At 41.3% G+C, this 72089-nt stretch overlaps 1 protein-coding gene across 1 annotated transcript; it reads left to right on the forward strand.

Annotated features, from left to right (window-relative positions):
* The first annotated feature begins 21669 nt into the window (after nt 1-21669).
* Nucleotides 21670-48093, forward strand: cavin4b (caveolae associated protein 4b). The gene is made up of 2 exons (XM_060920457.1): nt 21670-22345; nt 46989-48093. The coding sequence occupies exons 1-2, from the start codon at nt 21980-21982 to the stop codon at nt 47574-47576; spliced, it is 954 nt and encodes a 317-aa protein (XP_060776440.1). The 5' UTR covers nt 21670-21979; the 3' UTR covers nt 47577-48093.
* Nucleotides 48094-72089: the final 23996 nt, after the last annotated feature.

A 72089-nucleotide genomic window follows, 5' to 3' on the forward strand; every position in this document is an offset into this window, starting at 1 on the left:
TTGCGCGCTGCACAAATAGCAAATGTGGAATATTTGTATAGTATTTCTGAGCCACATCACTCATACAATGACCGTGCGTCACTCATGCATCTTATTGTCATCACAAAAAGCCCCTACTAGCCGCGCTGCTCACTTGGTTCAGGCATACAAAAGGAGTACGGGTCCCGTACATAGTGTATGCGTTCCTGATTTGTCGCAAGACCCGTAGAATCTGCATGTGCAGGACCAAAAGTCTCCATGGGCTGTCTGCGACCTTTTACGGTGCTGAACACATACAAGTGTTGCACAAGTCTCAAGCACAGTTTTGCCAATTTTTTTTTTTTTTACCATTGACCACCCGTAGCAGCCCGTATGGCGGGTTGTGAGTGAGGCTTTAGATGAAAAAAAAAAGGAACATACCATTTCTTGAATAATGTCTTGAGTGCAGGAACATGTTGCTTATATAGACTGCATAGATATACAGATATATAGATTGTATTGTTATATTAGTAAAGTAAACTGAAGATTCTCATCACAATTTGTAACATGTATTGAATAGATGATTGGATAATTGCATGATGCATAATGATCAGGTATATACTGTAGGTGGTCCTATAAATGTGGTGTTCCTATAAAAGTTTTTATACATTTTCATTTGTTTGTTACTTTTATCATTTGTTTGTTACTTTTATCATAATACCTGAAAATAACATTAATAATGTATACTGAAAGGGTGAGGAGAATAAATTTGCATGTGCCTAATCTCTAGTTGACAAGGAACCAGTTGTGTCCCACAATTTGAAAAGTGTACTCATGTAATAAAGATTTACGTAGAATAGGATTAAGAATAGTTTGCATTTGGTAATGTAATTATAGACATTTTGGCAGCCCCTTGGCATGAGACAAGGTTACAATTCCTTCCCTTAGTTGCTATGAGATTATAATCCACAATAAGCATTGAGGTTTGTTTTTTTATTTTTATTTTTGGTCATTTTCTATGGAGTAGAAAATCTAAAATTAGTCATTTAAATGAAATTGTGAAATTCAGCAGAATTTATATAATTAATAATCATATTTTCATACAGGATGGCACGGTGGTGTAGTGGTTAGCACTGTCGCCTCACAGCAAGACAGTCCAAGTTCGAGCCCCGTGGCCGATGAGGGCCTTTCTGTGCGGAGTTTGCATGTTCTCCCCGTGCCCGCGTGGGTTTCCTCCGGGTGCTCCGGTTTCCCCCACAGTCCAAAGACATGCAGGTTAGGTTAACTGGTCTCTAAATTGACCGTAGGTGTGAATGTGAGTGTGAATGGTTGTCTGTGTCTATGTGTTAGCCCTGTGATGACCTGGCGACTTGTCCAGGGTGTACCCCGCCTTTCACCCGTAGTCAGCTGGGCTAGGCTCCAGCTTGCCTGCGACCCTGTAGAACAGGATAAAGCGGCTAGAGACAATGAGATGAGATGAGAGATTTTCATACAGAAGTAGTTCCTAAGTCAACATTCATAGTCGACAGGACTAAAGTTCATGCAAACACACAACTTGTTTTAATGTCACATTAAGTCACATGAACACTTTAACATAACACATTAAAACTTAACCCTTGATTGATGGATGGTTGATGGACATTTGGTCTATCCAAACTCAGATTTCTGATTGACAAAAACCAAAAGGGAAACTCTAACAAATTGTGTGAGAAGAAGAGAAAGCCTAAATTGCTTTGAAAGAACAATGCAACATGATGAAAATACACTAATCATATGAGTAAAGTTTTTGTACTGGACTTCAGTATAAAAGGAGCTGTCTGAGATTTTTGGCCAATACCTGCTAGTCAAATCTGAAGACATCCATTCACAAATTGTAGCGGCCAAAGTAGAATTCATCTCATCTCATCTCATTATCTCTAGCCGCTTTATCCTTCTACAGGGTCGCAGGCAAGCTGGAGCCTATCCCAGCTGACTATGGGCAAAAGGCGGGGTACACCCTGGACAAGTCGCCAGGTCATCACAGGGCTGACACATAGACACAGACAACCATTCACACCTATGGTCAATTTAGAGTCACCAGTTAACCTAACCTGCATGTCTTTGGACTGTGGGGGAAACCGGAGCACCCGGAGGAAACCCACGTGGACACGGGGAGAACATGCAAACTCCGCACAGAAAGGCCCTCGCCGGCCCCGGGGCTTGAACCCAGGACCTTCTTGCTGTGAGGCGACAGTGCTAATCACTACACCACCGTGCCGCCCCAGTAGAATTCATATAGATGTGAATTACAATTTATGTTAAAAGGTATAAATAATTTCATTTGAGTGTGTAATTTCATATAAGTAATTTATTTCATGATTAAAATGATGAATAACATGTGGCAAGGTTAGAAGAATTAGAATTGGAATTAGAAGCATTAGAATTAGAATTCATATGTGAAGAATTAGAACTGTCTCACGATTCTCAAGAATTAGAATTAGAATTCATTCAGCTATATAAGAACGGTCTCGCGCTTCTCAGGGTAGATCTCGAGAAGCCGTGGAAGCGAACAGTTTTTCTTACCTGACTCTCTGACTCACTGACTCTCTGCATCTTAGAACCTTTGTAATTGTTAAACCAAGGATTAAAGTTCAACTTTCAAGACGTTTCAAGTGGATTTATTGCCAGCCACATGGACATTGAGAGTGGAAACAGTTACTTTGGGTCAGAGACTTCGTCAGTGTAAGCTATAGCACTTTTCTCAAGGTCTCACTAAGAACAAGCCTCTACAATAGTAAGAAAAACTCGCTTGACATTGGATTACAAAACGCTGGAGAGGTTCGCTGAAACTGGAAAGAAGATTCATCGAGGGATTTACCGAGGGACTTCTGAACTAGCACGATCACGCACTACACTTGTGGCTGGTGATTGACAAGTGGACGTGGCTGCAACATGACTGTCGCAAGTGGAATCGGAAAAAAAACTGGACTGATGTTCAAAGCAATCATGACGGATGAAAAAGAAAAGACGGTAAGCCCTCTGGAGGAAAAACTTTTGGGTAAACCAACACAAGTGTCATTGGAAAATAGTCTGCAGACAAGAATCAGCTCCAGAAGAGCAAAGCTAAGAAAACTGACTGAGAAAAGAAACGAATTGCTTGATTTAATGGATGATGATGCAAACGTGGAAATTATAACAAAGGAATTGTTAACCAAGTATGAAGAGCTGATAGGAGTATTCAGTAAGATAAATGCTGATGTCAAAGACCTGTACAGTCAACTTGGATGCACACAGAATATGAATGCAGATCAAAGTAATTGGTTTCAGCCAAGATATGATGAGCAATGCAATTTTGTGCGAGAGGTTAGATCATGGATACAGGATGCAATGCTTCGCATAGAAGAGTCTGAAAGAGTGAACAATGAGGTAAATCCTGAAGATAGCACTTCAGTTACATCCAGAAAGAGTAAAAAAGCCAAGTCTGTCTCTTCTGCCTCTGTAGTATCATCAGTTCACGCTGAGCGCTTAAAAGTTGAAATGAAAAAAGTTGATTTGTTAACCAAGACAGCTGCATTGAAACAAAAAAGGGCTTTGGAGAAGCAGGAGCTACAGCTCAAAGCTGAAAAGGAAAAACAAAAAAGGGCTTTGGAGGAGCAGGAGCTACAGCTCAAAGCTGAAAAGGAAGAGTTGGAGTTATAAGCAGAGCTCGCTGCATCAGATGCAAAATTAGCTGTTTTAAGAAATATGAAGGCTCAGATGTGTCAAGCGGCTCTAAAGGCAGTAGAGTGGATTCACTGACGGCCACTCAGAGACAACATGTCAGCCACAATAGGAGCGGTGGGGCTAGTAATGTATCTCAGCATAGCCATAGTGGTGGAATAGCTGCCAATGCAGCGCTTGTTGCACGACAAGTGCCTTTTAATTCAAAGGGCAATTCTGCAAACACAGATAACCTGGTTTCTGTCATGCAACGACAAAACGAGATAACTGAGAGTCTAATAAAGCAACAAAAGCTATCTACATTGCCATCGCCAAATATTCCAGTTTTTAAAGGAGATCCAATGGAATACTGTCTCTTCATGAGAGCTTTCGAGCATCGCATAGAAAGCAAGACTGAGAACAGCAAAGATCGGCTTTATTATTTGGAACAGCACACAAGTGGTCAGCCTAATGGCTTAGTGCGCAGCTGTTTTCATATGGACCCTGAACGGGGCTACCCTGAAGCCAAGAAATTATTAAAGGAGCGCTTTGGTGACAAATATAAGATCTCAATGGCATACCTGGACAAGGCTTTAAATTGGCCTACTATCAAGTCGGACGACGCTAAGGCACTTGAAGCATATGCTCTGTTTCTGATCAACTGTAACAACGCAATGTTGGATCTAGAGTACTTGGATGAGATGGAGAATGCTGCGAACATGCGCACAGTCATCTCCAAGCTCCCATACAGGCTGAGGGAGAAATTCAGGAGTGTCGCCATTGACATTCAGAAGAAAGATCGGTGAACAAAGTTCCAAGACGTGGTGTCATTTGTAACCAAACAGGCTGAAATGGCAGCACACCCTGTGTTTGGTGAAATCTCAGGTCAAACAAAGCGCCAACCTGAAAAATCAGCTGGCAAGAAAACCATCATAATGCTAGCTACTGAAGATAAAGAGCAGAAAGTAGTGAAAGATGTTGCTGGTGCCGAGAACAAGAAAGCTAAAAAGAAGAAACCAAACATGAACATGGCTTTCGTGAAACCGTGCATCTTCTGTCAGGGAGATCATACCATGGAACAGTGCAAGAAACTTCAAAAAAAGCTACACAAAGAAAAATTGGAATTCCTTAAGCGTAAAGGACTCTGCTTCAGCTGTCTTATAGGAGGACACATGAGCAGTACCTGTGAAGAAAAGAAGAGCTGTGAGATGTGTTCAGCTAAACACCCTACACTGTTACACATAAAGCAGAAACCTAAAGACATGCCAAAGGAAGACACTTCAAGGGAGGAACCAAAAGAGGAGTCTTTACAGGAAGAACAAACTGTGGTCAGTGGATTCGTGGATGCAGGGGAAACTTGCTCTCAGATGGGGGCCGGGGGTGCAGAAACCGTCCTCGCCATCTTTCCGGTGAGAGTGAAGGCAAAGAAAGGCAACAAGGTGCTGACTTGTTATGTGTTCCTGGATCCAGGGAGCAATGCCTCCTTTTGCACTAACAAGCTAGCCAACGACCTTAACCTGCAAGGAAAAAATGTGAACATCCTACTTACTACTATGGGAGACCAAAAGACCGTCTTGCGCAAGCTGTTGCCAGACCTAGAAGTCAGCAGTCTGGAGGGGGATGACTTTGTCGGGCTCACTGGTGTGTTTACGCAAAGGGCCATACCTGCTAGTCAGGAGAATATCCCAACCCAAGAGGACGTGGATAGGTGGCCACACTTACGAGGTGTACGAATTCCATTGATCAAGGCGGATATCGATCTTCTAATTGGGACTGATGTCGCAAAGGCTTTAGAGCCAAAAGAGGTAATCTGCAGTGTGAAAGATGGGCCGTATGCAGTACGTACAGTCTTGGGATGGACAGTGAACAGGCCGCTGCGTGAGAACATCGGAAGCTGGTCAAAGGATGGATACCCACAGATCCAAATGAATTGGATATCGGTGGCTCGACTTGAAGAGTTGTGGACCCAGCAATTCAAGTATGATTTTCCCAAGAATGCTCAAGGAGAGCAGCTTGAGATGTTGAAGGAAGATCAACTGTTTATGGACAGAGTCACCACATCCACAAAACTGGTCGATGGTCACTACTCTATCGGATTGCCATTGAAAAACAAAGATGTGAAAATGCCTAACAATAGAGCAATGACGGAGCAACGAGCGCTCAACATGAAAAAGAAGCTTCAGAGAAACCAGACGTTCCGAGAAGAATACGTCAGCTTCATGAACCAGGTCATAACCAAGGGATACGCCGTCAAAGTCCCAGATGAAGAGCTTAACAGGAGTGATGGAAAGGTGTGGTTTATTCCACATCATGCCGTCTACCACCCCAAGAAGCATAAACTTCTAGTGGTATTCGACTGCGGCGCTTCACATCAGGGAATCACACTCAATGAGCAACTTCTGCAAGGGCCTGACATGACAAGCAGTCTGGTTGGAGTCTTAACACGATTTCGTCAGGAGCCAATCGCAGTCATGGCAGATGTGGAGGCCATGTTCCACCAGGTCAAGGTCCCATCTGAAGACGCAGACCTTCTCAGGTTTTTATGGTGGCCTGATGGGGATATCTCAAAGGAGCTGCAGGAGTACAGAATGGAGGTACACTTGTTCGGAGCCACCTCCTCACCCAACTGCACGAACTATGTGCTGAGAAGATGTGCCGAGGACAACAGGAGTACTTTTGATGCAGCAGCTGTGGGGACAGTGTTGAACAATTTTTACGTCGACGATTGTCTAAAATCGGTTAACTCGGAACAGGAAGCGATCAAGGTACTCCACAACTTGACGGCCATCTGTCAAACAGGAGGCTTTAGACTGACAAAATGGACGACCAACAGTCGAAACGTGTTGTTAACCATTCCGCTTGAGGACCGAGCAACAGAAGTCAAAGATCTTGATCTCGACCAGGACTCACTCGCCATCAAGAGAGCCTTGGGAGTACAATGGTGCATCCGGTCAGATCAATTCAAGTTTCAGGTGAACATTGAGCAGAAGCCTCTCACCAGGAGAGGAATCCTGTCTACAATGAGCTCTGTCTATGATCCGCTAGGAATGTTGTCACCAGTCATACTACCTGCTAGAAACATTCTGCAAGAATTGTGTAGACTAAGAACAGCCTGGGATGACACTGTGCCAGAACACCTCGCACAACAATGGACCAAGTGGACTGAAGAACTCCAACAGCTCACTGATTTTGGAGTAACTCAATGCTTTAAGCCACCTGAATTTGGCAAAACTTCATCGACGAATCAGCCCCCAGAGGATCATGGCTAATGGGAAGAATCGTGAAGACTGTGGAAGATGAACATGGAGTCGTCCGCAAGGTTCGAGTCAAGACGAAGATGAATGAACTTGAGTGGCCGATCACCAAACTCTGCCTGCTTCAAGAAGCAGAATGAAAAGGACTGTTAAGTACATTCAATGTTGTAATTGTTTCTAGGATAGAAAGCAATTAGGGGCCGGGTATGTAGCGGCCAAAGTAGAATTCATATAGACGTGAATTACAATTTATGTTAAAAGGTATAAATAATTTCATTTGAGTGTGTAATTTCATATAAGTAATTTATTTCATGATTAAAATGATGAATAACATGTGGCAAGGTTAGAAGAATTAGAATTAGAAGCATTAGAATTAGAATTCATATGTGAAGAATTAGAACTGTCTCACGCTTCTCAAGAATGAGAATTAGAATTCATTCAGCTATATAAGAACGGTCTCGCGCTTCTCAGGGTAGATCTCGAGAAGCCGTGGAAGCGAACAGTTTTTCTTACCAGACTCTCTGACTCACTGACTCTCTGCATCTTAGAACCTTTGTAATTGTTAAACCGAGGATTAAAGTTCAACTTTCAAGACGTTTCAAGTGGATTTATTGCCAGCCACATGGACATTGAGAGTGGAAACAGTTACTTTGGGTCAGAGACTTCGTCAGCTATAGCACTTTTCTCAAGGTCTCACTAAGAACAAGCCTCTACACAAATAGAAATCCAAGACATGCATTATGGTGCAAACACTGTAGGTGTTCAATTTTATTTTATAGCAAATTTAGTCTTATGACTCTTATAGTGTTATGATTTCCACATTATTGAGTCAGTACAAAAACATTACTTTCACAAAAAAATTTAAATGGTGCAGAAAAATGTTTGAATGTCAACAAAAAAGCAACATATAGCATAATGCACAACTTTTCAGACAAAAACACATAATGAAGGCTGGCAGGTTTTACTTGCAAAAACAGGACAAATATCAGAGTCACTAGTAGACAGTCAGAGTATCTCAAAGAAGTGTGGCAGAATCTTCAGGATGGTTAGAAAAATTTAACCAGCCAGTTTATTTAAAAAAACAAAACAAAACCTGCACAAAGTGTAACTGCATGATCACAATTTTATAAACAGTTGTCACACTATTTATGAAAACACTGCAGATACTAACTCAAGTTAATAACTGTTTTGTATGACTTCATTTTCTCCAACAGGAATCATGCACCAAAATTAAAGGGATCCTCCAGTGGATTTACTCTTAAACTTATGTTAAATAAAAGTATTCATAGATTTCAACAGTCAAACATTCATTTTCAGAGAGCAAGTAGTGTTCTAGAAAAATTAGTTTTTATTAAAATACCAGATGGGACTCCCGTGGAAGTGGCGTATGCCAAGTCATTATGTGACTTGGCTTAGTGGAAGCTTGTAGCAACTCGGCTGTTTATATCCTTTGTTTACATCGTGGCTTTGTTAGTTTTACAAGTATTTTTGACTGAATTTATAGGTTTTTAAAGAAGTATGATATGCCTCATTGCGCAACATATCAATGCCAAAATGATGCTTAAAAGAAGGATGAGAAGATATCTTCTCATTCACTACGTTTACATGCACATAGAGAGAATCGAATTTCTGCCGTTGCTCGACTGAAATCGAAGTTCAAAATGCCATGTATGCACCTTAATTCAGCTGAAATAGAACTGAACTTGATTTGTCAGAATTGAGCTACACGACCTAGTTTATGCGATTTCTGCCGAGCTACTTTGTGCATGTATACCCTATCGAGCTAGTTGTCAAGCTACTTCCGGAAGTGACGAGACCACAAGCGGGAAACACAACAGCCTCGGTCGGCATGACAACAGTAGTAGTGAGCAGCAGAAGCGGTCAGGAGGAACAAACGAAGAAGAGAAAATGTGGATGTAGAGCTCTCTGAAGTGTGGGTGGAGCACAGAGGACGGCAGGACAAAGCTTCTGGTACTAATAGGCTTTTTATTGTCAGACTTTTCAGTTTAACAGCCTACTTTTATTCTTGAGAGAAAAACACACACAACAGCCTACTTTTATTCTTGAGAGAAAAACACACACACGCACGCTGTGTTCTAGTCCCAGGATGAGCTCTCCCCTCTGCCTCCTTAAACAGGGCGCGGTTACTGGGAAGACACACAAACACAGGTTAATTACCGTCAGGTGTAGTTATTCTGCCACTCACCTTCCCTGGCTCCGCCCTCCTGTCACAGACCGGCGCTTGACCATGCCCCCACTGCTACAGGCAAGCAGAAACGTGCACTTCTGGAGCAATGAGGAGACAGACTTCATGCTCATTCAGCTTAAGGAGTTGAATATATTAAAATTCATGGACGGGAGAAAAACGCTCAATGGAGAACACGGAACTGATAACTTTGTTTACACTCTTGAATAGCTCTTCTTCATGACGACAACAGGAAGTGTACCAACACGATGGGGCATGTTGCGCCACCTGTGGCTCGGGTGCACAATGCACCTCACACAATAGCCCGATTTCAGTTGTGTGCATGTAGGATTGGATTTCTCTGGCACCCTGCTGGGACCTTCAGCTCGATTACTGACAGCAGCTCGATTTGGATGTGCATATAAACGTAGTCATTGTTTACCTGGCCAGAATCATCCGACTTTGCAAGAAATGGAAGATAATATGGGTAACAAAGAAAACACCAACGTTAAAGAACAATCACTGACAGATAAAGAGACAAAGCAACATTTTGCATGAAACTCACTCATTTTAAATTTCTGAAGTTTTATTTCATGGGAGTTTCATTTATGTGCTAGGAACGTGAATTGACTGGAAAGAGGGATATTGCTGTGCAAACAGATGAACCAGTCAGTGTTGAAATCCAGACAGACACACAATTATCCAGTGTTCTTTGCTGGGAGATGAAAGTGTCTTATTAGATGATTTGTTTAAACTCTACTAGCAAAACCAAAATGTAAGCAAAGGATATGAAAGCCGAGTTGCTCCAAGCTTCCACTAAGCCACGTCATCGCATATATCACTTCCGCGGGAGGCCTGTCTGGTATTTTAATAAAAAATATTTTTTCTAGAACACAGTAAAAGACCTCGGAGTGATCACTGACTCCAGTCTTTCATTTGAAATTCATATTGATAAGATTACCCGGATAGCTTTCTTTCATCTCAGAAATATTGATAAGAAATATAATATCACTACATGACGCAGAAAAACTAGTTCATGCTTTTGTTCCCTCTAGGTTGGATTATTGTAATGCCTTACTGTCTGGATCTTCCAATAAGTGCATAAATAAGCTCCAGTTAGTTCAAAATGCAGCAGCAAGAGTCCTTAATAGAGCTAGAAGATATGACCACATCACCCCTGTCTTATCCACACTGTATTGGCTCCCAATCAAATTTCATATTGATTATAAAATACTACAATTGACCTTTAAAGCATTGAATGGTCTCGCACCACAGTACCTGAGTGAACTTCTGATCCTTTATGACCCGCCATGCCTACTTAGATCAAAAGGTGCAGGCTATCTGCTGGCACCTCATATAGTGAAGGCTACATCAGGGGGCAGAGCCTTGTTTTTTTTTACAAAGCCCCACAGTTATGCAACAGCCTTCCAATAGTGTTCGGGACTGAGACAAAGTCTCAGTGTGTAAGTCTAGGCTGAAAACATATCTGTTTAGTCAAGCCTTTTTTTTTAAATAGTTTTATTAGGTAAAGGGGTAGCTCTGGAGGGTCTTGATGTATAGAGTGTTTTGGTAAACTGGGATGTTTGGATACTGTCAGTCACCCACTCACTTGCTCACTCGAGTTTGTTGACGGTGTAGTGGCTGGCTGCTTCATGTCCCGGGGCGCCCTCATGCCTGTGTTACCTTCTGGCTCTCCCCTTTTAGTTAAGCTGTCATAGTTAGTTTTGCTGGAGTCCCTGTTTGCACTCAGTGCAAAAGGTATACTGTTCTTACTCATTAGGTAACATTGGGCATACCTAATAACCTGTGTTTTATTTCTCTCCCCTTTCACTCTGTCTGTCCCTCTGAGTTACATGACGATCCTGAGACAGAAATGCTGACCTCTTTCTGCTCCTTGGACCTGCTTGATCCATTCTGGTGCCCTATGTCTTGCTGGAGTCTCATCACATTGCTCCTGTGGAGGACGGACCCATATGGACAGTCGGAAGTCGCACTTGGAAGATGGCTCTGGACACTTACAGTAATGTTTTTTTTATGACTGAGGATGACAGTTGACTTGCTAATAGAGGTCTGCGTGGGTCGGATTTTTCAGTCCCGCTCCCGCCCGCGCCTGCATTGTGCAGTCCCGCTCCCGCCCGCGCCCGCAAAGAATTATGATTTTCAGTCCCGCCCACGCCCACAAAAAAATTATGATTTTCAGTCCCACTCCCGCCCGCGCCTGCCATATTTTGTCCCGCTCCCAAATCCCGCCCGCAAATCCCGCATGATGCAGACGTTCGCGTTATTTCTCAGGAAAGTTCTTGTTTTGACACAGTGTGATGGTGCCCCGCCCTCTACTTTGAGTGAATTTGAGCATAAATATCTACAGCTCACGTTCACGTTTGTTATTATTTACCTTGTTTCTGAATTCAGCATGTAGTGTCTCTAATAATAATAATTAGTGTTGTCAAGCGATTAAAATATTTAATCGCAAATTGCACATTTTTATCACATGAGAAACCATTGTAATTCTCTGAGCAGCATAAAAAAGTGAATGGGCTTACTTTGTACCAATGTTTGTGTTTTTTTTATTATTGTAAAGCAGAGCTAGTAAGAGAAGTGAATTGATTTACTGCTTGAGTTAGTCTACAACTCTAATCAGAGAGGCAGGTTACACAGTGACGGTAGGCTTGACTCAATGCTATCCCAGAAATCCTTCCTGTAATATGCAAATTTGGCCACCTCTGATTGGACAGCCAAATTTGCATATTACAGGAAGGATTTCTGGGATAGCATTGAGTCAAGCCTACCGTCACTGTGTAAGCTGTCTCTCTGATTAGAGTTGTAGACTAACGCAAGCAGTAAATCACTTCACTCGTGGTTCTCTTGCTAGCTGGGTGTGAACTGCGAGTCATTAGCGTGATCAAAGGATTTCCCGTTAGAGTGATCAATGGCAAATTTAAGATGCTATTCCTCACTTAATCTGGCAATCTGACTCTCTCTGCAAATTTAGGTATCTTAAAATGTTTTTATTAATGCCAAATAAAATATCCTGCACAAATTATATATGATAGACATAAATTAATAATTTATAAATTTTATTTCAAGCGCGTTTTTAGTTGGCGGGACTGCAGCTTATCACCGCTCCCGCCTGCGCCGCATATGTGCACTTCTGGTCCCACCTGTGCCAGCAATGAGCTTTCAAAATTTGTTCTGCGCCGCACTGCTTTGCGGCGGGTCCCGTGGGAGTGCAGGGCTCTACTTGCTAACTTTAGGACTGCAGTTGTCATGAACAATGTTGCACTCAAGTTTCCATCAATTGACAGTTTTCAACAAAACAGACTTCATGTTAAAACTATAATGAATTTCCTGGTTTCACAGTTATACTTTGTGACTGTATAGGACACAGTTATAGAAGTGAGTTGTTTATAAGCACACTATCTGTTATCACCCAAATGAGGATGGGTTCCCTTTTGAGTCTGGTTCCTCTCAAGGTTTCTTCCTCATGTCGTCTGAGGGAGTTTTTCCTTGCCACTGTCGCCACAGGCTTGTTCATTGGGGATAGATTAGGGATAAAATTAGCTCATGTTTAAAGTCTTTAATTTTCTGTTCAGCTGCTTTGCAACAATGTCTATTGTTAAAAGCACTATAAAAATAAACTTGACTATTTAGTCTCTGAAAATGAATGTTTGACTGTAGAAATCTATGGATACTTTTACTTAACATAAGTTTAAGAATAAATCCACTGGAGAATCCCTTCTTAATTTCCCTGAGGGAACCCTCCCAAAGGGATCAATAAAGTTCTATCTAATCTTTAATTTTGTGGCTGGTCTAAAAACAATCCATGATTAAGATAGACATATTTTTTGGGCGCACCATCTCCCTTCTGGCCTTCACCATGACAATGGAATTAATAAATAAAATTTCAAAGTGGGTTGTAGGATGTGAACGACTAAAGTCAGGGTCAAACTGGGGCATACCTTGATGAAAATCAGCAAACTTCAATCATATTGTCTTAACCTGCAAATTAAGTCTCACCCAGGGGGGAGACATGTGGAGGACAACAAGGTCCTGAGATACCTGGCAGCCATTGTTGAGAAACAATGTTATGTCTTGACTGGAAACACCATCATTCCCTTGAATATATATTACCTTCATCATTCCCTTGAAGATACATAAAGTCTTGAAAAACACAAGACAAGGATCTTGCATCAACCAATATTTATTGAGGGAAAGGGTGAGTCAGTCAAGTGAAGTTCAGGGGCAGGAAAAAGTCTGCAGAGTGTCAGTACCTCACATGTTACAAATACTGAAAACCAATGCTCACAAGCAAGTAAATGCATGGTCCTCTCCAAGAGTGATGACAGTGAAACTGGAGAAAATCCAACATGGTTGAAAGAGATGGAATCAATATTCTATAGACAGATATTGCAAGCACTAAGCTAAAGGCTTGGTGATCAAACCCAAGTAGAGCAGAATACATTAGACTCTGAAGAAAGAATAATAAACATACATGGACATGCATCCACAATGATCCTCATAAGTTTGTTAAAGACATTTTACAAAAGAAAGTCATAAACTTTCAGAGGCAGAAAAACAGAGTAGCCACTGGTTATGGGTGAAAAGGAAGGACATTAGACCCCAAAATGTCCACAGTCAGATGTACCGTAGTCAGACACTGAGGAGGTGCATTTGGGACACCAGACTGCAATGCTGAGCTCTCTGGAGATTTAGTGGGCTTAAATCAATGAAAAATCAAAGAAGGAACCCCTTTTCTTAAAAGTTTCATTGATATAAACCCACCCGGCAACTCCTGTGAAGTGTCCATCACCCACAAAACCCTTTGCCATCATCTTGATAAATATATGAGTGCTTACCAAAGGAAACATCTTTGGTGTGTCTCAATTCGCATTCTTGTGCATTTATACTTGCTATTTTGAGTGCATTTCTGCATTCACACTGACAAGTATGGCAACATGCAATGCACTATGAGTACCCAGATGGTATACTTAAAACGGTCAAAAAGTTGAGTGTATAGCAATGGACAGTTCTCTCCCTCAATGGTCACTGTCTTATCTACATATAGCAGAAGAAGAGGGACCACCAGCCTATTTTCAGCCAGTTGGAGTACATCGCTGATGCTGATGTCAATGTACTTTCCACATCTATGCACACTATGCATCTATGAAATATTTATGCACACGATTGAGGAAAATTAAAGCCATGTTTATTTTTTAAGAGGTGAGCAAAAAAGCCAGCAGATATTTTTTGGTGGGTGATGCGACGATCAAGGTTGCAATCATCATTTCTGGTAAGTGCATGATTGGCTGTGTTGGATTTGTGACAACACTACCCTGTAGAAATTCATGCACTATTTTTGTAAGTATAATGTGCACAGTGTACAACATGGAAATGTACAAACAGAAGTGTACATTTTTGTTCAACCCTCCCAATTTATGATCTGTATATTTGATTTGGCATAGGTTTTTTTTTTTACATCAGATGCCCTTCCTGATGTAACCTTCCCCAATTTATCCGGGCTTGGGAATGGCACTAAGTATACACTGGGTTGTGCAACCCCAATGGCTAGGTATTTTTACCTAATCTACATGTCTTTGAACTGTGGGAGGTAACCAGAACACCCAGAGGAGACACAGGGAGAACATGCAAACTCCCCCATCGGCTGTGAGGTTCAAACCTGGAAACTTATTGCTGTGAGGTGAAAGTACTAACCGCTGCACCGTCGTGCTGCCCACAACATATATTACAACATGGTATGTCAAGTCAAGTTTATTTGTATAGCGCTTTTAACAATAGACATTGTCACAAAGCAGCTTTACAGAATTTTAGTGACTTTAAACATGAGCTACTTTTATCGCTAGTCTATCCAGAATGAGCAAGCCTGTGGCGACAGTGGCAAGGAAAAACTCCCTTAGACGACATGAGGAAGAAACCTCGAGAGGAACCAGATTCAAAAGGGAACCGATCCTCATTTGGGTGACAACAGACAATGTGATTATCACATTTTTAACAGTTTTAACATGAAGTCTGTTTTGTTGATGTTATAACTCTTCATTGATGGAAACTTGAGTATAAAACTGTTCATGACAACTGCAGTCCTAAAGTTAACAAGTCAGCTGTAGTGCTCAGCCATAAAAGCATTACTGTAAGTGTCCAGAGCATCTTCCAAGTGTGACTTTCAACTGTCCATATGGGGCCGTCCTCTACAAGAGCGATGTGATGAGACTCCAGCCAGACATAGGGCATCAGGATGGATCAGGCAGGTCTGAGGAGCAGAAGAGGTCAGCATCTCGATCTCAGAATTGACATGTAACTCAGAGGGACAGGGGGGAGAAAAAGACAGAGAAGGCATAGGTTGTTAGGTATGCCCAGTGTCACCTGATAAGTTGGAACAGTATACATTTTGAGCTGATCACAAGCAGGGATTCTGGCAAAACGAACTATGACAGCATAACTAAAAGGGGAGAGCCAGAAGGTAACACAGACATGAGGGTGCCCTGGGACATAAAGCAGCAGCCACTACACCGTCAACAAAGTCGAGTGAGCAAGCGAGTGGGGAACTGACAGCATCCATACATCGCAGTTTACCAAAGCACTCTATGTATGAGGACCCTCCAGATCTACTCCTTTACCTCATAAACATTATTAACAGAAGGCTTGATGAAACAAATACTGTATGTTTTCAGCCTACACTGTAAAAAAAAAATCTGTTGTTTTTACAAAAAAAACCTGGCAGCTGTGGTTGCCAGAATAATTCAGTATAAAATACAGTGAACATGTAAACAGTTTTACTGACCAAACAGTAATTGCAACAGTGTTAAATAAACAGATTGTCCCATAATTTTGTACAAATTTTTTTTGGGCTTTTTCCACCTTAATTGGATAGGACAGTGTAGAGACAGGAAATGAGCGGGAGAGAAAGACAGGGAGGGATCGGGAAATGACCTCAGGTCAGAATTGAACCCGGGTCCCAGGATTTATGGTATGGCACCTTAGCCAATTGAGCCACGACGCCCCCAGTCAAATTCTTAAAAATAAAAATTCAAAATATATGTTTGTTAAATATAGCTAGCTATTCATTTGTCTGGATTTAATAATCACAGACATTAAATGTGGGGCGGCACGGTGGTGTAGTGGTTAGCGCTGTCGCCTCACAGCAAGAAGGTCCGGGTTCGAGCCCCATGGCCGGCGAGGGCCTTTCTGTGCGGAGTTTGCATGTTCTCCCCGTGTCCGCGTGGGTTTCCTCCGGGTGCTCCGGTTTCCCCCACAGTCCAAAGACATGCAGGTTAGGTTAACTGGTGACTCTAAATTGACCGTAGGTGTGAGTGTGAATGGTTGTCTGTGTCTATGTGTCAGCCCTGTGATGACCTGGCGACTTGTCCAGGGTGTACCCTGCCTTTCACCCGTAGTCAGCTGGGATAGGCTCCAGCTTGCCTGCGACCCTGTAGAAGGATAAAGTGGCTAGAGATAATGAGATGAGATGAAAATACAAAAATTTGTGTTTTCCACAACAAAATACAATATTTTTGAATTTTTTTATTTTAAAATTTACAATAATTTTCGGTTCGACATTATACAACATCATACTGGTAAATAAACACAATATCACTGTATTTTGCTTTACAGAATTTTTATGTTGTGATTTCACAGAATTTTACTGTTGATTTTACTGACTTTTTTAACAGTGTAGACTTAAATGCTGAGACTGTGTCTAATTCCTGAACACTACTTGGAAGGCTGTTCCATAACTGTGGGGCTTTGTAAGAAAAGGCTCTGCCCTCTGATGTAGCCTTCACTATATGAGGTACCAGCAGATAGCCTGCACCTTTTGATCTAAGTAGGCGTGGCAGGTCATAAAAGACCAGAAGTTTACTCAGGTACTGTGGTGCGAGACCATTCAGTGCTTTAAAGGTCAATAGTAGTATTTTATAAACAATATGAAATTTGATTGGGAGCCAATGCAGTGTAGATAAGACAGGGGTGATGTGGTCATATTTTCTAGTTCTAGTAAGGACTCTTGCTGCTGCATTTTGAACTAACTGGAGCTTGTTCCTAGTACAAGTACTTCTGTCTTGTCAGAGTTAAGGAGAAGGAAGTTAATAAGCATTCAGTGTCTAATGTCCTTTACACATTCCTCAATTCTATTAAGCTGGTGTCTTTCATCTGGTTTTGCAGAAACATACAACTGTGTGTCATCAGCATAACAGTGGAAGCTAATACCATGCTTATGAATAATATCACCCAGAGGTAACATATATAAAGAACAAAGCAGTGGACCTAAGACAGAACCTTGTGGAACACCAAACTTTACTTCAGTATGTCTAGAAAAATCACCATTTACATCAACATACTGATAGCGATCAGTTAAATAAGAGCTTAGCCAGGAGAGGGCCGTTTCCTTAACTCCCACAACATTTTCTAGTCTATCCAGAAGAATAGAATGATCAATGGTATCAAATGCTGCACTAAGGTCAAACAACACAAGCAGCGAGATGCAGCCATGATCAGATGCCAACAGTAGGTCATTTACTACTTTCACCAGTGCTGTCTCTGTGCTATGATGAGGTCTAAATCCTGACTGATGTACGGTATTTCATGAATGTTATTCCTATGTAAAGGGGGGGAGAAAAAGAGAAAGAGAGAAAACAGGTTGTTACAGTGGTGCTTGAAAATTTGTGAACCCTTTAGAATTTTCTATATTTCTGCATAAATACGGTATGACCTAAAACATCATCAGATTTTCACACAAGTCTGAAAAGTAGATAAAGAAAACCCAGTTAAACAAGTGAGACAAAAATATTGTACTTGGTCATTTATTTATTGAAGAAAATGATCCAATATTACACATCTGTGAGTGGCAAAAGTATGTGAACCTCTAGGATTAGCAGTTAATTTGAAGGTGAAATTAGAGTCAGGTCTTTTCAATCAATGGGATGACAATCAGGTGTGAGTGGGCACCCTGTTTTATTTAAAGAACAGGGATCTATCAAAGTCTGATCTTCACAACGCATGTTTGTGGAAGTGTATCATGGCATGGACAAAGGAGATTTCTGAGGACCTCAGAAAAGCGTTGTTGATGCTCATCAGGCTGGAAAAGGTTACAAAACCATCTCTAAAGAGTTTGGACTCCACCAATCCACAGTCAGACAGATTGTGTACAAATGGAGGAAATTCAAAACCATTGTTACCCTCCCCAGGAATGATCGACCAACAAAGATCACTCCAAGAGCAAGGCGTGTAATAGTTGGTGAGGTCACAAAGGACACCAGGGTAACTTCTAAGCAACTCTCTCACATTGGCTAATGTTAATGTTCATGAGTTCACCATCAGGAGAACACTGAACAACAATGGTGTACATGGCAGGGTTGCAAGAAGAAAGGCACTGCTCTCCAAAAAGAACATTGCTGCTCATCTGCAGTTTGCTAAACATCACGTGGACAAGCCAGAAGGTTATTGGAAAAATGTTTTGTGGATGGATGAGACCAAAATAGAACTTTTTGGTTTAAATGAGAAGCATTATGTTTGGAGAAAGGAAAACACTGCATTCCAGCATAAGAACCTTATCCCATCTGTGAAACATGGTGGTGGTAGTATCATGGTTTGGGCCTGTTTTGCTGCATCTGGGCCAGGACGGCTTGCCATCATTGATGGAACAATGAATTCTGAATAATACCAGCTAATTCTAAAGGAAAATGTCAGGACATCTGTTCATGAAGTGAATCTCAAGAGAAGGTGGGTCATGCAGCAAGACAACGACCCTAAGCACACAAGTCGTTCTACCAAAGAATTGTTAAAGAATAATAAAGTTAAAAGTTTTGGAATGGCCAAGTCAAAGTCCTGACCTTAATCCAATCGAAATGTTGTGGAAGGACCTGAAGCAAGCAGTTCATGTGAGGAAACCCATCAACATCCCAGAGTTGAAGCTGTTCTGTACAGAGGAATGGGCTAAAATTCCTCCAAGCCGGTGTGCAGGACTGATCAACAGTTACCGCAAACGTTTAGTTGCAGTTATTGCTGTACAAGGGGGTCACACCTGATACTGAAAGCAAAGGTTCACATACTTTTGCCACTCACAGACATGTGATATTGGATCATTTTCCTTAATAAATAAATGACCAAGTATAATATTTTTGTCTCATTTGTTTAACTAGGTTCTCTTTATCTACTTTTCAGACTTGTGTGAAAATCTGATCATGTTTTAGATCATATTTATGCAGAAATATAGAAAATTCTATATGGTTCACAAACTTTCAAGCACTACTGTAGGTATGCCCAATGTCACTTGATGAGTAGGAACAGTATACATTTTGCACTGAGTGCAACCAGGGACTCTGGCAAAACTAACTATGACAGCATAACTAAAAGGGGAGAGCCAGAAGGTAACACAGGCATGAGGGTGCCCCGGGACATAAAGCAGCCAGCCCCGACACTGTCAACAAACTCGAGTGAGCAAGTGAGTGGGAGACTGACCACATCCATACATCCCAGTTTACCAAAACACTATGTCTGAGGACCCTCCAGAGCTACTCCTTTATCTAATAAAACTATTTAAAAAAAGGCTTGGACTAAACAGATATGTTTTCAGCCTAGACTGAAACACTGAGACTGTGTCTGATTCCCGAACACTACTTGGAAGGCTGTTGCATAACTGTGGGGCTTTGTAAGAAAAGGCTCTGCCCCCTGATGTAGCTTTCACTATATGAGGTACCAGCAGATATCCTGTACCTTTTGATCTAAGTAGATGTGGTGGGTCATAAAGGACCAGAAGTTCACTCAGGTACTGTGGTGTGAGACCATTCAGTGCTTTAAAGGTCAATAGTAGTATTTTATAATCAATATGAAATTTGATTGGGAGCAATGCAGTGTGGATATGACAGGGGTGATGTAGTCATATTATTCTAGTTCTAGTAAGGACTCTTGCTGCTGCATTTTGAACTAACTGGAGCTTATTTATGCACTTATTGGAACATCCAGACAGTAAGGCATTTCAATAATCCAACCTGGATGTAACAAAAGCATGAACTAGTTTTTCTGTGTCGTGTAGTGATATTATATTTCTTATCTTAGCAGTATTTCTGAGATGAAAGAAAACTATCCAGGTAATGTTATCTGTATGCATTTCAAATGAAAGACTGGGGTCAATAATCACCCTGAGGTATTTTGCTGCTGCACATGAAGAAACAGAAAGGCAATCCAGAGTTACTGTGTCATCAGAAAACCTACTTCTAGCTGCATGTGGTCCTAGTACAAGTAGTTCTCTCTTGTCAGAGTTAAGCAGAAGGAAGTTAATAAGCATCCAGTGTCTAATGTTCTTTACACATTCCTCAGTTCTATTAAGCTGGTGTCTCTCATCTGGTTTTGCAGAAACATACAACTGTGTGTCATCAGCATAACAGTGGAAACTAATACCATGCTTACAAATAATATCATGAAATATAGAGCTTGCTCAAAAATCATTAGGTTATTGTATAATCATACACTATAACATGTCTTATAATATTATTAAATGTTATTGCAAATAAAATTATTATACTATATGGCCAAAAGCATGTGGACACCTGATCATCACACCCTTTTGAACAACCCATTACAGATTTAGTGCCCCTGTTGCTGTTATAATAACTTCACTGTTCTGAAAAGGCTTTTTTTCATTATGGGGAATTTGCCCATTTAGCCACAAGAGCATTAGTGAGGTCAGACCCTGATGTTGAGCAAGGAGGCCTGGGGCATGGTCAGCCTTCCAGTTCATCCCAAAGGTGTTTAGTGGGGTTGAGTGCTTCCACACTAACCTTGGCAAACCATGTCTTCATGGATCTCATCGTGTGTATCGGGGCACTGTCATACTGGAACATGTTTTGGCTAGTCACCTAAGTTTTAGCGAAGGGAAGGTTTAGTAGGCATACAAAGTCGTCCTATGTAATTGTGTTCTTCCAAATTTGTGGCAACAGTTTGGGGAAGGCCCACATATGGTATAATATTCAGGTGTACACAAATATTTGGCCATATAATGTAAGTCATACACAGTATATTTATTAATCAGATGTTATATATTTGCTAAGAATGCAGTATATTTACATACATGTTGCTACTAAAACACAAGATTCATATTATATTGTGTGAGGCAATCCACCCTCCCACACAAACACACACATTCAGTGTCACGCACTACTTTCGGATCTGGCTCCATTGTTTTTTTTTTTTTTTATTAAATTTATTTGGTTTTGAATTTGAAAAAAAAAATTATGAAGGTGTTATGTGTTGAAAAATCCTGTGTGACTGAAATCCAGTGTGACTTACCCACTGATAGAGCAAACTGTGTCAGGTATTCACCTCTATTTAATTGTCTATAACTCTGTATTGAAATGAGATATGAAGACATAATAAGTAGAAAAATATGGGCCTGAGACTTAATTCTTTCATTTGGTGTGACGTTTATTCCATTGTAATGTATCAGGCGCAAGAAACAGTTAAAAGAGTGACAACATATCCCACTCTCCCCTACGGAACTTTAAATGTCAAAGTGTCATTTTACTAGAGATATATATAACCAAGTTCTTGTGGCATTGGTTTGGTACCCTCCCTCCCTGTCACAGTTCAGGATCTTTCTCAGTTGCTATCTGTCTCTCTTTGGGGCGTAGGGTGGCCTGTTGTCTGTCCTTTGATCCTCTTGGATTTCTGTGGGGTGAACCTTTCATGATTTTCTTCCGAATAGCCCAGTGTAGCTGTTATTGGAGGAGTGTGTCTCACCCTAGTGTGTCATCTACCGGTAGGATAGTTAAAGCTAATGATAAACTGTCCTACCCGAACCTTGAGTTTCAACCTTTCTACCTGAAGACTGTTAATCTTGGTCTCTCGTCTTTAACAAGGTAGGAAGTCAGACTTTTAGAATTTGGTAAGGGTAGGCATGGCAGAAAAACTGGGACTTGTGGCTGCTACAGATGAGCCCAATGCCTTGAATATTCTCTCTCTCCTGGAACGTGTGGCTGGGATCATTGACAATGTGCAGGCATGTCAGCAGCGCATGGAAGAGAGACAGCTGGAGTTGGAGAACAATGTGAAGACCATCAAGGAAGATGTAGTAAAGTTGACCAAGGAGCACACCACTACCAGTGGTACTGTGGAAAAACTACTGGAGAAAACACAAAAAGTTAGCTGCCACATTAAGGATGTTCGGGTCCGTGTAGAAAAGCAAAATATACGTGTCAAGAAGGTAGAGGAAACACAGGCTGAGCTGCTAAAAAAAAACAAGTTCCGTGTGGTAATATACCAGGTAAGGCATCTGAATTCTGGCCACCTGTAAGTTATGCATACAACAGGGATCCCCAAAAAGATACATGTTGCAACTAAGGAAGAACCTTAACTAGAAAAGTCACATAATGCATAAATATGCACTATGTTATTTTCTAGTTAAGGTCCTCCTTATACTGCAATTGAAAAAAGTAACAAAAAAGATGTGACAGATACTGTACCTTTGAGGGTAATTTCTACTGGTAATAACTTGGATATGTATCAAATGATTAGATTATAAACCAGAAGTATGCTGACCAACAGTGATATAACTAATATTGAAGTTATATAAAAGTTAAATAATTGGGCATCCTTTAATTCATTACATTTTAGTTTATTTAGTTGATTACAGATGTTAAATGATAAAAGATATATTTTCAAAAATAAAATGTAACTCATATATGAACTATGAATTATATTTTAATATAAAGAAAGTATTAATAACAGTAAGTTGCTGAATTATTTGACAGTAAGTTTTAATTATGGCGTGAAGGAAGACACAGTCTGACATCACTGTCTGTGTAGCAATATACCATATAAATTAAGAGAATATATAATACATACATTATGGCTTAGGTTAAGGCGACATTAAGATATTAAGTATTATATAATTATTAATAAGCATTATTTAATTAGCCCTGCCATGTTACCATAGGTACTGTTATTTTATAATTAGTTAGATAAAATAATATTTTAATCTGAAGAAATGCTGTTATGAAATGAGAACAAATTACGCATCATGATACTGAAAGAAATGAAGGTTTACTATAACAAATTTACAAAAAGTGAAATAAGGTTTACTATAACAAGTCAGCAAAAATAGTAGATAATTATTTATGTCACACATAAATAATACCCACTACAAAACATTTACATTAGTAAAACCTGCTGATTTTAGACAACTTGCATGTATCTTAGTAAAGGTTTAGCTCATATTTTAGCAAAACCCAGTAAAAAGATAAAAGGAGTAACTATGTTGTTTTGTTAATGTAAATGTTCATAGCTGTTTATGTATTAACTGTGTTTTAAGGAAGTGCTACATGCATGCAACAGCTGACATACACGTACAGGGTTATTCTGAGAGGTTAGTCTGTGAAGACACATGTCCTAATATAGTGCTATCTGCTGTGAGTCATTCTGGGTTGCTGCACTGAAACCACCTGCAATTACTGATCAGGGCTAGGCTATCAATAGCCTAATATCAAACACGATTCACAAGCTGACATTTTCAAATTTCAAATAATTTTGATTAATGGCACAGGACAGATGTTTGGCAATCGTTTGAGCCTCAAAAACCTTCAAAGATTTGTATCTATTGGCCATTTATACTGGAGTGCTACAGAAAATTCCTCAGTTTGCTTATGGACTAAGACAAAATAACTGCTGCAGCAAGAAAAAAATATTTAGGCCATCAAAAAAGGAGGTTTAAGACACTGAAAAATATAAAACAGATAACATATAAACTGTGAGATTATGATGAGGCTCTGTGACTAAATTAATTCATTTTTATTCAGGTTATATTCGGAAATATGTTTTCTTTTAATAGAATATACAACCCCGATTCCAAAAAAGTTGGGACAAAGTACAAATTGTAAATAAAAACGGAATGCAATGATGTGGAAGTTTCAAAATTCCATATTTTATTCAGAATAGAACATAGATGACATATCAAATGTTTAAACTGAGAAAATGTATCATTTAAAGAGAAAAATAAGGTGATTTTAAATTTCATGACAACAACATATCTCAAAAAAGTTGGGACAAGGCCATGTTTACCACTGTGAGACATCCCCTTTTCTCTTTACAACAGTCTGTAAACGTCTGGGGACTGAGGAGACAAGTTGCTCAAGTTTAGGGATAGGAATGTTAACCCATTCTTGTCTAATGTAGGATTCTAGTTGCTCAACTGTCTTAGGTCTTTTTTGTCGTATCTTCCATTTTATGATGCGCCAAATGTTTTCTATGGGTGAAAGATCTGGACTGCAGGCTGGCCAGTTCAGTACCCGGACCCTTCTTCTACGCAGCCATGATACTGTAATTGATGCAGTATGTGGTTTGGCATTGTCATGTTGGAAAATGCAAGGTCTTCCCTGAAAGAGACGTCGTCTGGATGGGAGCAAATGTTGCTCTAGAACCTGGATATACCTTTCAGCATTGATGTTGTCTTTCCAGATGTGCAAGCTGCCCATGCCACACGCACTAATGCAACCCCATACCATCAGATATGCAGGCTTCTGAACTGAGCACCGATAACAACTTGGGTCGTCCTTCTCCTCTTTAGTCCGAATGACATGGCGTCCCTGATTTCCATAAAGAACTTCAAATTTTGATTCGTCTGACCACAGAACAGTTTTCCACTTTGCCACAGTCCATTTTAAATGAGCCTTGGCCCAGAGAAGACGTCTGCGCTTCTGGATCATGTTTAGATACGGCTTCTTCTTTGAACTATAGAGTTTTAGCTGGCAACGGCGGATGGCACGGTGAATTGTGTTCACAGATAATGTTCTCTGGAAATATTCCTGAGCCCATTTTGTGATTTCCAATACAGAAGCATGCCTGTATGTGATGCAGTGCCGTCTAAGGGCCCGAAGATCACGGGCACCCAGTATGGTTTTCCGGCCTTGACCCTTACGCACAGAGATTCTTCCAGATTCTCTGAATCTTTTGATGATATTATGCACTGTAGATGATGATATGTTCAAACTCTTTGCAATTTTACACTGTCGAACTCCTTTCTGATATTGCTCCACTATTTGTCGGTGCAGAATTAGGGGGATTGGTGATCCTCTTCCCATCTTTACTTCTGAGAGCCGCTGCCACTCCAAGATGCTCTTTTTATACCCAGTCATGTTAATGACCTATTGCCAATTGACCTAATGAGTTGCAATTTGGTCCTCCAGCTGTTCCTTTTTTGTACCTTTAACTTTTCCAGCCTCTTATTGCCCCGTCCCAACTTTTTTGAGATGTGTTGCTGTCATGAAATTTCAAATGAGCCAATATTTGGCATGAAATTTCAAAATGTCTCACTTTCGACATTTGATATGTTGTCTATGTTCTATTGTGAATACAGTATCAGTTTTTGAGATTTGTAAATTATTGCATTCTGCTTTTATTTACAATTTGTACTTTGTCCCATCTTTTTTGGAATCGGGGTTGTATTTTAATACTGGTGTAATATTATTTTCTTTGAGTTTAGACTACCAACCTGTGTTAAACTGTATTAAATGTATTGTAAAATTTAGCATGGGTCACAAATCACAAAGACATATGTTTGTTTTAATGCTTCTTTTGAGTGCCTCTTTTTTTGAAACCTGTATTACTTTACAAAGGGAAGTACATTGGGATGGTCTTTGGCATGGGAGTTTTTCCATGGTCTCCCATGTTCATGTAGGTTTTCAAGTCAAGTCAAGTCAAGTTTATTTGCATAGCGCTTTTAACAATAAACATTGTCGCAAAGCAGCTTTACAGAATTTGAACGACTTAAAACATGAGCTAATTGTATCCCTAATCTATCCCCAATGAGCAAGCCTGTGGCGACGGTGGCAAGAAAAAACTCCCTCAGACGACGTGAGGAAGAAACCTCGAGAGGAACCAGACTCAAAAAGGAACCAATCCTCATTTGGGCAACAACAGACAGCATGACTATAATATTAACAGTTTTAACATGAAGTCAGTTTCGTTGATGTTATAAACTCTTCACTGATGGAAACTTGAGTACAAAACTGTTCATGACAACTGCAGTCCTAAAGTTAGCAAGTCAACTGTAATCCTCAGCCATAAAAGCATTACTGTAAGAGTCCAGAGCGTCCTCCAGGTGTGACTTTCAACTGTCCTCATGGGGCCGTCCTCCATAGGAGCGATGTGATGAGACTCCAACCAGACATACGTAGGGGATCAGGATGGATCAAGCAGGTCCAAGGAGCAGAAGAGGTCAGCATCTCGATCCCAGGACAGATTTGGGGGGGGGGAGAGAAAACACAGGTTGTTAGGTATGCCCAATGTCACCTGAATAAGTAGGAACAGTATACATATTGCACTGAGTACAAGCAGGGACTCCGGCAACTAACTATGACAACATAACCAAAAGGGGAGAGCCAGAAGGTAACACAGGCATGAGGGAGCCCCGTGACATAAAGCAGCCAGCCACTACACCGTCAACAAACTCGAGTGAGCAAGCGAGTGGGGACTGACAGCATCCATACATCCCAGTTTACCAAAACACGCTATGTCTGAGGACCCTCCAGATCTACACCTTTACCTCATAAACACCATTAACAAAAGGATAAACAGATATGTTTTCAGCCTAGACTTAAACGCTGAGACTGTGTCTGATTCCTGAACACTACTTGGAAGGTTGTTCCATAACTGTGGGGCTTTGTAAGAAAATTCTCTGCCCCCTGATGTAGACTTCACTATACGAGGTACCAGCAGATAGCCTGCACCTTTTGATCTAAGTAGGTGTGGCAGGTCATAGAGGACCAGAAGTTCACTCAGGTACTGTGGTGCGAGACCATTCAATGCTTTAAAGGTCAATTTATAATCAATACGAAATTTGATTGGGAGCCAGTGCAGTGTGGATAAGACGGGTGATGTGGTCATATTTTCTAGTTCTAGTAAGGACTCTTGTTGCTGCATTTTGAACTAACTGGAGCTTGTTTATGCACTTATTGGAACATCCAGACAGTAAGGCATTACAATAATACAACCTGGAGGTAACGAAAGCATGAACTATTTTTTCTGCGTCACGTAGTGACATTAAATTTCTTATCTTAGCAATATTTCTGAGATGAAAGAAAACTGTCTGGGTAATGTGATCAATGTGAGTTTCGAATGAAAGACTGGGGTCAATAATCACTTTGTGGTCTTTTACTGCTGCACGTGAAGAAACAGAAAGGCCATCCAGAGTTACTGTGTAATCAGAAAACTTTATTTCTAGCTGCATGTGGTCCTAGTCCAAGTACTTCAGTCTTGTCGGAGTTAAGCAGAAGGAAATTAATAAGCATCCAGTGTCTAATGTCCTTTACACATTTCTCAATTCTATTAAGCTGGTGTCTCTCATCAGGTTTTGCAGAAACAACTGTGTGTCATCAGCATAACAGTGGAAACTAATACAATGTTTACGAATAATATCACCCAGAGGTAACATTACTTTACAAAGGGACAGTTTAGAAAGAAAGAAAAAGAAAAGAAAAAAGCAGTGGACCCAAGACAGAACCTTGTGGAACACCAAACTTTACCTCAGTACGTCTAGAAATATCACCATTTATATCAACATACTGATAGCGATCAGTTAAATAAGAGCTGAGCCAGGAGAGGGCCGTTCCCTTAACTCCCACAACATTTTCTAGTCTATCCAGAAGAATGGAATGATCAATGGTATCAAATGCTGCACTAAGGTCAAGCAACACAAGCAGCGAGACACAGCCCTGATCAGACACCAACAGTAGGTCGTTTACTACTTTAACCAAAGCTGTCTCTGTGCTATGATTAGGTCTAAATCCTGACTGATACATTTCATGGATGTTATTCCTATGTAAATATGAGCATAACTGCTGTGCCACAGCTTTTTCAAGGATCTTGGAGATAAAGGGGTGGTTTGATATTGGCCGATAATTGGACAGCTGACAGGGATCAAGGTCAGGTTTTTTAATCAGGGGTTTGATAACTGCTAGTTTAAAGGATTTGGGTACATAGCCAATCGTAAGAGAAGAATTTATTATTTTTAGAAGCGGTTCAATTACTTCAGGTATTATCTGTTTGAATAGACGTGTAGGTAAGGGATCTAGTACGCAAGTTGAGGCTTTTGCTGCCGAGATTAATGAAAGTAATTCAGTTTCTCTTAGGGAAGTTAAACATTCTAATTGATGATCTGATACAGTTATATTGTTAACTACAGGGTCACTTACATTGTCTGACCTTAAATTAGTAGTTTGGATTTTTTGTCGGATATTCTCAAATTTGCCATTAAAAAAAATTCATGAAATCATTGCTACTACATACTACAGGTATACATGTGTCTATAGTGGACTTATTCCTGGTTAATTTTGCTACAGTATTAAATAGGAATCTAGGATTATTTTTTTTATCTTCTATTAGGGAGGAGAGATATGTTGATCTCGCAGCACTAAGAGCTTTTCTATACTTCAGGAAGCTCTCCTTCCACGCTAATTTGAACACTACCAATTTTGTTTGACACCATTTATGTTCCAATTTTCAAGTGGTCTGTTTTAATGTACGAGTGTCATCATTATACCAGGGTGCTAATTTTTGTCTCTGACCATTTTCCTTTTAAGAGGAGCTACATTATCTAAAGTATGGCGGAATGTTGACTCTAAGCATTCACTTGCCTGATCAAGTTCTGCAGGGGCTGACAGTGACCCAATCAAAGTTGATAACTCTGGGAGATCATTTATAAAACTCTGTGCAGTAGTTGACTTGAATGTACGTTTAATACAGTAGTGTGGTGAAGTGCATATATTATTACTCAGACATAGTTTGAATGAGATGAGATAATGATCTGAGATAACTTCAGACTGTGGAAGTATAACTATATTTTCTACGTTTAACCCAAACGTTAGTATTAGATCAAGGGTGTGACCACCATTATGGATCGGTCCTATGACATTCTGATTAATCCCTACTGAATCTAAAATTAACACAAACACTGTTTTTAAAGGGTGTTCTGGGTTATCAGAGCGAATATTAAAAAGTTCTGACAACTAAAGCTTTGTCTAAGGAAATAACCAGATCTGAGATAAAATCTGCAAATTCAGAAAGAAACTCAGAATATGGCCCTGGGGGCCTGTAAATAATACGTAATGGAATTAATTGGGTAGACTTATTTTTCGAGGCTACATACATTATATGGAGTATGAAGAACTTCAAATGTATTAAATTTATAACCAGGTTTTTGTGTTACACCTAGATAATCATTATAAATAATCGCAACTCCTCCTCCTCCTCTGCCAGTTAGATGAGGCTGGTGTATATAACTGTATCCAGGAGGACTCGCTTCATTTAATGCTATATATTTATTTGGCTTAATCCATGTTTCAGTTAAACAAAGTACATTAAACTCCAGATCAGTAATGAGTTCATTAACCATTAGCGCTTTAGATGTAAGAGATCTAATATTTAATAGCCCCACCTTTAGATCAAATGTGCTGGCAGCAGCTGTACAGTCAGTATGATCTAATTTTATATTGATTAGGTTACTGGAACAAACTCTCTGAATATTTCTACCTTTTTGTTGAGCTTGGAGAACAGACACAGTCTTGATGTAGTGAACCCTGAGTGACAACTCTGTGCATCTAGCAGACGGTCGGTTTAGCCTATTCGTCTGCTCCCTGGCCTTGGCTCTGGATTGTCAGAAATTAACTAGGCTTGTTCTGAGACTATGACCTATGCTGCAGGAAATGAGAGCAGCACCTTCCCAAGTGGGATGGATACCGTCCCACCCTAACAGGCCAGCAGTGCCCTCAAAATTAGCCCAATTATCTATAAAGCCCACACTGTTTTCAGAGCACCACCTGGACAGCCAGCAGTTCAGCGACCATAACCTGCTGTAAGCTATATCGCCACGCCGCATTGGGATGGGGCCAGAGCATACTACAGCATCGGACATTGCCTTCGCTAATTTAAACACCTCTACAAAGTTACTCTTAGTAACCTCAGACTGACGAAGGCGTATATCATTAGCTCCTACATGCATAACTATCTTTGAGAACCTGTGCTTGCCTCAGACCCTAAGATTACCTGCTACGTATGTCTGGCACCCTGGCTCCCGGTATACACCTGACTAAAGCTGCTGGTGCCCTTAAAGGCTGAGCTAATTTCATGTGCCGTATGATGGAGACCCCTATAACCAGAGCTCTTTCAGATTTCTCAGCGGGTGCATCACTAAGGAGAGCAAATCTGTTTGACATGTGACGCAGAGAGGAGTGGTGCTCCCGTAGGCGAGCCTCAGCGGTAGCTTTGGCTGTACGCTTATGACGCTGAGTCGTCACCCATTTGGCCCGCTGTAAGGGCTTTAACGCCAGAGTTGGGGGATTACTAACTCCACCTAGGGCATCCAGACTTTTCTCTACAGAAACTACACTGTTCTCACGCTCACTGACCTTCTCTAAAGCCTGGACACGCGCTTCTAGCACTGTATTCTTCTCCGTCAGAGAGCTAACTAATCTGTACTTATCACAAATAAAGCTATCGCTAGCGATGGAGGAAGAATGACTAAACATCCTGCACTCAGCAAACTGAACACTGAACTGGGTTTTCTATGTATTCCCCAGTTTCCTCCCACTATCCAAAATATAGAGGCAGGTGGATTGGCCAAGCTAATTTACCTTTATGTGGATGAGTGTGTGAAAGTATTTGTGCATGGTGCCTTGCAATGGACTGGCATCTCATCCGGGTTTAATTTTCCTGTCTCACAAGCAGTGTTGCCAGGATAGGCTTTGTATTCACTATGACCCTGAACAGAATAAAGCAGTTGCTAAAGATAAATGAATAAATGAATTATTGTGTACTCCAGGTCTAAGTTTAAACTTTTGCTTAATTTCTATAAAAAGAGGAAGTAAAATAATAACAGAATGGAAGAGATTTGCATGACTTTTTTTATTAATATGCATTAATAATATTAGTAATATTAATATCAATGTTAAATATAGTCATATTAAATATAATTTTCTCATCTCATTATCTGTAGCTGCTTTATCCTGTTCTACAGGGTCGCAGGCAAGCTGGAGCCTATCCCAGCTGACTATGGGCGAGAGGTGGGGTACACCCTGGACAAGTCGCCAGGTCATCACAGGGCTGACACATAGACACAGACAACCATTCACACTCACATTCACACCTACGGTCAATTTAGAGTCACCAGTTAACCTAACCTGCATGTCTTTGGACTGTGGGGGAAACCGGAGCACCCGGAGGAAACCCACGCGGACACGGGGAGAACATGCAAACTCCGCACAGAAAGGCCCTCGCCGGCCACGGGGCTCGAACCCGGACCTTCTTGCTGTGAGGCGACAGCGCTAACCACTACACCACCGTGTCGCCCAAATATAATATTATTAATTATTATTATTATTAGGGGCGGCACGGTGGTGTAGTGGTTAGCACTGTCGCCTCACAGCAAGAAGGTCCTGGGTTCGAGCCCCGTGGCCGGCGAGGGCCTTTCTGTGCGGAGTTTGCATGTTCTCCCCGTGTCCGCGTGGGTTTCCTCCGGGTGCTCCGGTTTCCCCCACAGTCCAAAGACATGCAGGTTAGGTTAACTGGTGACTCTAAATTGACCGTAGGTGTGAATGTGAGTGTGAATGGTTGTCTGTGTCTATGTGTCAGCCCTGTGATGACCTGGCGACTTGTCCAGGGTGTACCCCGCCTTTCGCCTGTAGTCAGCTGGGATAGGCTCCAGCTTGCCTGCGACCCTGTAGAAGGATAAAGCGGCTAGAGATAATGAGATGAGATTATTATTATTATGTAGTTGTCTAAATGCGTTTTATATTTGGAAAAGGTGGATGGTGAATTAGTTATATAAAAAACATTCAACTGATAATTTTGCTTTGCTTCATCTTATTTTCAGTAAAGTAAGATGATGTAAGTAAGTAAGTCTGATTTGGAGATCAATGTCTAAAACTACCATTTTGATAATAATAATAATAATAATAATAATAATAATAATATCAGCCCTGCGATAACCTGGCGACTTGTCCAGGGCGTACCCCACCTTTTAGCCCGTAGTCAGCTGGGATAAGCTCCAGCTTGCCTGCAACCCTGTAGAACAGGATGGAGCGGCTAGAGATAATGAGATGAGATAATAATAATAATAATAGGCGGCACGGTGGTGTAGTGGTTAGCGCTGTCGCCTCACAATAAGAAGGTCCGGGTTCGAGCCCCGTGGCCGGCGAGGGCCTTCCCGTGCGGAGTTTGCATGTTCTCCCTGTGTCCGCGTGGGTTTCCTCCGGGTGCTCCGGTTTCCCCCACAGTCCAAAGACATGCAGGTTAGGTTAACTGGTGACTCTAAATTGACCATAGGTGTGAATGGTTGTCTGTGTCTATGTGTCAGCCCTGTGATGACCTGGCGACTTGTCCAGGGTGTACCCCGCCTTTCGCCCGTAGTCAGCTGGGATAGGCTCCAGCTTGCCTGCGACCCTGTAGAAGGATAAAGCGGCTAGAGATAATGAGATGAGATTATTATTATTATGTAGTTGTCTAAATGCGTTTTATATTTGGAAAAGGTGGATGGTGAATTAGTTATATAAAAAACATTCAACTGATAATTTTGCTTTGCTTCATCTTATTTTCAGTAAAGTAAGATGATGTAAGTAAGTAAGTCTGATTTGGAGATCAATGTCTAAAACTACCATTTTGATAATAATAATAATAATAATAATAATAATATCAGCCCTGCGATAACCTGGCGACTTGTCCAGGGCGTACCCCACCTTTTAGCCCGTAGTCAGCTGGGATAAGCTCCAGCTTGCCTGCAACCCTGTAGAACAGGATGGAGCGGCTAGAGATAATGAGATGAGATAATAATAATAATAATAGGCGGCACGGTGGTGTAGTGGTTAGCGCTGTCGCCTCACAATAAGAAGGTCCGGGTTCGAGCCCCGTGGCCGGCGAGGGCCTTCCCGTGCGGAGTTTGCATGTTCTCCCTGTGTCCGCGTGGGTTTCCTCCGGGTGCTCCGGTTTCCCCCACAGTCCAAAGACATGCAGGTTAGGTTAACTGGTGACTCTAAATTGACCATAGGTGTGAATGGTTGTCTGTGTCTATGTGTCAGCCCTGTGATGACCTGGCGACTTGTCCAGGGTGTACCCCGCCTTTCGCCCGTAGTCAGCTGGGATAGGCTCCAGCTTGCCTGCGACCCTGTAGAAGGATAAAGCGGCTAGAGATAATGAGATGAGATGAGATAATAATAATAATAATAATAATATCAGCCCTGTGATAACCTGGCGACTTGTCCAGGGTGTACCCCGCCTTTCGCCCGTAGTCAGCTGGGATAGGCTCCAGCTTGCCTGCAACCCTGTAGAACAGGATAAAGCGGCTAGAGATAATGAGATGAGATGAGATCACCCCTGCGATAACCTGGCGACTTGTCCAGGGTGTACCCTGCCTCTCGCCCATAGTCAGCTGAGATAGGCTCCAGCTTGCCTGCGACCCTGTAGAACAGGATAAGCGGCTACAGATAATGGATGAATGGATGATAATAATAGATGCATTTCCATAAGAAACTGCGCCTGTGATTGCACCACAGTGCTAAATAAATAAATAAAAATAAAAAAGAGGAGTTACAGCTCATGATGAATGGACATACTATGTATTGGGTGAGTTGTAATGGTCGGACATTATTGAGTCGTCATGGTCGGAAGTTACGCTGGCGCTGCTCACCGGCTTGTTGTTTGTTTATCGTCATTTCTTCTAACTTGGCAACATTATCTGAGTGGATTATATTGTTTCACTGACTCTGGACTTACTTTGGATTAAAACCCTCCTCCAACTACAAGTCGGACTAACCTGCAGTTCCACAAGTAACTCTCGCCCGGGCCACGCTGTCTCCAGCCTAACTCGAGCCCTCTCTGCTGTGATCATTGCAGATTCCCTCGCGTACGAATGTGTAAGTCTCACCTTCCTCATTTTGTGCGCTTGGTTTGGCCTTAGCATCCAAATCGGAGTTGGCAGTTCCCCCCTGCCTGTAACGATTGTTTTGCTATTAGCCTAGCTATCTGTAATATCAGGCAGTTGGCCTATCGAGGTTTTCTAACCTGGCTGTTGAGCTCCGCTGGTTTTAACGTTAACCTGGTGATCCATGGAGAGTTAACATGCGTCTTCTACCCGCAATTAGCGTCCTCGTCTCTCTCAGGATTTTGTGGATTATTATCACTGCCTGTGACTCCCACATTGCGTCGCATTTCATGATGGATTTATCATACTCTATTAATGAACTGCTACCGTCTGGTGTCCACAAACTACTCTTCACGTTGGGCATCGCTCGTCAGCAGCCCCGGTATATGCACCGGAGCTGCCGTCGCAAATTCATCAAGCACTCTTCCCAAACTGACGGCGCCATCCTCAGTCTCATCTCCTCTCGTTCGTCGATTAGGCGACGCGTAGAGGCTGGAATACACCCCCAAAATCTCGCTGTGCTGCCGCTGTCTGATTTCCCTACTGCTATTACTCCTACGGCCCCTATCCCAGTGCACTGGACTCCTCGCCACCTCGTCAAAACATACCGCTTAAGTGCAGGAAAAAACGTGGCGAATCTTCGTCCGCTGAACTTTTATGGGCCAATCTCGTCTGAACAAACATTGCAACTACCACCAGTTAAATTTGCCTTGTTAAATGTTAGGTCTGTAGCAAATAAGACTTTTATCCTCAATGATTTTATCACATCTCGAAAGCTGGACTTTCTTTTTATTACTGAAACATGGCTTAGGGCTGGCGATTTGTCCTCTTTTGTTGAACTATGTCCTCCCCACTATGGCTTTTTTTTTTTTTTTTAAACTCTCCTAGGGTATCAGGCCGTGGTGGTGGTCTGGCAACAGTGTTTAATAAGCTGTTTAAGTGTAGGTCTTTGCCTAATCAAACTTACTCTACTTTTGAAGTTCAGTTATTGTTGATTACTGCATGCTCTCCAATTCTTTGTGCTTTAGTGTACAGACCTCCTAAAGCCACTAGTGGTTTCCTAGAAGAGTTCTCTGACCTTTTGTCCTCTATGGCCTCTCGTTCTGAGAAGCTACTTGTATTGGGAGATTTCAATATTCATGTGTGCTGTCCCACTAAACCAAAAAGTCAATGACTTTTTAAATCTGATTGATTCCTTCAGTCTAACTCAGTTAGTATCTGGCCCCACACATATGAGAGGTCACTCACTGGACCTGGTTTTATCACTGGGTCTCTGTACTGCTAATGTTGAAATCACTAACACTACTGTGTCTGATCATTACCTGATTGAATTTGAGTCCTTTTGGCCTACTCCCACACTCCTTCCTCTTCAACCCCATCACCATGCCCGCTCTATAAACTCTGCCACAGCTGCTCATTTCTCTGATCACTTTGAACTCACTCTCCCTGTCTCTCTGAACCTTTTGTCTTGTGACACTGAAGAACTGGTCTCTCTTTTTAATCAATCCTGCTCCCTGACCTTGGATCAGGTAGCCCCTTTAAAATTAAAGCGCCCTAAGACCAATATGACCACACCCTGGTTGAATGACTCCACACGCGCCCTCCGTCGTACCTGTCGGAGGGCAGAGCGAAAGTGGAAACAAGATAAACTACATGTCTCTTATGAAATTCTTCAACAGCGTTTAAAAATTTATCAACTCTCTGTTAAGGAGGCAAAGGCTGATTACTTTGCCCAGGTGATAAATGCCCAGGCCCACAGGCCCAGGGTACTTTTTAAAACGATAAATTCATTCCTCAATCCTGCTGTAAACCCTGCTGATACATCAATTACCTGTAAGGAATTCTTAGAATTCTTCATTGAAAAAATTGACAAGATCAGACTTAATATCTCACCAGTAAACTCCCCTCCGCCAGAGACCCATGAGCCAGTCAGCCCTCTTCAGCTCTTCTCTCTGGTATCTGCCTCTCAGCTCTCTGATATAGTGTCTCATCTGAAGCCTTCCTTTTGCCCCTCTGACATCATGCCCTCCAGACTCTTCAAGGAAGTTTTTGGTATACTCTGCCCAATTGTATTAGCTATAGTAAACTGCTCCCTAGCTAACGGTATCTTCCCCTCTAGTCTTAAACACGCAGTAGTTCAGCCACTACTAAAAAAGCTCTGTCTGGACCCCAATGACCCTAAAAACTTTAGGCCCATCTCTAAATTACCCTTTCTCTCTAAAATCTTAGAAAAGGTGGTTTTTCAGCAGCTCTCCTCCCACTTAAACAACTTTTAATATTTTGGACAAATTTCAATCTGGTTTCAGAGCCCTTCATAGCACAGAGTCTGCACTACTCAAAGTGCATAATGACCTCTTGCTTGCAGTTGATTCCGGTACATGTGCCATTCTCCTCCTTCTAGATCTTAGCGCTGCATTTGACACTATAGACCAGGGGTGCCCAATTTCTTCGCCATGGTGGGCCAAAAGTGAATATTGTTGGTGGGCCGCGGGCCAAACATACGTGAAACATGTACTACCACCTTAAACCTAATCTAAATGTCATATTGTAAACAAGATGTGAAGAGCAAATGTCATGTATGTATACAATATCTCACAGATGTGAGTACAACCTTCTCATTTCTGAAGACATTCAATTATGTCTTTTCACTGAACAACACTAAACAAAAGCCACCTTGACACAATGAAAAGTAGTCAATGTACAGGTCAAGCAACAATGTACATTTATTTCACTAATGAAGGCTTACTCAGTGGGATACATGAAGTCTGTCTTTGTTTTTTATAAGTTTGTTAATATTAGGCTGAAGCTGGCTGACTGACAGACACATGATGTCATGTAAATGACTGTTAGACAGAGTATTTCTGTGCTTGGATTTATTCAAATTCATGATGCTGAAGGCCTGCTCACAAAGATATGTGCTTCCAAATAGGGAGAGCATCATCTGAGCATGTTTACGAATCTTTGGATACTGAGCTGGGACAGATTTGTAAAACTCAAGCAAAGATAGCTCTTTGTACAGATTGTGAAGGTGTGAGTTACACTGCAATTCCAGCAATTCCATTTGGACCTCCTCACTCACTGTGTCAACATCAACAGAAAATGGATGAGCAAATAACTCAAAGGCAGTTGAATTTTCTTTGAAATCCTCAAAGCGACTGTCAAACTCATGGACAAGGTTGTTGAGAATGTCAATGTACTTGGGTGCACTGTCTTCCATCCATCCAACTTCCTTCAGGCAGGGAAAATGTGCCAAATTGTCTGTATGAGGACAAAATCACAAAAAAAGAGGAACAGCATGAGATGAGTGAAGCATATAAATACAAATAACTTGCTAGGTCATTTATGATTTTGTTATTCTGACAGCACGGATATGGTGAAATATGGACTCGTTTTTATTTATTATTACTCTCTTTATTTTTTATTATTATTACTGTTATTACTATTATTGTTATTATTAAAATCTATTAATATTTATTAATTTATGAAGAGTCATAGGCGTACCTGTTGAAAGATGCCTGATGAGCAGCAGGAGTTTTTGCTTGAAGGCTCTGACATGGTCGTACAGCTGGGTTATTATCTGGTCCTTTCCCTGGAGCTGGAGATTTAAAGCATTCAGGAGCTCTGTAATGTCCACCAGGAATGCCAAGTCAGAAATCCAATTTCTATCCGTGGGCACTTGAATGTTGCTCGTCTTTTGGGCTTGAAATGCTCTGATCTCCTCACGCAGGTCGAAGAAGCGCCTCAGAACTTTTCCACGACTTAGCCATCGTACCTCCTGATGGTACAGCACATCGCCGTACTGCGCATCCAACTCATCAAGCAAGTTCTTAAATTGACGATGTGACAGTGCTCTGGAACGTATGTTGTTGATGATTCCGACGACATCTTTCATTACGTCCTGGAGTTTGATTGATTTGGCACATAACTGTTCTTGGTGTAAGATGCAGTGGTACTTCAAAACCCGCCCTCCACACTCGCTGACTTTATCGGACACCAGTCTAGTGAGGCCTGATATCTGCCCTACCATTGACGGAGCACCATCGGTAGTAATGCCTGCCATTTTTCCCCAATTCAGGTTGTTCCTCTCCACAACCCGTTCCACAGCAGAAAATAAATCTACACCCCTTGTTGTCCCTGGTAGTGTTTCAAGACCAGCCAACTCCTGGGTCACTTCAAAATCGTCTGTAACACCACGCAAAAACACCATCAACTGTGCAGAGTCGGATATGTCGGTACTCTCATCACATGCAATTGAGAAAGCAGTGAATCCACTCGTCTTGGTCTTGATTTGCTCGCGGATGTCATTCGCCATGTCCTCCATTCGCCTGGTAACGGTGTTTCTCGACAAGCTGATCTGTGAGAATGCCCGTGTCTGGCTGGGACAAACAGACTGTGCAGCCAAATTTAGGCATCTTTTCACGAAATTGCCACAAGAAAACGGGTTTCCCTCTTTCACTAGTTCTTCGGTGATGAGGTAGCTGGCTCTTGTAGCATTTTCCTGAGCGGCTGACGGCTGTAGCAGAGTGCGTTGCTGTGTTTTAAGCTGTGCTAGCAACTGGTTAGCCTTTGCTGTCCTGTCAGTGCCTTGGAATTTAAGAAACTCTGGATGTTTTGTTACATAATGTCGGCGAATGTTGTATTCTTTCAATACGGCCACCTTCTGCTTACAAATTAGGCACACAGCCTCCGAATTAATTTCCGAAAAAAAATGCTCACTTTCCCACGAACTTTTGAATTTTCTCTTGTCTGTATGCCACTGTCTATCTCTCACAACTCGCTCCATATCTGGTCTCCTAGCAGCCAGCCAGCGATCTTCTTCATCATCAACCCACCCACCCCCTCCCCCCAGAAACTCAAGAGCGCCCCCCTATTACATTAGGTATGAGCAGTATAACTCTGGTCGGAGGGTGAACTGCAGCCAATTAATTGACGGCGCGAGAGATAGAAATGCTCCAAGGTGGCAGAGGCATAAAGGGCGCGGGCCAAATTGACGGAGCGAGAGATACAAGGTGGCAGTGGCATAAAGGGCGCGGGCCAAAAAAAAAGCTTCGCGGGCCAAGTTTGGCCCGCGGGCCCCAAATTGGGCAGCTCTGCTATAGACCATAACATCCTGTTGGCGCGCCTACATGATAAAGTTGGATTGCAAGGCCCAGTCTTAAACTGGTTTAGGTCCTATTTGGAGGATAGAACCTTCTGTGTCAAGATTGGTAACCAGTCTTCCTCCTCAGCCCCAAATAAGTATGGTGTCCCACAAGGGTCCATTCTAGGCCCCCTGCTCTTCTCTCTTTACATGCTGCCCCTAGGTTCTATTCTCAAGAAGCACAACATTCAATATCACTGTTACGCTGATGATACTCAGCTCTACCTGCCCTTCAGTCCAAACTGCTCTTCCACCATCAACAATCTGTTCAGCTGTCTTGAGGACGTTAAATCCTGGATGGCACACAACTTTCTACAACTAAATGAAAGTAAAACTGAAATAATATTATTTGGTTCATCCCCCACTGTCACCAGCCTTGGCAATGCTCTTCCTCCTCATCTACCAGACACACAGAATGTAGTCAGAAATCTGGGCGTTCTGCTTGACAGTTCGCTAACTTTTAATAAACAGGTTAATGCTGTGGTTAAAGGCAGTTTCTATCAGCTGAGGACCGTAGCAAAGTTAAAACCTGTTCTTTCCCCTAAAGATCTGGAAATAGTCATCCACGCATTCATCTCCTCACGCTTAGATTACTGTAATTCCCTTTACACAGGCATGTCACAATACAACATTAATAGACTTCAACTGGTACAAAATGCTGCTGCCAGGCTTCTGACTGGCACCAAGAAAGGGGAACATATCACACCAGTCCTAGCCCAGCTCCACTGGCTTCCAGTGAGATACAGAATTGATTTTAAAATTTTACTTTTTGTTTTTAAAGCACTTAATAGTCTAGCACCACCTTATATTTCGGAACTTTTGATTCCACACTCTGCACCCAGATCACTTAGGTCACAAAATCAATCACTCCTTACCATCCCTCGCACACGCCTCAAAACCCGCGGTGACCGTGCTTTCTCTGTAGCTGCTCCAAAGCTCTGGAATGCCCTCCCGCCATACATTAAATCCTCCCCTACAATTGCCTCTTTTAAATCCAATCTGAAGACTTACTTGTTCACACTTGCTTTTGAGTCAAATTGAGGTTTTGTTTTGTTTCTTTTTGACTCCCTTATTATGGTGCTATTGCCGCGCTTTCAGTGATTAATGTAAATTTGTGGGTCTGATGTTTCAGACTATTATTGTTTTTATCTATGCCTTAGCTAACATTGTGAAGCACTTTGGCTCAACCCCTGTTGTTTTTAAATGTGCTATATAAATAAATGACTTGACTTGACTTTTGAGCTACAAGATGAAATGTTACCGAGCAGGGTGACTTTGATTCCAAAACTCCATGTATTTCTATGGGCCAAAATACTCCATTCATTTCAATGGGACAAAATGACAGGAAAACAGGAGAATGAGTGCATCTTTCCAGCAGCTGCATACAAACACACTATTTAGAAACAGGGTGGGAAGCTGGAAATTTGAAGCTGGTTTGGGGCCAATATCTCGAAAACTGGAAGAAGAAGCATGACAAAAAAAAAAAATTATCTGAGGGATAAGATTAGATCTTATAGATGGATTTCTATAAGAAAATGCTAATGTGAATGCAATGTGAATTTCTAATGCAATGTGAAAATGCTCATGTGAATTTCTGTGAGAAAATAACGTGAACGTGGATGCTAACACATTGCTCTACAAAAGAAAGGTTTGACTTCCCTATCACCTGTTGGATGAGCAATAAATATCATTTAACAAGACACAGAACATTGCTTCTCTAATACTGATGACCCACTGACATTCTGGCACACATAGGCAGACAACACACACTGCTATTAAAATATTATTCAGTCGATGTTAAAAATGCACTGACCTGATTTTTGATGGCTTGACCATATGACTTCTGTAGGTATGACACATGTGTACCACCATAAGGAACCCATCCATAAGTGCAATGTATCTCAAAAACACTTGACTACCAGACAACAACATTTGTATTTTTCATATAAGATAGATGGATTTTTATCCAGTGATTATTTAGAATTTGCATTTTAAAAAATAACGCGGGATTATTTATGAACACATTTTACGGAAAATATTCACAACAGTTTTATACAAAACTAATGAATCTGGTTTTATTAGTCCACTAGCTTGTTGCACAATTGACAGGTTCTGTCATGTAAGGGCAACAGACGGCTGTCAGTGCAGTAAGAGTTTTATTGAAAGCACGCTAGCAAACAGATCCAAAATGGAGACAAAGGCAGAGTCAAATGAAGCACAGACAGGATATTAGAGGTAATACAATACTTCTTTCAGCTGCTACCATTAGGGGTTGCCACAGTGGATCTGCTCCACGTAGGTTTTACACCAAACCCCCTTCCTGATGCAACCCTCCTCAGACAATCCAGACTAAGTATGCACTGCTTTTTATAGTCCCAGTGGCTGGGTATTATACTGAATCTGCATGTCTTTGAAATGTGGGGGAAACCAGAGCACCCAGAGGGAACCCACGCAGACACAGGAAGAACATGCAAACTCCACACAAAGGCCCCTGTCAGCTGTGAGGTTTGAACCCAGAACCTTCTTGCTCTAAGGCAACAATGCTAACCACTGCACCACCATGCTGCCTGCAGGTAATACAATTCTCAAAGCCCAAAAACACAAACAGGGTCAAACCCAGAAAAGCGATACAAAATGCAAGGCTTTCACAAAGTCTGTGTTACTGAGAGTCCTTATATGTACAGTATGCACTGTGATTGAGCTCTAATCAGGGACAGGCACATGCTGGTTAGTCCTAATGGGGTCTGGCTGCACTCCAAGCTCCAAGACATGTGGACATGAAAGATGTAACCAGACAAGTGTTTGACGTTTGAAGTTTGATATTCAATTGTAACTATATAGTAATGATGAAAAGTGAAAGTGCTTGTTCTTGCTGTCCACCAGACACCCAACAGAGTCACACCATAATAAATGTCATGGTGTTGTTTCTGATGCATGGCATGCCATGTCAAAGAAAGGAATAAATATATATTCCGAACTGTGATGCGTATCTCATTATTGGTCTCACTGTCACAAGACAATACAGCAATTTATTGATGTGAAATACACTACACTACACAATTTGATGGTTCATATTATTACTCTATTCAAGTTGATTTTGTGCCCTTGCAAATATTTTGCTCATGCACTCATTAGGAGCTCCGCTTTTAGGCAGTGCCTAAATATCTGTATTGATCTATTACATGCCTAATGCTAAATTTAACCCTACACTAGTTTGTCCCTTTCCCCTTCCATAGTTCTGGTATGAATGAATTAATAATCTCATCTCATTATCTCTAGCCGCTTTATCCTGTTCTACAGGGTCGCAGGCAAGCTGGAGCCTATCCCAGCTGACTACGGGCGAAAGGCGAGGTACACCCTGGACAAGTCGCCAGGTCATCACAGGGCTGACACATAGACACAGACAACCATTCACACTCACACCTATGGTCAATTTAGAGTCACCAGTTAACCTAACCTGCATGTCTTTGGACTGTGGGGGAAACCGGAGCACCCGGAGGAAACCCACGCGGACATGGGGAGAACATGCAAACTCCACACAGAAAAGCCCTCACCGGCCACGGGGCTCGAACCCAGACCTTCTTGCTGTGAGGCAACAGCGCTAACCACTACACCACCGTGCCACCCCTTGTCTATTATTGAACTTGTAAATATGACGAGAGTGAAATCGATTAGAAGAAAATTAGGCACATATATAATTAAACAAACTTTCAAAACTTGGAAAATATTCACCAAGTCGCTTAGCTAATTATATGGTTCGGATCAGTGGTAGATGTCTAATCAATCTCATGTCAAAACATGTAGATTGCATGATAATTGTTTGATTTTTGAGAGTTTAAAAGAAATAAAAGCAATCAATAGTGGAAAGACTCTTTTAAACAGCCAGCATAAGAAATGCTCAGAACTGGGAAAATATGGTTTATTTACAATATGGAAATACATGCTTCATTTCAGGAAACTTACACGATTGTTTTGATGCCAAAAATGTGTAGAGTTGGTGGGATTTTTTTGTTTAAAAAACAGACAATAACTTTAAAACTCAAACTTTTAAATGGAGAATAAACCTCCCCAGTTACAGTTTCTTCTTCTTGAGGACGGTTACAATAGTGAAATGTGTCTCCCACACAATACGAAACAAATCAATGTTCATGAAAATACATTATGAATAATATAAATAATGTGAAGACAAAACAAATCAAATAATGACTAGATATATTTTTAACAGAAGTGGGATAAGCAAAGCACGTTGCCGATATCCGAGCACCTCAATCATTGTAATGATAGGTAGTTTATGTATTGCCTGTAGGTGGCAGTATAACAGATGATACCTGAGGGACAAGACAGGGAGTAAGACGATGTGTATAGATGTACGTAGATGGCACCAGACTAGTTGCTTACAACAGTTTCTTTTCTTTTAAATAAGAAACATTACAATCATGGACACAACCATTAGGCAACACCTTGGTTCCAGCCAGGTTCTGGGTCCCCAGAGTCCTTCCCACAGTTCATATGTGTTCCTGTATATACGTGTTGATAGTGAACTCGACAAACTGTTTGAAAATATTCCAGCACGAAAGTCATTAGCACACTAGCAACTTCTTGCTACCTGGATAGCAAGTGAGACATTTTGCTTTTTCAAACTACTTTATCAGCTTGAATTATGACAAACAATATATCCTCTGAAAAACAGGCTTTAATTAATTTTCAGGGGAGCTTAAATCATGATATAGGTAAATTTCCACCGGTCTTAGCACTGAGGAGCATGAAGGAATGCCGACAGCCATGTTGAAAAAACAAACTTGTCCAAAGGGGTTGCACTCCAGGAGTCTGCCTAAATTGCCACTAGGGACATAAAACTGCCTTGATTCATTGTCCATGGGAAAATTAGTGATTAAACATGGCAATAAACTGAGCAGACCTATCAATTAGCTGTATACAAGCACACTACTCGGGCAAAAGATGGATGAGTTAAAATTGGTTTGGGGACAATATCTCAAAAATTGTGAGAAGAAACTATCAGAAATTTAAGGGAATAATGTTTGGTTTGGCTGTTGTGAGCAACAGATCCATGTTCCACTGAACTGTATCATTTCTCCCTGTTGTGGTTGTGAGCCCTGTGTTGGCTCACTAGTCCAATTGATGACCCACAAACTTTGGGACATCTATCACAAGGATAACTTCCAGGTGCTGATGTTCTTTCCTTTCAGCAATGGTGATATTCCTTAAGCTCTTTGACCCACCTCTTTCTCAAACTTTGTTACACCACTCTTTACTGCTGTTCTCCATTGGGCCTAACATGGAATTACTTAACTAAGGCCTTCCAATGATAACCTTTGCCTGCCCCTGTTACCAATCCCTGTTGCTATTGGACTTGACACAATTTGTTGGCTGCAGAACAGCCTGTGCACAGTATGATTGCACAGGCCCACTAATACTCTCTCCTTCCTACCAGCTCATTCACCGCGTCTCAGAGGCTGAGCACATGCCAATAGAATTGCAGCTGGTTGACCTTCATATTCCATAATATAATAGCGAATAATAATAAAAAAAATTGGGGGGGACAATGTAATACTAACTAGAGCTGCATTTCCACAAGAAAATGTGAATGTGATTGCTCTGCTGTGCAAAAAAGATGAGTGCGATTCATGGCAGACAGATGTGTGTGTCGGGTGAGTTGGTCCAAGGTATGAAAGGAAGTTTGATATCTTTCTGATGAAACTTGCCCAAGCAGGAACACTTTGATTCCAAAACTCCATTCATTTGAATGAGGCCAACAATAAATTGCAGTCAAAAAGGGATGGACAAAAAGCAAGAAAAAGATGAGTACAGGTCATATGCAGTTTCTTGGTTTTCTTGGGTGAGTTGGCCTGAGGTGTCACATTAAGTTTGGTAGCTCTCTGATGAAGCATGACTGAGCAGGGCGACTTTGATTCTGAAACTCCATCTATTTCAACGTTTATCTATTTAAAAACAAAGACAAAAATGAGAGTATGAGTGTGTGTTTCCAAAAGCTGTATACAAGCACACTATTCCTACACAGGGTAGATGATTTGAAGTTGGTTTGGGATCAAAATCTCAATAATTGCAGGAGAAGAAGTGTTGCGAAAAAATGGCCTGAATAATAATAAAACAACTACAGAACATGCAATTTCTTAATAATAATAATAATAATAATAATAATAATAAACAAAAATATTCTTTTTACAACCCCGATTCCAAAAAAGTTGGGACAAAGTACAAATTGTAAATAAAAATGGAATGCAATGATGTGGAAGTTTCAAAATTCCAAATTTTATTCAGAATAGAACATAGATGACATATCAAATGTTTAAACTGAGAAAATGTATCATTTAAAGAGAAAAATTAGGTGACTTTAAATTTCATGACAACAACACATCTCAAAAAAGTTGGGACAAGGCCTTGTTTCCCACTGTGAGACATCCCCTTTTCTCTTTACAACAGTCTGTAAACGTCTGGGGACTGAGGAGACAAGTTGCTCAAGTTTAGGGATAGGAATGTTAACCCATTCTTGTCTAATGTAGGATTCTAGTTGCTCAACTGTCTTAGGTCTTTTTTGTCGTATCTTCCGTTTCAAATGTTTTCTATGGGTGAAAGATCTGGACTGCAGGCTGGCCAGTTCAGTACCCGGACCCTTCTTCTACGCAGCCATGATGCTGTAACTGATGCAGTATGTGGTTTGGCATTGTCATGTTGGAAAATGCAAGGTCTTCCCTGAAAGAGACGTCGTCTGAATGGGAGCATATGTTGCTCTAGAACCTGGATATACCTTTCAGCATCGATGGTGTCTTTCCAGATGTGTAAGCTGCCCATGCCACATGCATTAACGCAACCCCATACCATCAAAGATGCAGGCTTCTGAACTGAGCGTTGATAACAACTTGGGTGGTCTTTCTCCTCTTTAGTCCGAATGACACGGCGTCCCTGATTTCCATAAAGAACTTCAAATTTTGATTCGTCTAACCACAGAACAGTTTTCCACTTTGCCACAGTCCATTTTAAATGAGCCTTGGCCCAGAGAAGACATCTGCGCTTCTGGATCATGTTTAGATACGGCTTCTTCTTTGAACTATAGAGTTTTAGCTGGCAACGGCGGATGGCACGGTGAATTGTGTTCACAGATAATGTTCTCTGGAAATATTCCTGAGCCCATTTTGTGATTTCCAATACAGAAGCATGCCTGTATGTGATGCAGTGCCGTCTAAGGGCCCGAAGATCACGGGCACCCAGTATGGTTTTCCGGCCTTGACCCTTATGCACAGAGATTCTTCCAGATTCTCTGAATCTTTTGATGATATTATGCACTGTAGATGATGATATGTTCAAACTCTTTGCAATTTTACACTGTCAAACTCCTTTCTGATATTGCTCCACTATTTGTCGGCACAGAATTAGGGGGATTGGTGATCCTCTTCCCATCTTTACTTCTGAGAGCCGCTGCCACTCCAAGATGCTCTTTTTATACCCAGTCATGTTAATGACCTATTGCCAATTGACCTAATGAGTTGCAATTTGGTCCTCCAGCTGTTCCTTTTTTGTACCTTTAACTTTTCCAGCCTCTTATTGCCCCGTCCCAACTTTTTTGAGATGTGTTGCTGTCATGAAATTTCAAATGAGTCAATATTTGGCATGAAAGTTCAAAATGTCTCTTTCAACATTTGATATGTTGTCTATGTTCTACTGTGAATACAATATCAGTTTTTGAGATTTGTAAATTATTGCATTCTGTTTTTATTTACAATTTGTACTTTGTCCCAACTTTTTTGGAATCGGGGTTGTAATTGAAATATTTAATTTTTATTAATGTGACATTTTAAGTTGCACTAAAATATATACTTTTTACAGGGTGATACTGAGGTCCCAGCTGTAGCAGACCCAAAGGACTCCCCAAAAGGAGCAGCTGGTGGGGAGTCATCTGTGAACCCAGCTGTACCTGAGACCTTAATTCCTGACTCAGATGAGGAATACATGGTTGTTGAAGAGGCTGACTCCACAGCAGCCAAGTTGAAGAAGACTGGCCTGAAGCGCATTGAGAGTCTGAAGAATACCTTTTCACGTGAGAACATGACTAAGACCAAGGAGAATCTGGGAACCAAGGTTAATAAGCTGGGTGAGCGCATTGTGACAACTGAGCGTCGTGAGAAGATTCGCCTGTCAGGTGAACGCCTGAAACAATCTGGAGAGCGCCTCAAGGAAACCATAACCAAGAATGTCCCAGCAAAGCTGAACCTGAAGAAAGAGAGAACTGTAGCTGAGGGTCAGGAAGGGGCCGAGGGTACCACAGAAGGTGTAGTGCCTATTCCACCACCCAAGGGGCGTAAAACCAGTCCAGATGTAGCTTACACAGAGCCCACACCAAAGAAGGAAGGAGCAGAAGAGGGCAAAGCAAATGACACAGAAGTGCCAATGTGTGACAGGAAGGAGCTTTCATAAGTGGCAAGTCAGTAGACTCAAAGGAATATTTGCAGGTTTAGGTCATTTGGAAATTTACAGTTCCTGATGAGAAGGCTGATGATAGACTTATAGCACCTGGTGGGAAATGCTCGGGCCAGTCACAGTTCTAGCAGCCCTTGTGCCATAATATTATGGTAACCTGAAGGAATGAATAAGAGAAGTCATTTGGAATAAACATAGGATTTAGCTATTTTTACACTTAGATGGACTTAGACAAGTTACTTGGTTTAATAAGGGATATTTAATGATTAAGCTGAAAAAAGTCAGAGGAAATGAGCACACTGGGGGTGTTGGATTACTCTTAACCTACTCTAGTGTTAAAATATTCTAGATTGTGCATGCAACATTATGTATGTGTTATTTCCTGTGCTCCTTCATTGTACTTATCTTTTACTAACCTTGATAATATTGCCTAGCCTTGAAATAAACAAAGTCAGCTCAACAGGTGGTTTGTAAGATGTCTTCTAAAAATGACAACTGTACAGTTAGGTGTAATATTTTATTTTTGTTGTGTAATCCAGAGGATATGAATTTTAATTTTTTATAAGCTAAAGGTTTCAAAAAAATTGTTGATTAAAATATAGTAAATTGAGACAATGTTTTGGTCAACAGCAGATATAATAAGAATAAATATACATAAATAAACCAACATTTCAACTGGAAAATAGCACATTATACTGGTAAAGTATCACAGTGCATACAGCACAATATATTGGATATTACTTCAGAACATGTTTTATGTATGTTAAAACATTTCTACTTTTCTACAAAAGTATTTTTTTGATATCTGTGCATTAAGTAAATAATACAGTCAGTGATAATACTTGGGTCATTTTACAAATATATCCCATCACCACAATATTCAATTCAAAATAGCAATCAATATTGTTAGCAGAAATTAGCAATAAAATAATTAGAAACAAAGTTGCAAAAAAAGACAACCTCATCAAATTATTTACAGTCACAAAGTAAAGCCACACCCCTTAATGTCCAGTTGGTCGGGGTTTTGTATGGTCAGGTGAAACATGCTGAATATGAAGTTGAGGTTGAATATGAAGTTGCATCTGGGCTTCCTGTATATGGGACAGAAATATTGGCTGATGCCTGAGGTCACTTATCTGCAATATTGACACTGCTAACAGTATAGACATACACCACTGGCATAAGGGTGAAGAGAACCTTTTTGCAAGTCTCTTGCAAAAAGGAAACTAAAAGTGTTTACAAATACCTAAAATTAAAACCTAAAATAATCACTATTTGAGACAAATTTATCACTGCTTACATAATGTAAACCCATTTCAGCAGAAGCTATGCAGCTGTCATTCATAAATATATTTTAGAAGCAACTTTGATATATATTTTTGGGTGATACATTTCTCTCTATATTTTCTGAGGCATACCTTAGGAGAGGATTCTGTTAGCATGCTGTTCCATTTGCTCCACCCTGCACCATCTAGAAAGAGTCCATAGATGTAGGTACCTCCTACATCTCCTGCCACATCCTCCCTCATAATTTTTGTTACATTATTGAGTAGCACAGCAGTGTCCAGGGCCCAGCCTTTAGCTAGGTTCGTATGGGTTGTCTCTTAATGCATACCTGATAAGAAACCCTTATATAAAGTAAGGGAAATTAATCACTCAGTGGTACAATAACTTGAAAATGGTGATAAAACCAATAATAAACCTACTGTGTTCTTTTAACTATGTTTGTGTAAAAGTGTACTTGAGGAAAAGCATAAATGGAAATCTTAATATTGTTTGTGAAATTTCTTTTCCCTACTAAATGTCAATATCCAGTTAATATGATCTGGATGATTATCAATAATTTTACTATGCTCCAATTAAAGCTAGCTATGAAAGCAGAGCTACATAATTCTCTCCTCACTATAGCAAAACTATTTATTATCCTACCTGGGGATTGAAAAATCCTATCAGCCAAAACTGATGCGGGAAGGTTCCAAAAGTATGGAATTGCTGGTTCCTTTCAAGAAGATCAGTAAACCAGAAACCAAGAGTAACTGATTCCCATGAACTTCTCTGTCACGACTTTGGTACAAAGCATCATACATGCTGTCTGGAGCATCTTGAAGGTCTTCACACATAATTATAGAGGATTTTAATCATAGAAAACAAATAACTCATATTGTAAGCACAGAACCATATATTAATATAGAACCAATTTGATTGTCATTTATACATTTTGAATGTCATTGAAACTCACCATCAATAGGATGCAGCATCTGACCATCACTTGCTGATGTCTACACTCAAACTAAAACTAAAGAGAAATGAAATGAAAACAACCACAGAGAGACAGAGGTTCAACAATAATCTTTTGATCGTCTCATAGACAAGACAAGAATGTAATATTACTCTTAGTAACAAGTTTGCCATTCTCCAGGATTTACAAAAGGAAGATGAGATTCAGAATCAGTGGTAGAAGGCAAATGAGATTTTTGTTTTGACGTGCAGAGAGGTGATAGGCCTCAAAAAACACTGGCAAAAGGAATGGATATCTTCAGAAACATTATGCAAGATAGAGGAGAGGGAAACAAAAGAAGGAAGCAATTAACAACAGCCGAACAAGAGCAGCAAAGGCATATGAAGAATACAAAGGTGTCAGTAGGGAAGTGAGGAGGAATATAAGGACAGACAAATGAAATTACATTGAAAATCTGGCAAAGGAGGCAGAAGAAGCAGCAGCAAAAAAAGAATATAAAGCAGCTCTTTGACATTACAAGGACGCTTTCAGAAAGATATACATGGACAGAAAGACTAGTTAAAGACAAAGAGGGCAACACTATTGGGGCAAAAAAGAGCAACTTGACAGATGGGCAGAGCACTCTCAAGAGCTAGTGAACAGACCATGCCTACCACATCCACCTGACATTACAGAAGCTGAAGCATATCTTCCAATTGTCTGCACCAAACCCACCAAGGAGGAAATCAAGAATGCTATCAAACAGCTAAAAAAAATGGAAAGGCTAAACCCACCAAGGAGGAAATCAAGAATGCTATCAAACAGCTAAAAAAAAATGGAAAGGCTCCAGGGTCAGATGACATCCCAGCAGAAACACTGAAGGTAGATTTTGACACTTCTGCTGAGACATTATATCTCTTGTATGAAAAGATCTGGGAGGAGGAAGTGCCATTATCATGGAAAGAAGGATACATGGGCGTCGCCACCATTGAATGTGAAGGGTACGTGTCCCCTTCATAATTCTTCGTTTGGGCCCCCCCACATTTAACATAAAACATTAGTTCACCCAACGCCGTTTCTATTGCTTCATGAAAGAATCCATTCCACTTGATCGATAAGAGAATACACATGCCACTGAAAATCCACTCCAGGTTTTCCCGGCGTTACCTACAACAACTCACCGCACGCAAGTGAAGTGAATCTCAGTGCATGCAGAGAAATTTTGGTGCAAGGTGCAGGCTGCTCGAAAGTGGAGGAGGTAATGTCAGCCCCATTGCCACCTTACAATGTCTAGCTTTTGCTAAAACCTTATTCTTTTGTTATATGCCCTCAAAATTAACCCTAGGCCACGTTAAATTAATGTTCAACTAAACAATGAAATAAGCTTAGCCTAATGGGGTATTCTTGGTTGATGATGAATTGATTGCAATATTTGCTCCCTCCCCAGACACAATGGACATAAGGAAATTCTTTACAATGAAGCGGAAAGTAAGTCAAAATTTCCCCACAGGACAGGTTTTTTTTGTCCCAATGGAAATGTTAGTGCAGTTAGCTGGCTAGTCAATGTTAGGAGATGTATCAGCTTGCTTAATGTTAGCAATCATTTAATTCAAACCCTACTGGGTCTGAATTAAGCAAGGGGAAATACAATAAGGCCTACCTTATTGTAATGCCAAGAATGAGGTCAAGTCTGCTCTGATGATATTTATTGATTTCTTGTTGTGATTTGAAGAACTTGTTTTGTCTGGTCTTTGCCAGTTTTCTGGAAAGTAACATGGGAAATCAGTGTATGGGGAAGGAATAGTAGAAAGGAAAGCAATGGAGAGAGATGGATGTTATTCCAGGTGGATTGTGAAGGAAAGGGGGATAAAAGTTATGAAGTGGTAGAAATTGTGGTGGCACCAATGTAAGAAAGAGTTATATCTATAAATCTATTTGTTATACAACTCTGTAAATGTTACTGTAGTACCACCATTGCATGTAGGTTGACAAAACTGCACTTGTTCATTGTGTGAAGTTATCTTTTATGTATCATTGCTTGACACAGTGTAATTTTGTGTTATGAAGACTGCATAATGCCATGTCATTTTTGTTATGAGTATCACTAAATCGGAAAAAAGTAAAATGCACCCACTAAAGTCACTGTTGGTGGTTAACAAAATTGCACCTGTTCATTGTCTCGTCTCGTCTCATCTCGTCTCATCTTCTTCCGCTTTATCCGGGGCCGGGTCACGGAGGCAGCAGTCTGAGCATGGAAGCCCAAACTTCCCTTTCCCCAGACATCTCGGCCAGCTCCTCGGGAAGAACACAGAGGCGTTCCCAGGCCAGCCAAGAGACATAGTCCCTCCAGTGTGTCCTGGGTCTTCCCCGGGGCCTCCTCCCGGGGGGACATGCCTGGAACATCTCCCCAGGGAGGCGTCCAGGAGGCATCCGAAAAAGATGCCTGAGCCACCTCAGCTGATTCCTCTCGATGTGGAGGAGCAGTGGCTCTACTCCGAGCTCCTCCCGAGTGACTGTGCTTCGCTCCTTCTTTACCATGACGGACCGGTAAAGCGACCGCATCACTGCGGAGGCTGCACCGATCCGCCTGTCGATCTCATGCTCCATCCTTCCCTCACTCGTGAACAAGATCCTGAGATACTTAAACTCCTCCACTTGAGGCAGGACTTCTCCACCAACCTGGAGAGGGCAAGCCACCCTTTTCTGGTTGAGAACCATGGCCTCGGACTTGGAGGTGCTGATTCTCATCCCAGCCGCTTCACACTCGACTGCAAACCGCCCCAGTGCATGCTGAAGGTCCTGGTTTGAAGAAGCCAACAGGACAAGCCTGTTCATTGTGTGAAGTTATTTTTTATGTGTCACTGTTGCTTGACACGGTGTGATTTTGTGTTATGAAGTTCGTATGATGCCATGTCATGCCTGTTCATTGTGTGAAATTATGAATATTCTTATTTTTAAACTTACAGTTGAGTGTCACTATTGCTTGGCACAGTGGCATGTTGTGTTACATCTAAAACTAAAAATACCAGGAAACACAAAATAAAAAGTAAAATGCACCCATAAAGTCATTGTTGGTGATAAATTGTGTCACATTCATCTCATTATCTTAGGCAAACAGGCTGATGAATATATGGACTAGTTGAATGAGGACTTATTGTTGAGTCTCTAAAATAGTCATTGAATTAAGTGACTTTTGTAGGTAAAATTAGGTGTTTAACAACCTGTTAAAAATACACCAGAGTGCAAGAAATGGCATCTAATTAATCAAAAATTTTCTGGGGGAGGACCCACAGACCCCCCCCCCCCCGCCAGTGTGGCTCCCCCACATTAAAAATGCTTCTGACGCCCCTGGAAGGATACATCATAAAACTTCCTAAAAAAGGTGACCTCAGCAAATGTTCCAACTATAGTGGAATCATACTTCTTTCGGTAGCTGGAAAAGTGTTCAACAGAATCATCTTGGAAAGATTAAAGGGCTTAGTAGACTCATAACCATGAGATCACCAAGCAGGCTTTCATGAAAACAGATCTGGTATTGATCAGATCACAACACTTCACATAATTGTTGAACAGACTTTAGAATGGAATTCCTCCCTTTATATAAATTTCATTGAATTAAAAAAAGACATGATGGAAACATGATGGAAAATACTCTGTCATTATGTCAATTGGCCAGACCCTGAAGTTAATCAACCTGATTAAGAACTCCTATGTTCTTGGCCTGTAGAGTGATCCATGGAGGTCAGCTCACTAGAAACTTTGAGTTGAAAACAGGAGTCAGACAGGAGTCTTTTCCTGCTAATCTTCAATTGGCTAATGAAAAACAGCACTGCCCAGAAGAGAAATGGAATTCAGTGGACACTATGGACCCAGTTAGATGACCTTGACTTTGCCAATGTCTTAGCTTTGCTCTCTCATACCTATCACCTGATCCAGGAGAAAACAACAGAACTGAATGCCGTATCATCACAGACCGGTCTTAGAAACAGCACAGGGCAATGAGGATCAGGTTATGATACAGAGGAATGGACTGTAGGAAGTGGAAGCATTTACATACCTTGGCAGTATATTTGACAAGCAAGGTGATACAGATGCAGATGTTAGAGCAAAGATAGGCAAGGCAAGGGCTTCTTTCATTCAACTCGAAGGTGTGGAACTCTAAACTAATTAGTCATAACACAAAGATTAGATTATTCAACTCAAATGTGAAACCTGGTTCTAATACAGTATATGCAGCAGAAACATGGAGGACCACCAAGACTACAATACAGAAAGTTCAAACTTTCATCAACAGGTGTTTGATAAAAATTTTGAAAATCAATTGGCCAGACACAATAAATAATAAAGAACTTTGGGAAAGAACAAATCGACGTCCTGCCAAGGAAGAAATCAAACATAGAAGATGGGGATGGATTGGGCACACGCTACACAAACCAGCAACTAGCATCACAAGACAAGCACTGAAATGGAACCCACAAGGCAAGAGAAGAGAGGAAGATCTAAGAACACCTGGTGAAGAGATCTTGAAGCTGACATTAAGCAGTCATGGTATACATGGAACAAGCTTCAAAGGATGGCCTAGGACGGGAAGTTGTTGCAGAGTGTTGTTGGCAGCCTAGGCTCCAGGAGGGGCAATGGGCATAAGTAAGTAAGTAAGTCATCATCAATAGCATATTTAAGGTCAGTGAGAGTGCTATGCATACAGCCCATGCATTCTGTGAATTTCCTGACGCAAAAATGTGGCCACTGGTGGGAAAAGTCCCATTTTCTGCAAATGTCTTCTCACTTACATGTCAAAATACAAAACCACTTATTGGTCCTTTACTTCTCAGAAACAAATGTTTGGATATTATATTGCTTGAATCATAAATATTTATTAACTTGGTGTGAACTGGAGGGATTGGGGAGGATGAGGATTTGGGGTTAGGGTGGTTGTTGGGAGGATTCTACTGCCTCTTAACCCCTCCCCAAATACTCCCTGTATTTTCTGTATTTAGTTCCTTTGAAAACAGTTTTTGTATGTTTGGGTTGTTATGGGTTAGGATTAGGTTTAGGCCTAGCATTATTAATGTAAAAGGCTACATAAGCCAGTGATAACTAAAGAGTGTGTGTGTGTGTGTGTGTGTGTGTGTGTGTGTGTGTGTGTGTGTGTGTGTGTGTGTGTGTGAGAAAATTTGAATAATAGATTAAACAAGTCTAGTTTGTTGCTGTCAGTCTCATCTGTTTTTAACAGTCAGTGAGGCATACAGTAAACAATAATGGTAACTTAAAAATTATTATTTTAGATTACCACCTACAGCTCAACGTGACGAAGACAAAGTAACTGGTGGTAGATCTGAAGAGAATCCAGTGAATCCTGTTAACATCCAAGGGGTCAGTGTGGACATGGTGGAGGAATATAAGTACCTGGGGGTGTACTTGGACAATAAACTGGACTGGTCCAAAAACGTGGACACTGTAAAGGGCCAGAGCTGTCTCCATTTTCTGAGATGGCTAAGGTCCTTCAACATCTGCCGAACGATGTTCTATGAGTCTGTGGTGGCCAGCGCCATCCTGTACGCTGTCGTCTGCTGGGGCAGCGGCTTGAAGGTGAAGGACACTAACAGACTCAATACGATCATCAGGAAGGCCGGCCATGTTATAGGCGTGGAACTGGACTCTCTGACAGTGGTGTTGGAGAAGAGGACACTGTCCAAAATAAAAACAATCTTAGACTGTCCTTCCCACCCTCTACATGAGGAGCTGATCAGCCACAGAAGCACATTCAGTAAACAGTTGATTCTTCCACGCTGCACAGGAGACACAGGAAATCATTCCTACTTGTTGCTGTCAAGCTGTACAATGCCACTGTATAACTGTGGTACACTTCTGATGTATCCTTAACTCAGGTGCAATATAGGAATCATTGTATATAAAATCACTTCATTTTGCTTTTACTTAAGTTATTGAACTTATTTAAATTTATTTTATTTTTATTTATTCTTTTTTAAGGACTATTTTATCTTCTATTTTTAGACATATTTACTTCTTCCTTGATTCAGGAGCTTGGTTGCAATTTTGAATTTCCCTCCAGGGATTAATAAAGTAATTCTGATTCTGATTATTGTATAGTATATTAAAATTCCAATGGAGAAATTCTAATTAAAATGTCCCTCCCATTTTTTTCATAATTTCAGAGGGTTTTATAGACATTTGTAGACATAAGCCCTAGTTTTATTGGATTAATCTATCAGGGAGGTCTGCAATACATTTTTACATGCCTTCTCAGTGATAAAACTCTTGCATCCATGAAGCAATACAATTTTTACATGAAGAGTGAGTTTCTCATCTCATTATCTCTAGCCGCTTTATCCTGTTCTACAGAGCTGCAGGCAAGCTGGAGCCTATGCCAGCTGACTATGGGCGAAAGGCAGGGTACACCCTGGACAAGTCGCCAGGTCATCACAGGGCTGACACATAGACACAGACAACCATTCACACCTACGATCAATTTAGAGTCACCAGTTAACCTAACCTGCATGTCTTTGGACTGTGGGGGAAACCGGAGCACCCGGAGGAAACCCACATGGGCAACATGTAAACTCCGCACAGAAAGGCCCTCGCAGGCCACGGGGTTCGAACCTGGACCTTCTTGCTGTGAGGTGACAAAAACTGACAAAATAACTGACAAAAAGCACCTGTAAAATAGGTGACCCCATGTAAATTTAATCCCACCTGAATAGCGCTGTAGACTCCATTTGCTATGGGGTGTATTTTACCCAACGTTGACCAAATGTAACCAAGCAAAATAAATTACATTTTTAAAAAAATCACTTTTAAAATGCTACTGCACTCTTATGTGCAATGTTTAGCTTTTTTTCTTTTGCATGTAATGATAGTTTCTTGTCTAAATGGTGGTAGCATATAGGAAAGCTTTTTCATTGATCTTTCAAAGACTTTGATAAAATAAAATTAAATTAAATTAAATGCATTTAGATAAATAGTGTGGGGGCTGTGCTGTAATCATAAAGATCCTAATGCTCATTATCAGATTTCAAATCTGAAGGTTAAAAACCATTTTCATAACAACAAGCTATTTGAAAGCATTGCAGTCATGATTCCCTTCCTGAGATCACCTCATAAAATGTGTAACCAGAACTTCAAGCATTATTAAAATGTTGGTGGATCATTAAGTTTCAAGGCTATTTTGTGGCTGATGGATAATGGGCTATTATGAAGATTGAAGGCTGTCTCCTGAATTGAAGCGGGAAGTCCACATACACAAATCCACTCTCAAAGAAGCTTAAAGTGTCCTGCATGGAGGAATGGCCCAAAAATCCATCCACAAATCTCTTCAACATTAGTTATACATTACAGGGAGAGACTCACTGAGGGCATCATCTAACACTGTCTCCACCTGCGGCAGATTGCACACTATTCTGAGAAATTGCCTTCCAAAGTTTCCTGTCATAAAATATTTTGTCACTAATTCTGAAACCACTGTCTGTATTTAAAAAAAATTGCTCTTAAAATAGACTTATTTTTGTTCAGAAAATAAATGTGTAAATAAAACATATCACCCTGCATGTTTCAGCTGAAATAATCACCTACCGCATGTGTCATTATTTTATATATATATATATATATATATATATATATATATATATATATATATATATATAGTATATACACACACACGCTAGTAAATCTCAAAAAATTAGAATACCATGAAAAGTTCCTTTTTTTCATAATTTAATTCAAAAAGGTAAACTTTCATATATTCTATATTCATTACATGTAAAGTGAAATATTTAAAGCCGTTTTTGTTTTAATTTTGATGATTATGGCTTATAGCTCATGAAAATCAGAAATCCAGCATCTCAAATTATTAGAAAATCAATCAAAAAAAGGATTTACAATACAGAAATGTCCAACTTCTGAAAAGTATATTCATTTATACACTCAATACTTGGTTGGGGCTCCTTTACCATGAATGCGGTGTGGCATGGAGGTGATCAGTCTGTGGCACTGCTGAGGTGTTATTGAAACCCAGGTTGCTTTGATAGTGGCCTTCAGCGTATCTGTATTTTTGGGTCGGGTGTTTCTCATCTTCCTCTTGACAATACCCCATAGATTCTCTATGGGGTTCAGGTCAGGCAAGTTGGCTGGCCAATCAAACACATCATGGTCAGCAAACCATTTGGTAGTAGTTTTGGCACTATGGGTAGGCGCTAAGTCCTGCTGGAAAAGAAATCAGCATCTCCAAAAAGCTCGTCAGCAGATGGAAGCATTAAGTGCTCTAAAATCTCCTGGTAGATGGCTGTGTTGACTTTGGACTTGATAAAAGACAGTGGACCAACACCAGCAGATGACATGGCACCCCAAATCATCATAGACTGTGGAAACTTCACACTGGGCTTCAAACACCTTGGATTCTGTGCCTCTCCATTCTTCCTCCAGACTCTAGAACCGTGATTTCCAAATTAAATGCAAAATGTACTTTAATCTGAAAAGAGGACTTTGGACCACTGAGCAACAGTCCATTTCTTTCTCTCCTTAGCCCAGATAAGACACTTCTGACATTGTCTCTGGCTCAGGAGTAGCTTGATATTAGGAATGCGAAAGTTGTATCCCCTTTCTTGAAGATGTCTGTTCATGATGGGTCTTGATACACTGACACCAGCCTCAGTCCACTCCTTGTGAAGCTCTCCCAAGTTCTTGAATCAACTTTTCTTGACAATCCTCTCAAGACTGCGACCATCCCTGTTGCTTGTGCACCTTTTCCAGCCACCCTTTTCAGCAATGACCTTTTGTGGCTTACCTTCCTTGTGGAGGGCATCAGTGATCATCTTCTGGACAACAGTCAAGTCAGCATTCTTCCCCATGATTGTGGTTGTGTGAACTGAACTAGACCAAGAGATACACTGTGTTCATACTGTTTTACTCAAATTCGAAATGAAATATTCTAATATTTTGAGATTTTTTTTGTTTGTTTTTGTATTGTATGCCATACTGATTAAAATTAAAATAGAAAACTACTTGAAACATTTTAGTTTATGTGTAATGAGTCTATAATATATAACATTTTCACTTTCTTAAATAACTGATGGAAAATATTGAACTTTTTCACAATATTCTAATTTTTTGAGATGCAGTAATATATATATATATATACACGGGCGGCACGGTGGTGTAGTGGTTAGCGCTGTCGCCTCACAGCAAGAAGGTCCGGGTTCGAGCCCCGTGGCCGGCGAGGGCCTTTCTGTGCGGAGTTTGCATGTTCTCCCCGTGTCCGCGTGGGTTTCCTCCGGGTGCTCCGGTTTCCCCCACAGTCCAAAGACATGCAGGTTAGGTTAACTGGTGACTCTAAATTGACCGTAGGTGTGAATGTGAGTGTGAATGGTTGTCTGTGTCTATGTGTCAGCCCTGTGATGACCTGGCGACTTGTCCAGGGTGTACCCCGCCTTTCGCCCGTAGTCAGCTGGGATAGGCTCCAGCTTGCCTGCGACCCTGTAGAAGGATAAAGCGGCTAGAGATAATGAGATGATATATATACACACACACACACACACACAAAATAACATTAGTTCTAGTAGTTGGTCACAATTGGAACCAGCTAACCTGTCACTACAACCCTAAATCAGAAAACGTTGGGACAGTTTGTTGAAATTAAAACTGTGTTGTAAATAATTTTTTACCTGTATTCCACTCAAAACAATATGACAACACATTATTTGATGTTTTACCGCATTAATTTTATTGCGTTTTTCCCCAAAATAAACACTGATTTCAATTTTGATTCTTGTAACACAACATATTTCAAAAGAGTTGGGACGGTAAAGCTTTTACATCTTTGTAATGTTGCCATTCCGTCTAACAACACTTAAAAGATGTTTAGGGACTGAAGACATCAAGTGATGAAGCATTTCAGGTGTCATTTGGTCCCATTCTTCCTGCAAACAGGTTTTAAGGTGTACAAAAGTATGGGGTCAATGTTGTTGTATTTTTCATTTTAAAATTTGCCAGACATTCTCTACTCAGGACAGATGAGACAGGCACCCTCTCCTTCCATGACCATGCCTTTGTAACATGTGCAAAATGTAGTTTTGCATTCTCTTATTAAATATCCCTGGAAAAGTTGTCGTCTCGAAGGCAGCATATGTTGCTCCAAAATCTCAATGTACTTTTCTGCATTGATGTTGCCATCACAGAAGTGTAAGTTACCATGATAGACTTGAGCTTTTGGACTTGTTGGTGGCACGGTGGTGTAGTGATTAGCACGGTTGCCTCACAGCAAGAAGGTTCCGGGTTCAAACCCAGGGGCCGGCGAGGGCCTTTTTGTGCGGAGTTTGCATGTTCTCCCCGTGTCTGCGTGGGTGTGCTCCGGTTTCCCCCACAATCCAAAGACATGTAGTTAGGTTGACATGGGGCGGCCTTGGGCTGAGGTGCCCTTGAGCAAGGTACCAAACCCCGGGTGCTCTGGTGTGGCTACCCACTGCTCTGGGTGTGCACCAGGGCTTTACATTAGCACCCGCCAAATGCGGGTAAAATTCTTTAGTTTCACTAGCCACTTTGGCGGGTGGTTTATTCTGTGGTATGACAATATATTTTAATTGTAGTTTTCTCTGAAGGCATCTAATATAATAAACGCATTGCAGTGTAATATTATACACCTACAATTCCCATGAGCACCTGCATAAACATTCTGACAACATGTTAGAATTGTTTAGAACGTTCGTTAACGGCTCAGATAAAATCAGTGATACGGTAACCTGCGGTTAATGAACGAAACATCAAAGTTGCTGACGACTGACAAGCGCACTATGTGGTGGCACATAGCTGGAGTTTCAAACCCTGCTGCTCAGGAAAACATGAACAGGGTCGGAGCAGCATTTTAAAATCACCGAGGTCCGTGATGCGCAAAGCACGCGCCGAAACATTTTCAACATATTTAAATGAGAGGGGTGAATTACACATCACACAAGAGATCTCATCTCATCATCTCTAGCTGCTTTATCCTGTCCTACAGGGTCGCAGGAGCCTATCCCAGCTGACTATAGGCAAGAGGCGGGGTACACCCTGGACAAGTCGCCAGGTCATCACAGGGCTGACACGTAGACACAGACAGCCATTCACACTCACAGTCAATTTAGAGTCACCAGTTAACCTAACCTGCATGTCTTTGGACTGTGAGGGAAACCGGAGCACCCGGAGGAAACCCACACGGACACGGGGAGAACATGCAAACTCCGCACAGAAAGGCCCTCGCCGGCCACGGGGCTCGAACCCAGGACCTTCTTGCTGTGAGGCGACAGCGCTAACCACTACACCACCGTGCCGCCCACAAGAGATCTATTCCTTAAATTACTTTTAATGGTGTTTGAACTGAATATCATCAGTTTTGAAAAAAAAAATCATGTATGTGGCAAGAGTAAGAATAATTTAAGCTTGTTTAATGGTTTGATCTGGCCCAAGCAATGAGGACAAAAGATACCCTCACCATGTATCCTATGGAACTAAGATATATTAACAATCTGGCATCCGTTACACCTACACACAAAAAAAATAAAATTCTGGGAAAAAAATCAGTATACACCACCATGTTTTAGGCAAAGTTATCCAAGGCAAACATAAGTTGAAACTTTCCACTCTATTGCTTTGGCTTATCAAATGATTTATTTTTAAAAATCACAAACAAAGCAGGGTGGCACGGTGGTGTAGTGGTTAGCGCTGTCGCCTCACAGCAAGACGGTCTGGGTTCGAGCCCTGTGGCCGGCAAGGGCCTTTCTGTGTGGATTTTGCATGTTCTCCCCGTGTCCGCATGGGTTTCCTCCGGGTGCTCCGGTTTCCCCCACAGTCCAAAGACATGCAGGTTAGGTTAACTGGTGACTCTAAATTGACCGTAGGTGTGAGTGTGAATGGTTGTCTGTGTCTATGTGTCAGCCCTGTGATGACCTGGTGACTTGTCCAGGGTGTACCCCGCCTTTAGCCCGTATGATGAGCCACATGGAATAAAAGTTCCCTGCGGCTCTTTGGGACCAACAACTGTGGCATCTTTTCTTTAGTTTGTGTGTCCTGTGTCACTCGATGCAGCCTATCCTTAAAGGATATACGCAGAACCTTTATTTTTAAATAAATTTCTGAGTGGATAGTATCTCCATCCTTGACTCTTGTACAGTATGCTGCATAAATGGGAATTTAAAAAAATATATTTTTGAGAATTAAAATAGACTGCAAAGTTGGCATTCGAGCTGCCCCGCTGAGCCAGCCATCCCTGAGTGCGTGACATCACAGTGGTAACTGGTTTTAAGGCCAAGGCCTTTTACAGCTATAGACCAAAGTCATATAAATGAAAATTTATGATGAAAGTAAGAAATACTGTTACCGACTTGCTCAACTAAGCCTGATTTGACTTCATTGATTGTGGGTTGAACAATCAAGATAGTTGTTATAACTTAAAACAGCCTTTTACGTTTTATCAGTGAAAATGCACGCATGTACATGCATGTTGCATAAGTTAAAACAGGATAGGTGTTATAACTTATGCAACATACATGTACATGCATGCATTTTCACTGATAAAACATAAAAGGTTAATTAAATAATCAGATGAGACAATCACATTCTGAAGTGAATTAAATAATCTTATACCGGTAACTTAAACACACAATACCAGTTACATGCTACAAGTTACAAATCTTAATGTACAGTGGTGCTTGAAAGTTTGTGAACCCTTCAGAATTTTCTATATTTCTGCATAAATATGACCTAAAACATCATCAGATTTTCACACAAGTCCTAAAAGTAGATAAAGAGAACCCAGTTAAACAAATGAGACAAAAATATTATACTTGGTCATTTATTTATTGAGGAAAATTATCCAATATTACATATCTGTGAGTGGCAAAAGTATGTGAACCTTTGCTTTCAGTATCTGGTGTGACCCCCTTGTGCAGCAATGACTGCAACTAAATATTTCCGGTAACTGTTGATCAGTCCTGCACACCGGCTTGGAGGAATTTTAGCCCATTCCTCTGTACAGAACAGCTTCAGCTCTGGGATGTTGGTGCGTTTCCTCACATGAGCTGCTTGCTTCAGGTCCTTCCACAACATTTTGATTGGATTAAGGTCAGGACTTTAACTTGGCCATTCCAAAACATTAACTTTATTCTTCTTTAACCATTCTTTGGTAGAACAACTTGTGTGCTTAGGGTTGTTGTCTTGCTGCATGACCCACCTTCTCTTGAGATTCAGTTCATGGACAGATGTCCTGACATTTTCCTTTAGAATTTGCTGGTATAATTCAGAATTCATTGTTCCATCAATGATGGCAAGCCGTCCTGGCCCAGATGCAGCAAAACAGGCCCGAACCATGATACTACCACCACCATGTTTCACAGATGGGATAAGGTTCTTATGCTGGAATGCAGTGTTTTCCTTTCTCCAAACATAACACTTCTCATTTAAACCAAATAGTTCTATTTTAGTCTCATCCATCCACAAAATATTTTTCCAATAGCCTTCTGGCTTGTCCGCGTGATCTTTAGCAAACTGCAGACGAGCAGCAATGTTCTTTTTGGAGAGCAGTGGCTTTCTCCTTGCAACCCTGCCATGCACACCATTGTTGTTCAGTGTTCTTCTGATGGTGGACTCATGAACATTAACATTAGCCAATGTGAGCGAAGCCTTCAGTTGCTTAGAAGTTACCCTGGGGTCCTTTTTGACCTCACCGACTATTACACGCCTTGCTCTTGGAGTGATCTTTGTTGGTCGACCACTCCTGGGGAGGGTAACAATGGTCTTGAATTTCCTCCATTTGTACACAATCTGTCTGACTGTGGATTGGTGGAGTCCAAGTTCTTTAGAGATGGTTTTGTAACCTTGTCCAGCCTGATGAGCATCAACAACGCTTTTTCTGAGGTCCTCAGAAATCTCCTTTGTTCATGCCATGATACACTTCCACAAACATGTGTTGTGAAGATCAGACTTCGATAGATCCCTGTTCTTTAAATAAAACAGGGTGCCCACTCACACCTGATCATCATCCCATTGATTGAAAACATCTGACTCTAATTTCACCTTCAAACTAACTGCTAATCCTAGAGGTTCACATACTTTTGCAACTCACAGATATGTAATATTGGATCATTTTCCTCAATAAATCCAAGTATAATATTGTTGTCTCATTTGTTTAACTGGGTTCTCTTTATCTACTTTTAGGACTTGTGTGAAAATCTGATTATGTTTTAGGTCATATTTATGCAGAAATACAGAAAATTCTAAAGAGTTCACAAACTTTCAAGCACCACTGTAGGTAAACATGGTGTTTTTGGTTTTTTATCGAAATGAGAGTCTGAGCTTACCTATCTGTGTTCTTGCTTCTTGAAGGCCGATCTTGTGGCCGATTGTTTTGAAACAATCTGACTTTCAGTTGTTCGTTTAGTTCTCCATTCATTCACTTCTTCCATGTAAGGGCAAGATGGCAGCAATATCCAGTGGAGAAAATCAGACGGCTGCTCCACTCATTCTCCATACTGACTACTCCGCCATTACTGCTCAGCTCAGGCAATTACTGAAACCCGGGACAGAACGGGATGTCACCGGTTTTAGCAACAACCGCAGGGAGGTCACTGCCTGAACGATATGTCCCGTCCCATTCCATCCCTGGTTTTACCAACAACCCTCACTCTTCAGGAGGACTGGTGCAACTAAACTCACTTTACTTTAAAAAAAAATTATTAATTAAATAAATACTTTCCTTTTATTGTAGTTTTATTTAATTGTTGATACTGCACCCTCTTTCAATACAGGCTTATAGCCAACACTCCTCAACAGATCAGAGGTTTCGTACGAGTCCTCAGTAAAATGTGTAGAGCAGAGGAGAGACCACTTCATAGGTGCCCAATGTGCCCATGAACTTCTCACAAAATGCATCCAAATCTTCGCAGTTTGAACATTCTTGGACCATGAATGCAACAAAAATCCACCTTCTGTCATGTTGCTGGTGGGTGCAGTAACACATCTACGTGGCATGGCGATAAATTAGCTCAAAATGGAGGATCGGAGTTGCAGTCAGCTCTGTGTTTTAGTATAGCAGAAATGGTGATGAGACCGATAGACTTCCTGCTGTGATGTTATGGACGTCAAGGTCATTCACTCAGACCACTACCTATATGAATCACTTTAATCGTAAAAATTACTATATTAGATTTATTGTTAACGCTTAAAACTATTCCTGTGCCATTCTTGAGGTCTCAAGCCATCTCACGAAAGTGAGGCCAGGCTCTGTGTATATGCTTTAAGAATAGAAAAATATGAGAAGGAAAGCACAACGTTAGGCTAGAGGATTTGGCCATCAATTACTTTCACTTGGTCAAAGGCGTGTCTCAGAGACTCATCATGTGCCTGCTCCAATGGGAAATCCCCCAAGGGATTCCCCATAGATGGATGATGGCTCTCCTCACTCTCTGTCATCATGATGCGGACGTACCTGAGACCACTTCCCCAGCCAACATTGCAGAGGGATTCCCCAGTGATGTGTTACTGCAGGACTCACCCACTACTATTTGTTTCATTAATATCTTAAACCCCAGCCAATTGGTCCCCAAGATCAGTGGGCGAGTGAGACTCGGACTAACCACAGTCTCTATGCGATGCTTTTCTCCCCAGAAGTGGATAGTGATGGGTACCAGCGGATATTTGTGTACATTACCATGCTCACACTTCACCTTCACCAAACATGCATTTTCCTGTGCCCTGCATTGACTCAGGCTCTGATGTATGGAGAACTGATTACAGCCTGAATCCACCAAAGCCTGATGTGTACCTCCTTGAATACTCACAGATATCCTGTAAGGCCCCGCTCGATCAGGGTAAGCCTGAAGTGCATTGGGGATGTGAACCAGCAGCCCCGCCTCCATGCAGAAGCGCTGATTGCCTGCCTTCCCTCCACACACACAGACCTACCTGGGCTCGCTTGTGGTTCTGGTGGGCATGGGTGAGTTCAACTGTGGAGAGAGAGAGGGGGTTAATGGAGGCACAGACACAGGAGGAGAAGGGAGAGTAGAAACATGAGGATAAACACAAGTGCGGGGAGCAGGTTTCAGGGAAGTTAGCCCCCATTTCTGCGGGGCTGGGGCAGGGATGGGGCTAGGGTGGGGGAGGGGCAGGGAAGAAGGAGAAAGCAAAAGTGAGAGAGAGGAAGTGGTAGCACAGCCTGCTTCCGGATATGCCATCAGATGATCCTCGGCCAGTCGGACTACCTCTTCCAGCGATGTTGGTCAGTGACACCGGATCCACACTGACATCCCACTCGGCAGCTGGGCATCAAACTGCTCCAGGGTCACTTGCTCAATGATGGAATCGGTGTTGCCCTCACTGACTCAACCAGCCACTGCTGGTTGGCATCTCGGAGCTGTTGGCTGAACTCAAACGGCCGGCCCATTTCGCCGTAGGTCAGCGAGCGGAAGCACTGGTGCTGCTCTTCTGGGCTGCATCCAACCTGTTGTACAATGGCTCGCTTCAGGTTGGGGTACTCCAGAATGTTGGTGGCCGGGAGCTGCTGATCCGCGAGCTGGGCTTCCTCCAACAGGAGCAGCAGAAGATGAGCCGCCCACTGAGAGGTTGGCCACGAGCTCCCCTCTGCAACATGCTCAAACAGCTCGAGGAAAGTGTCAGGGTCGTCCTGCAGGCCCATCTTCACCAGCTGGATGGACACATTGGCCACAGGAACGACTGCTGGAGCACCCATAGACTGGATCCAGCTCTGTATCACCTCCCGGTCCTCTGCCTGGGCTTCAAGCAGAGACTTGAAGTGCCGGCTCTGATCTACTGTCAGCATGACAAGGGCATGCTATTGGCGCTGGAGGTTGTAAATGAACATTTGGAGGAGCACTTTGACTGGTTCAGATCCCATGACAGCGTATGTTCCTCAGTCCCGGGTTTCAGCACCAGTGTAACAACTTTCGAACTTTGGGAAACAGAGGAACAGGAAGCAGGCTTCAAAACAGGTGAGTTCTTTTATTTTTATACACTTTTCAGTCTAAACACACACACGCATGACTGGGGTGTCAAAACTCTCTCTCTCTCATTCCTGACTGCCTGAAAGACACACAGAGACAGGTTAATAGACAGCCAGTAATTTGACACAGGTGCACCTCTTCACGTTACCCGCTGGTTCAACCTGCCTCCTCGCCATTCACAGCTGACACTCAACCATACCCCCACTGCCACATAGTAGTAGTAGTAGGAGGATTATCCATCCATCCATAACTGCTTATCCTGTGCAGGGTCATGGGCAAGTTGGAGCCTATCCCACCTGACTATTGACCCATCCCACGTGACATCACGACAAATGCGGCTGCCATTTTGGACATGAACTACCAGTAGTCTACCACAGCCAACGAGGAATGACAGCGAAGCATCGAAAGGAATATAGCCATCAAAGAAAGTTTTTACTTTCAGCAAGACTTCCATCATGCCATTATATTGTTGTGCACCTGGATGTAGTAACCATCAACACATAAGGCAAGATTTATCATTTTATCGGATCCCGACAGATGCTGACCAACAGAGAAGATGGATTGCGGCCATTAACAGGAAAGATTGGCAGCCCTCGGCATACCAACGCTTGTGTAGTGACCACTTTGTTGGAGGTAAGATGAATAAAATTAGCCAGAAAAGGCATTACATTGCTGTTAACATTTTGTGGCGGCGAGTGTGTAACCAAATAGGTTAAAATAACCCATTGTAACCTCTTTGTTCTTCTGTAGTAGCTATTAGCTAACGACATTAGCTAATGTTGTGTGTTGTGCATCCAAACTCTTATACGCTTTCAGATCAATACCTGTGTATGGCGATGGGTTTTTAACGACATAGGTATACAGATCATGTGGGCCGAAGTCAGGTAAAGACGAGGGCTTCGTGTACTTCCGAATGTCAGTGAACAATCCTGGTGGAAGCAGGTAAACGTCGTTCTCTAAGCCTGCTAACCTCAATTTTTGCAAATACCTCTCCCTCTGCTCGCCCTGTAAATGCCCTACGTCGCTGGATAGTGAAGGTGTCTTCTGCATCCCGCTCCTTTTTCTTTTATGTTTTTCGTTTGTCGTCTTCCTCACATTCAAACCGATTCGAACCGAAGTCCACTTCATGTCCAAAATGGCGGTCGCATTTACGAAGGTCACGTGAGTGGGAAGGGTCAATAGGTGAGAGGTGGGGAACACCTTGGACAAGTTGCCAGGTCTTCACAGGGCTGACACATCGTGACAATTTAGAGCCACAAATTGTGGCTCCTGCATGTCTTTGGACTGTGGGGGAAACTGGAGCACCCAGAGGAAACCCACACAGATATGGGGTGTAGGTATCATGCCGCCATTTTGTCTCTGGGGACTACAAGTCTCAGTCCTCTTCCGCGTGACCTATGTCACGCGTGGGCGGGATCATCTACGTCAGTCTGCCATGCACACATAAGTCCAAGCGGAAGCTCCGCTCTTTGTCTCTCGCGTCCGGTTTCCGAGGAGTCTAGACGCATAAAGAGATGCTCTCAAACCCGAAAACACTTCTTTCTTGCAAGATTCACCATCCAGCGCGTTCTGTGCCTAACCACTGGCCAAGGTAAAAGTCCAGAATCGCGCGATCTTTAAACTCAACCTGAGTTACAACCGGTTTATTCGTATTAGAAGTGACATCATGACTGCAGCCCAGGCAGTTAAAAGTTAAGAAGCGATTGAATCCTTTTTAACTCAAAAGCGCTGTGCATATTGTTCTGATCAGAGACTTTTCCTCACGAACGCTGAAGTTCGGACCAAGAGTCCTCTGCTTTCCACGGGAACCACCCAAGTGCTCCCTTGGACCCAAGAAGACTCTGCACTTTCTACACGGGCGGCTCACGTGCTTCATGAACAGCGGAGCTCTGCAACGGCGAACATCTTCTTCATATCTTGCTAAAGGCAGGATTAAGTAAGATTTTGGCATTTGGGCCAAAATAGTCTTAGGAATAGTCTTAAGATAGTCTTAGGAATTTGCTTTTATTGAAATAGTGTGAATTTAAACCCAGGTTTATCTGTTACACTGTTAGACACGCAGCGTGTTGAATTGTTCTGTTCTATGTTCTCTCAATTGTTTAATAGATAGGCTGTGCATGCTCCTCTCTGACTAACACTTTAATTTCCTTATCATACATTTTGACCTTATCAAGGTTTCAGTGAGTTTGGTAATGTTATGAGTGTGGAATCTTTTTGTTACTGAGAAAACACGTGCTCAACAGGCCTGACCAGGCCTGATACACTTTAGATAGCTTCCCTTTGTCTTTAGCAACACGTGCTCAGTAGGCTTCACCAGGCCTAACAAACACACTTTAGCTAGGCCATAGGGCCTTTCACAAACGTGTGTGTAGCAACACAAGGCTAATCTAGGCCTCCACCACGTGTAGTTAGCTACACGAGGCTAAACACATGGTCAAGTCCTTCCCACACACACACACAAGCACACATTAGCAACAGAGCTAATCCTTTGTTCTATTTAGATAACATTCCTTTGTTTTAGCTAGCAACAAGCTAGGCCACACACACACACACACACACACACACACACCTCACTGCTTGTATATATTGATTTATTATTTTTATCTTTGTATAATAAATTCATTTATTAAACAAACTGTGTTTATTTGTGTGAACAATATCTGAAGTCCCCAATCTCTCAAATAATTCAAAAGGGTGCATATAAAAGTTATGTAATATGGTAAGTGATTGTAATAATTTGGAAATATACCATAATCTAGCTGTTTGGTAATTTATCCAGGATTAATGGTATGATTCACTAAATGATTCACTGAACGATTCACTGAATGAGACTGATTCTATGGTATGATTCAATTCAAATGAGTCAAAGTAAACGATTCAATGGGATTGATTCATTTTAATTATTAACCTTCAAATTTAATGAGACTGATTTAATGAGATTGATCACTTAATTTCAATAATTAACTGATTGCACCCACACGGGGAAAACATGCAAACTCCACACAGAAAGGCCCCCATTGGCCACTGGGCTCAAACCCAGAACCTTCTTGCTGTGAGGTGACAGTGCTAACCACTATACCACCGTGCCACCCGGAGGAGGATTATAAAATATATAATTGGTAACTTTGGATCAAACCAGGTACTAATTTAAAGCAATTATGAATTTATGAATTATTTTATTTTCTAACATAGAAATCATGAGAAAAAAAGGAAAATAAATTAAAAAATAAAGCCAATTATTATATTCAATATTTGGCCTATATTAATTAAGACTTCAAAATCCATATAATGTCCTGGAGTAATATATACTAAACATCAAAAATTATTTTATTTATTTTTTAACACATTTTTAATAAGTAACAATTCACTGCCCTGACTTATTGTTTTTGAAGTCACTGAGTTGTGTTGTTTCTGCCTGTTGTACATGGTCACTGTTTGTGTTTGTACAAGGAGTCTAGGAGTGAGCTACTGGTCTGAACCTATTAGGGGAGAAGTGTGAAGAAAAAAGACTATGTCTCAGGCAAGCAGCATATGCCTGTTTGATTTCTTCATTTTTTAATTCTTAATTTAATTTAAAAAATTGTTACCAGTATTTCTCAGTTTCCTTGGATTTACTTGATGTATTTTGATAGTAGGAAGTACAGTGGTGCAGTGGTTAGCACTGTCGCCTCACATGGATGGAGGCTTTTCTGTGTGGAGTTTGTACCGTATGTTCTCTCCGTGTCTGTGTGGGTTTCCTCCAGGTGCTCTGGTTTCCCCTACAGTCCAAAGACATGTGTTAAGTTAATCATCTACTCTAAATTGCCTTTGGCATAGGTGTGAATGGTTGAGAGGAGAAGGCAATGGCTACTACTGAAATGAAACTCTGATGGAAATCAGAGTGGCCACATCACTGTAGTGACATGCCAAAGAGAGAGAGAGAGAGAGAGAAAGATTGTTAGTTTGATGCTACCATGTCTTGATCAATATGATTATTATAATTAACCTTTGAAGAAAGAAATGCGGAGGGACTTTTTAGCTCATCTTTTTATTTATTTATTTGTATATATATATTTGTAAGGTTCAGTTTTAAGTGATAGTGATACTCTGTAAATCTTCATTCACAAGGACATCTTGATATAAGCCCCCAAATTTTATTTTTAAAATGGCTTAAAGACTTTTGCAGTAATGGTGGCAGGTCTTAGTTTGGACATCCCTGTATAAGGGTATTCTGTGCAATACTTAGCAGTGCCCAAAAATAGTATGCTGTACAAATGATGGAGACTAAACAGGTGTGTCTGGCAAACTGTCTCTATGCAGTTTGCTGTTCTTTGTTCCGAGTTATAGAGGCATTAATCACATACTGTATCTGTATATCTTATTTGTATAACTGATTTACTTCTAAACACGATATAACTATACTATATTAGTATTATATAGTAAATAAATATTGTGACCCAAATGGTTTTAATTATACTGAGTATGTTACTAAATCTGTATACACATACCTTCTCACCTTCTGTAAAGTGTGTGAGGGGACTTTCTTAGGGAAGCACTAAAGTAGTTGACAGACAGAATCTGACAGGCAGTGCGATTCTGAAGCTCATGAGCTGATCAGCTGTTCAAGTTCCTTTCAGGGATGCTTTTTATAGCAGTAGCAACATGATACATGTAGGGAACATTCTAGACTCTGACAGTTCATGAATGATTAGATTAAATGTCTCTGCCTTACTCTTTTCATGGTAATTAAATTGCTAAATCTCTACGAGAACAAAACATAAATTGCTGGCTTTTGTGACTATTGACAATTAATATAGTTATAGCATACACTATTGAAGGAAGGTGTTACAAATCTATACACATCTTGTCAGCTTTCTCAGTGATATGCTCAGATGTTAATGTCTAGCTCTTTATAATTCGTATCCATTTTAGAAATTGGCATTTTCCCCCCTAGGTGCACTAAATTAACACTGGTAGTCGTCCCCCCCCCCCCCCCCCCCCCGTCTATAGTTGTACATGACATAAGGAATTATGAGGTGGTAATTGAATTTTAGGAATAATTGATGGGTTAAATTTTGTTTAGTATATTTAATGCTACCTGTGCAATAGTACAGTCAGGACACCAGCTTCAGCTCAGCAATAGCTTGTGAAAGGCATCCATGTGAAAGGATTGCCATATAAATCAGGAAGTGTTGCATCTTCGAGAGCTGCTTCCACAAACCAGCATCTCCAGGCCCTCTCATTGCATCCCACTTGTTCTAGACGTCTAATAAAGGGATGCAGACTGGATAAGAGTATCAGGTTTAGCCATGT

Source organism: Neoarius graeffei, chromosome 5 (assembly GCF_027579695.1).
Source record: "Neoarius graeffei isolate fNeoGra1 chromosome 5, fNeoGra1.pri, whole genome shotgun sequence".
Lineage (NCBI taxonomy): Eukaryota > Metazoa > Chordata > Actinopteri > Siluriformes > Ariidae > Neoarius > Neoarius graeffei.

What these genes read in the sequence shown, in the direction of transcription:
- cavin4b (XM_060920457.1), top strand. Translation starts at nt 21,980, where the DNA reads ATGGCAGAAAAACTGGGACTTGTGGCTGCTACAGATGAGCCCAATGCC. An exon ending in TCCGTGTGGTAATATACCAG is followed by an intron (nt 22,346 to 46,988) that starts GTAAGGCATCTG and finishes TACTTTTTACAG; the next exon opens with GGTGATACTGAGGTCCCAGC.